The 72,089-nt window shown below is 36.1% G+C and overlaps 4 protein-coding genes and 1 non-coding gene across 12 annotated transcripts; 2 read left to right on the forward strand and 3 right to left on the reverse strand.

Moving 5' to 3' along the window:
• Positions 1-22,169: 22,169 nt before the first annotated feature.
• Positions 22,170-24,278, reverse strand: LOC131168115 (UPF0481 protein At3g47200-like). Of its 5 annotated transcripts, none has more exons than XM_058127332.1 (3): positions 24,226-24,278; positions 23,793-23,847; positions 22,170-23,649 (listed from the first exon to the last, which is right to left on the reverse strand). In XM_058127332.1, the coding sequence occupies exon 3, from the start codon at positions 23,624-23,626 to the stop codon at positions 22,391-22,393; it is 1,236 nt and encodes a 411-aa protein (XP_057983315.1). In that variant the 5' UTR covers positions 23,627-23,649; positions 23,793-23,847; positions 24,226-24,278; the 3' UTR covers positions 22,170-22,390. The 5 variants fall into 5 exon arrangements, with proteins under 5 accessions (XP_057983315.1, XP_057983313.1, XP_057983317.1 ...); XM_058127330.1 differs by having other exon boundaries at positions 23,793-23,867; positions 24,226-24,277; XM_058127334.1 differs by having other exon boundaries at positions 22,170-23,665; positions 24,226-24,274.
• A 1,890-nt stretch (positions 24,279-26,168) lies between these two features.
• Positions 26,169-26,241, forward strand: TRNAK-CUU (transfer RNA lysine (anticodon CUU)). Its single transcript has one exon. It is a non-coding gene; the product is annotated as a tRNA-Lys (tRNA).
• Positions 26,242-27,491: 1,250 nt separating this feature from the next.
• LOC131168160 (probable adenylate kinase 7, mitochondrial) lies at positions 27,492-31,840 on the forward strand. Its single transcript, XM_058127419.1, has 4 exons — positions 27,492-28,605; positions 30,431-30,571; positions 30,732-30,965; positions 31,256-31,840. The coding sequence occupies exons 1-4, from the start codon at positions 28,261-28,263 to the stop codon at positions 31,397-31,399; spliced, it is 864 nt and encodes a 287-aa protein (XP_057983402.1). The 5' UTR covers positions 27,492-28,260; the 3' UTR covers positions 31,400-31,840.
• A 9,246-nt stretch (positions 31,841-41,086) lies between these two features.
• LOC131167383 (uncharacterized) lies at positions 41,087-49,195 on the reverse strand. Of its 4 annotated transcripts, none has more exons than XM_058126185.1 (9): positions 48,942-49,195; positions 47,219-47,996; positions 45,273-46,510; positions 44,508-44,805; positions 44,161-44,385; positions 42,879-43,052; positions 42,272-42,466; positions 42,061-42,174; positions 41,087-41,566 (listed from the first exon to the last, which is right to left on the reverse strand). In XM_058126185.1, the coding sequence occupies exons 2-9, from the start codon at positions 47,915-47,917 to the stop codon at positions 41,231-41,233; spliced, it is 3,279 nt and encodes a 1,092-aa protein (XP_057982168.1). In that variant the 5' UTR covers positions 47,918-47,996; positions 48,942-49,195; the 3' UTR covers positions 41,087-41,230. The 4 variants fall into 4 exon arrangements, 3 of the variants coding, with proteins under 3 accessions (XP_057982168.1, XP_057982169.1, XP_057982170.1); XM_058126186.1 differs by having other exon boundaries at positions 47,219-48,765; positions 48,942-49,073; XM_058126187.1 differs by having other exon boundaries at positions 47,219-48,762; positions 48,942-49,068.
• A 5,183-nt stretch (positions 49,196-54,378) lies between these two features.
• On the reverse strand, positions 54,379-62,028 carry LOC131167384 (probable inactive leucine-rich repeat receptor-like protein kinase At3g03770). Its single transcript, XM_058126188.1, has 8 exons — positions 61,766-62,028; positions 59,854-61,529; positions 59,613-59,746; positions 57,330-57,573; positions 56,369-56,580; positions 56,249-56,274; positions 55,458-55,566; positions 54,379-54,906 (listed from the first exon to the last, which is right to left on the reverse strand). The coding sequence occupies exons 2-8, from the start codon at positions 61,205-61,207 to the stop codon at positions 54,676-54,678; spliced, it is 2,310 nt and encodes a 769-aa protein (XP_057982171.1). The 5' UTR covers positions 61,208-61,529; positions 61,766-62,028; the 3' UTR covers positions 54,379-54,675.
• Positions 62,029-72,089: the final 10,061 nt, after the last annotated feature.

Consider the following 72,089-nt stretch of genomic DNA (forward strand, 5'->3'; position numbering starts at 1 on the left):
CTAGCCGACCATCTTGGTACCCACATCGTTTAATACGCGTGGTTGCACGTGTAAATCTAGCTATGATATCACGCCGTATTATATAACAGTAGTTTATTTCAACTCTACAAAGAAAGTATTTTTCAACCCTATATCAACAGTATAGAAATAATCCCAATGGGTTCAAACCGGCGTCCTTCCACTCAGTTTACCCCTCTTTGTTTACTGATTCAGTTCAGTGTATCACCGACCTCAGTTTTTCACATTCTTAGTATAAAAAATTTGAATTTCATTCCCATATTCTATATCAGTAGTATAGAAAATACATTCATTTCCATTTCAACATACATCACACAAGTTTGATACAAAAACCCGCTAAATGATAGAAATTCCATATATATAGTTTAACTAAAATAAAAGATTCGAGCCTCTCCTACTATAGGATAAATACAAATAAACAATATTTGTAAAATTTGGAGATCACACATCGAAATCCTTGTTTTTACCAAAAACCGTAAAATCGTCAAACCAGCATTTCTACTTGGTAGAATTTCACAAATAAGCAGTTAAATCATACATAATAACATAAAGTAGCTTTTTAGCGGTTTAGTTTTCCAAAATAGCTGTTGTAATCAAATTCCCCTTACCTTAAACTCGAAATGAAATTTCGTATGAAAACAGTCCAAATCGATAACTCGAGATCCTGAAAACCTAAAACCACAGAACATATTCTTACTATCTTTTCTACTGCTATCCAAATATACGATCAAAACTAAGATCAGATTCCTACCTTGATTTTTGGGAAAACCCGAAACTTTCCGAAATGATGATTGGATCCACTAAAAGTGTAGATTTTTATCTTCTGATTCGCGCACCACCCTCCATTTTTGGAAACAGACGACGAACGGTGAAGAATCCTAGAGAGAGAGAGAGAGAGTGAGTGATTCGAAGCTTAGAGAGAGAGAGATAGCTTTTTGAATGAAACTTAGCCTTAAAGACACCAAATAGGATATTTATAGGACCTTTGACCCGGCCCACTTCGTCGATGAGGCGACGTCTTCGTCGATGAAAACACCACAAAATTCGTCGACGAGGCCCTGAATTTCGTCAACGAGGATTTCCCGAGAACCCCTGAAACCCCTTGGTGTTGACTCTACCAGTCCAATCCGATTTTGATAATGACAAATCACTTGATATTTGATCTGTGTATTGAGTTTGTGAATAGGACTTAAACTAAGCATGCACGGAAAGTTAACAAATCTTGACAAGATCCATGGAATTCAAAGAGTACGAGAATCAAGATGCAAGCGGCAAAGTTCAAGAATATCTTGGGAAAGGGTATTTAGAACTCATGTACTTACATTTTCGTATGATTTAATTTGAGGCTCATTATAACTTAGAATGGCTTTAGGATTCATACATTTCATGTACATCATTAGGAAACTCTCATGGACCTTGAAATGTTTTCAAAATCATGAAAAATATGTTTTATGAAAGACCCAAGAAAAGGAGCCAAGCAGATTTTTAATTAGAAATGAAAATTTTAGAAAATGGGGACTTCGGTCACCTGAACTCAAACCTCAGTAACCTGAAAAAATTTTTCGGTTGCCTGAAGATTAAGTTCAGTCTCCTGAAGAATTAAATGGGAAAGACAGAACCTGGTAGAGGTACCTCGGTCACCAGACCTTGGAACCTCAGGCGCCTGAAGTTGACACTTCAGGAGCCTGAACTCACGGGAAAGCCTAAAAATCAGTTCTTTATTAAAAAGACATGCAAAGTATCTTATTGATCCAACGGCTAAGATTAATTCTAAGGGTAATATACTATATATTATGAATATCTAAACCCTAGAACTGTAGTGAGACACAAAAGAAAGAGAAGAACACACCTTATTGCAAGGTCATTGAAAAGTGTTATACGAATTGCCTATACATCAATCTAAAATCTTCTTCCACCTTCATTGGGCAAATCTCTACTGAAATCAAAGGGCATTCATTCATTCAAATGAACTTCAATCCAGTATTGAGGTTTGATCTTTAAAGTTATTATTTTTCAAGAACCTCTAATCTCTTTACGTGTTTATCATTAGAAAAAGGTTTTGATCTTGAGTGTGTATTCACATATGAAAATTGATTTTTGAAAAGATCATGTCTTGAGAAAAACTTGTTAGCTTGGTTGATTGATTTTTGATTCAAGAAATATATATTGTTCATAGGGCTTCTTATTGAAAAACTTACTTTGATTAAAACATTGGAACTTGAAGGAAAACTTTGTGATTTTTATTGAGTTGTATTCAAGTCAAAGTTTTGTTAAATAGCTCACTTCAAACATACTTGCGTATCTTTACAAAGTAAATCAAAAACCCTAGTTGACTCCAAGGCATTTCAAATATCACTTTACTTGGGAGTTTTTGATTAAATAAGAATTTGTGTGTTGAAGCATATCATATATTAAACGATTGTATCGTTTTTCATACATTCTTGAGCTTCAAGTTATATCATATGTTAATGTGTTAGGAAATTGAATTGTACTCACAAGCTTTTGTTAGAAGCATTGTTTTTTAGTGTTATTTTCAGATTTCATTGTAAACACGGTTCGGGTTGTGAACTAAGTGTGAGGAGGAAGTTGTACCTCTTGTGAGCAGCGGATAAGGAGGGAGTTGTACCTCTTGTAAGTAGCGGTTTGTAAGGGAAGCTCCGTCCCACTTTAAGGAGCAGGGTTTCTAGTGAATCCTTGAGTGGTTGCTCAAGGCGAGGACGTAGGTCAAGTCGGCTGAACCTTGTAAAATCGCGTTTGTCTTCTCTCTTCCTTTTACTATTTATTTTCCACGTTATATTTAAATTGAGTATATTGCATGCATAGATAGGATTGCCACACTCATACACAATTGAGCAACAAGAAGTAGTTGGTAAATTGATGAGAAGTGTGTAAAGGGAAACTAAGTGGCTTAATTTTTTTTTATCCAATTCACCCCCCCCCCTCTCTTGGGATTACACCTTAATCCACACTCGGCATTTTCTCGTCGACGAAGCTTTGAATTTCGTTGACGAGGCTTTCAAGGAATTCGTGGACGAAATTGATTCTTCGTTGACGAATCCTGCTGGTGCAAGTTTGGGTCTCTACAATCTACCCTCCTTATAAGAATTTCGTCCTCAAAATTTACTACTAAATGCTAACACAATCTCTTCTTATAATTTTGCTTATAAAAAGTCGATCGTCACCTACAAAGTGACTTTGGCCAAAATTCATTACATTCCCTCACATATGGCGGAGGAATACCGTGATTACTCAAAAGATACATCGAAAGATTACGTACATGAACAAAACTCTCACTAGTACTTTACCACTTAATCTATCTTGTCTAATACACATTCATGTACTATCAAATAACTGTGGATGCTTCTGGCGTATCTCAGATTCTAATTCCTATGAAGCTTCTTCAACTGTATGGTTACGCCATAATACCTTCACAAGAGGTATTTCCTTAGTCCGTAACTAGTATACTCTCCAATCTAATATCTGCACTGGTACTTCCTCATACTATAAGGTGTCACTGATCTCTAGAGGTTCGTAACTCAGTACATGTGATGGATCTGGTACGTACTTCCTCAATACAGACACATGAAATACATCATGAACTCTGGATAATGCTGGAGGTAAAGCTACTTGATAAGCAACCGAACCTATCCTTTCAAGGATTTCAAAAGGCCTGACATACCGAGGACTTAGCTTCCCCTTCTTCCTGAATCTCATCACCCCTTTCATTGGAGCGATTCTCAAGAATACCATATCTCCTACTTCAAATTCCAACCCTCGCCAATGAGTATCAGCATAACTCTTCTGTCGACTCTGAGCTGCTTTAATTCTTTCCCTGATCAATGCGACCTTTACAGAGGTCTGCTGAATCAGCTTTGGACCTAGTATCTGCCACTCACCTACCTGATCCCAATACAACGGAGATCGACACCGACGACCGTACAAAGCCTCATAAGGTGTCATCTCTATGCTTGCCTAGTAACTGTTGTTATATGCAAATTCAACAAGCGGTAGATATCGTATCCAACTATTACCAAAATCTAGTACACAAGGCCGCAACATATCCTTTAACGTCTGAATAGTCCTCTCCGACTGTCCATCTGTCTGCGGGTGAAAAGACGTACTGAATGTCAATCGCGATCCCAAGGCATCCTGTAAACTTTTCCAGAAACGAGATGTAAAACGCAGATCCCGATCTGAAACAATAAATATAGGAACACCATGGATTCGTACCACCTCCTGCACATACAGTTCTGCCAGCCTATTCAGAGAATAGCTGACTCTGATTGGAATGAAGTGTGCAGTCTTCGTCAACCGATCTACTATAACCCATATGGCATTCTGCCCATGCATCGCCACAGGTAAACCCATCACAAAATCCATCGAGACATGTTCCCACTTCCACTCAGGGACGTCGAGTGGTTGAAGTGGCCCTGCCGGCTTCTGATGTTCTGCTCTAATCTGTTGACATGTCAGGCACTATTCTACAAATCGGGCGATCTCCCTTTTCATGTTAGACCACCAGAAAGATTCCCTCAAATCCTGGTATATTTTTGTACTAACAGGATGTACAGTATACAGTGAACGGTGTGTCTCCTCTAGAATGACCCATCTAATCCTGGCATCATTCGGTACACAAACCCTGCCGCGAAATCTCAATATCCCATCGCCAGAGATACTGAAATTCGGCTTTAGCCCCTTCTGCACTTCTTCCATAATATCAACCAACTCGGGATCTTCCTTCTGCATCACATGAATCCTGTCCTACAAAGTCAGCTGTACCACCAAGCTAGCAAGGACAACCTGATGGTTTCCTTCCACTACCTTTAAACTCAATCTCTCTCTCAAGGTCCATGCAGATCTGATGCTAAACCTACACTGTTGAGACTGTCACATCAACTGACTTCTGACTCAGAGCATCGGCTACCACATTAGCTTTCCCTAGATGATAGCTAATAACATAGTCATAGTCTTTAATCAATTCAAGCCACCTACGATGTCTCATATTGAGCTCCTTCTAGGTGAAAAAGTATTTAATACTTTTATGGTCGGTAAAAATCTCACATCTTTCACCATATAAATAGTGCCTCCAAATTTTCAGTGCAAACACTACCGCTGCTAATTTTAAATCATGCAACGAGTAGTTCTTCTCGTACTCTTTAAGTTGACAAGATGCATAAGCCACTACTATGCCTTGCTGCATTAGAACACAGCCAAGACCCTTTTTCGAAGCATCACTGTATATAACATAATTACCATCGCTGGATGGAAGAGTTAGAACAAGAGTAGTGACCATTCGCCATTTCAGCTCCTGGAAACTCAGCTCGCACTCGTCCGTCCAATCATATCTCTCGCTCTTTGGTGTTAGTTTCATCAAAGGACCTGCCAAATTGGAGAACCCTCCAACAAACCATCAGTAGTAACCTGCAAGACCCAAAAAACTTCTAACCTCCTACACATTCTTCGGTCTCGCCTAGTCCACTACTGCTTCTATCTTACTCGAGTCTACCGATACACCTTCTTTAGACACTGTGCCCTAGAAATGCAATTTGTTCCAGCCAGAACTCGCACTTCTTCAGTTTAGCATATAACCTATTATCTTTAAGCATTTGCAATACTAGCCTCAAATGAACTTCATGTTCTACAGCACTCCTAGAATACACTAGGATATCATCAATAAATACCACAACGAACCGGTCTAGATATTCGTGGAAGACCCTGTTCATCAAATCCATAAATGCTGCAGATGCATTAGTCAAACCAAAAGGCATAACCATAAATTCAAAATGGCCATACCGGGTTCGAAATGCAGTTTTCGAGATGTCCTCCGCTTTCACCTTCAACTGGTGATACCCAGACTGTAGGTCAATTTTAGAGAAAACCTGCGTGCCCTGAAGTTGATCAAACAAATCATCGATCCTGGGTAGTGGATATTTATTCTTTATTGTTACCTTATTCAGTTCTTGATAGTCAATGCACATCCTCATTGACCCATCATTCTTCTTCACAAATAACATCGGTGCTCCCCAAGGAGAAACACTAGGTCGAATGTATCACTTGTCAAGCAACTCTTGAAGTTGTTCCTTTAACTCTCTTAGCTCAACTGGAGCCATACGATACGGAGCTTTCGATATCGGCGCCGTATCTAGAGCTAATTCTATGGAAAATTCCAACTCACGGTTCGGAGGTAATCCTGGTAAGTCCTTTGGAAACACGTCAAGGAATTCGCACACTACAGAAATCCTTTCCAATTCCCATTCTCCTATGGGTGTGTCTTTCACCATTGCCAGGTATCCTTGGCACCCCTCATGAAGTAGCCTCCTAGCTTGCATAGCAGAAAGGATACGTGGTGTAGAACGCACACACGATCCAAGGAACTGAAATTCCTAGTTTCTAGGCGGTCTAAACAAAACCTCCCTCTTGCAGCAATCAATACTGGCATCATTGGCAAACAACCAATCCATCTCTAAGATGATATCGAAGCCATACATGTCGTACACCACAAAATTAACTGGTAGTATCCTTCCCTTTATTTCAATCGAAAAGTCCCGAACTACCTTACTACACCCAACCATAGATCCAGAAGGTGTGGCCACCACTAGTTCATCATCTAACAATTGCATTTCTAATCCACACAATTTAACAAAATCTCTAGAAATAAAAGAATGTGTTGCCTCGGAATCAAATAATACAACAGCTTTATGGGGAAGCATGTAAATGATACATATGACTATGCCACCAGCGTTCTTGGCGTCACCATTAGTCAGAGAATATACCCTAACTTGGGTAGTACCCCCCTGCTGATAGCCACGCTGTGTCGGAGCATTCCCTCTGTATTGCTGTTGCGAGACTCCATCATTCCTCTATCTCAGAAAGTCTCTCGTCTGATGTCCTTGTCTACCACACCATATACAGGCTCCCGTAAACAACCAACACTGCCCCTGGTGTTTCTTACCACATAAAGAGCAACGTGGAAAGCTTGCGGCATTCTAGAATGTACCACCACCATTCTTCTTCCACTTACCCTGTCCTGCCCTAGATGAATAATTAGGAGGCACTAGCCTCTTTTTCATAACTTGAACCTCTACATCCTTTAGTAAACACTCCTCTGGCACTAGCCTCTTTTTCATAACTTGAACCTCTACATCCTCTAGTAAACACTCCTCTGCTACCGTGGCTTTATCAACCAATGTAGCAAAATCTTGCAACTACAGAATCATCGTCTGCTTACGAATCTCGCTCCTCAGACCCCTCTAAAACTTCCAAGCTTTCTTCGCTTCATCAGGAATCATGAATGGAGCAAATCGAGATAACTCCTAGAACTTGGTAGCATACTGTTACACTATCAGTGATCCCTGCTTCAGATTCATGAATTCCTCCATTTTCACATTTCTAATCGTAGCCGAAAAATAACATTCAAAGAAGGGCTCTTTGAATCAGATCCACGTCAACGCTATCGGTATCGGTAGGTGCTCTTCCATTTTCTTTACAAATCCCCACCATCCCTCAGCCTCCCCTGCCAACTTGAACGTGGCGAAGGTGACTTTCTGCTTTTCAGTGCAGTTTAACACACCTAATATCTTCTCGATCTCATGGATCCAATTCTCAGCATGAACTGGATCTGTACCACCCGCAAAAGCAGAGGGCTTTAATTTGGTGAACTGCTCTATGGAGCAACCCAACTCAATCATAGGACGGTTTTGTCTCTTGTTCGAATGCACTACCTCAGCCATAAGCTATTGTGCAAAGTCACATAACATGCTAGTAGAGTCATTACCAGCCTCGAGGCCGGCACCCTCACTACTGCTGCCTCCCACAATGGCAGTGATATCCCTAGATTCCATCCTGAAAACATTTATGAGAACCCATTAAACAGGTAATAACCTACCCATCAGCTACTACTATCACAATTATAAGGTCAATTCTCCAAGTTCACATTCTTAACATTGACATCCTTATTCTAACTCGAATTTCACCCTTCTACTAGGAAACAAAATCATCAATGGATTGCTGTGATTTTCTGAACCTTTCGACTGATCCAGAAAAACACAGAAGTCTATCAATGAATTTTCATCTCCAGATATACAAAGAAAAATTCAAGATCTTATCCTTGTCCTGTACTCTAGTATATTCTAGACTATCACAACTAACAACTTCTTAGTTCAACACATATCCCTAACCAGGCAACATGAATCAAATCATACTTCCGACTGGCTACGGGCCCTGATACCAACTGTAATGACCCATCCCTTTATACAGACCTAGGCATCACTCACTTATATCAAATACCTATACCTGTTCAAGATATGGAAACAACCTGCCCTTAACGGGGACATACGGGTGTAAAACATACATAATCATAATGTAAATGTCATGGAAAAACATAAACATCCATTGGGATTTTCTACTAGTCTTATACCAGAGTTTACTAATACATCCACACCATTTCTCATAAAGTCATACATAGGATAAAATTCTTGTTATTACAATCCTCCAATAGGACTTTCATCTAGGTTTAATACAAGATTTAGATACTTACGTAAGCTAACCAAAAACAATCTCCCCAATCCTCGCCAGAGCTGGTGTTAGCTATTCAGGTGAAGAGGTTGTTACTGCTACAGGGTGGTTGCTAGAGGTATGTCGCATACATAAAAAAATTTCCAAAAGAAGAATTGAGACAAGCTGACATACGAGTAATAAAGGAATTCCCAGATGTTTTTCTAGAAGAATTACCTGGGTTGCCACCTGACCGTGAGATTGAGTTTACTATAGATCTGTTGCTGACTCACTCGAAAAATGAGCAGCTCGAAAGCTATCCCAAGTATAGGAGTTACGTCGTGTAATATTAAGCCCAATGGCTAGATCGTCTCCTCAGGGAATGCGTTTTAATCTCAATTTCATGTTCTCCCAATCGAAAATAAAAATATACTGAACTCAGTTTAGATTTGGGGTTTCAAGATTGTTGATTTCACTCTTAGCAAATTAAATAACATGCACATTAAACCCTAACACTAGCATTTATTAAATAAAATAGCAAGAATGAATACCCTAGCCTACTTAAGGAAACACTGAAACATGCATTAATTAAAAATGGCAACTTTGAGCATGGAATTAAAACACAAAGATGGAAACTCAATCGGACACAAATGCATACAATAAAAATTGAACCTTTAACACGAACTTGAACCTCAATCACAATTTAAACACAACCATAAACTTCAATGAAAAACGAACATTCAAATGATAATGGAATACGGTAAAACACGAACTTTAACAAAACCGACCCTAACTAAACCGAACGATAAATAAATAAAAGAAACTAAATTAAATTCTTCAAATCTAATGGTAACATTAATTAAGAGAAACATAAACAAATAAAAATTAAACTTCACTAAAACAAATTAAAATTATTTAACACTCATTCAAACAAGTTTTTCAAAAACTCTAATAAATAACTAAATAAAAAGAAAAGAAATATTCAGTCGCAATTTTGAAAATTAAAGAAAGAAAAGAAATTAAGAGAGAAGAGAGAGAGAGAGAGAGAGAGAGAGAGAGAGAGAGAGAGAGAGAGAGAGAGAGCATGAGAAAACTGGCCGAGCAGAGGCTTGCTGGAGAACCTGCTGGAAGAGCTCTCGGGTCTGCTGTGGAGTTTATGGGAGGCTGGTCCTTGAGCTGTTGTGGAAGTTGGCATGCTGGGCAGCTGAGGAGGACTGCTATGGTGGCTGGCCGTGTGTTTCTGCAGAGGAGTTCCGGCTGCTGTGGTGAGGCAGTTGTAGCTCGGGTCTGGTGCTCTCGGGTGGAGGCTTGCTGCGAGGCTGAAAATCTGGAGCAGACAGTAGAGGAGCTGCTGCTGGAGAAGGATCTGCTACTAGTGTTGCCGGATGGTGGTTCGGGGCAGAGGAGATACAAGGGAGAGTTCAAGGACTGCTGCTGCTGTGCGGGCTGTAGCAGGATGAAGGCCGAAGGGACTACTGCAGCTATGGAGAAACAGGGGAAAGAGGAAGCAAAGAGAGAGATCACTGAGGAGAGAGGGAAAGAAAACAAAATACAAACTAGAGAGGGAGAGAAGAGATTAGCTGGGGAAAAAAAAGAGTGAGAGGAAGAATAAGTAGGAGAAAATAAAAGAGAGATAACAGAGAATGCAAAGACAAGAAGAAGAAAAGAAAAAAATGAGGAGAAGAGAGTGGGAGAGATGGTGCACAGGGCACACTTCAGAACAGGGGAAAAGAGAGAATAAATAGAGGAGGAGGCTTGCCCTAACCCACGACCAAGATAGGAGATAACCCAACCCAATTGGGGCTGACCCGGCAACTTGATCCAACCCGAATTGTTATATTTTTTTTTCATTTTTTTCATTCTCTATTCATCGCAAATCTGACTCTTCTGGAGCCTGTTTCTCATAAAACACAAAACACGAAAGTTGTAGATAATCCTTTCCTATTTCTCCAGAAATTTAAATTGTCTTGATCGAAACTCGGACGGAAAAGTTATGCACAAAATACGAACAGGTGTTGGTTTTGGTTTTCGAGATTTTTCCTGCGACAAAAAATTACCAAAACTTCATAAATAATACAATAAAGTTCAAGAATGGTGATTTTGGCACTTTATTAAAATATTGGACAATTTTGGACATTTAATTAAAAATATAAACCGTAAAGTCCGGGTTAAGATGCCCAATTACGCAGTTTTGATGCGTAATCAGTTGTTGGGATCTGCACCATTATCTAAAGCATCGTACCGTATAACTCCAGTCGAGTTAAAAGAATTGAAAGATCAACTACAAGAATTGCTGGATAAGGGTTTTATTAGGCCCAGTGTGTCGCCCTGGGGAGCTTCAGTTCTATTCATGAAAAAGAAAGATGGAACCATGAGATTGTGCATTGATTATAGGGAGATAAACAAACTGATAATTAAGAATAAATATCCTCTCCCTAAGATCGATAATTTATTTGATCAACTCTAAGGGACCCGGGTTTATTCTAAAATTGACTAGCGGTCAGGTTACCATCAGGTGAAGGTTAGAGCAGAAGATATAGCGAAGACCGCATTCCGTACCAAATATAGGCATTACGAGTTTTTAATGATGCTATTTGGGTTGGCTAATGCACTGGAAGTATTTATGGATTTAATGAATCGGGTGTTCCATCAATTTTTGGACCAGTTTGTGGTTGTCTTCATTGATGATATATTGGTCTACTCGATGAGTTTTGAGGAGCATAAGTATCATTTGAGGTTAGTGTTGCAGATATTGAGGGAAAGAAAATTGTACGCAAAATTCAAGAAATGTGAGTTCTGGTTAAGGCAGGTTACCTTCCTCGGCCATGTGATTTCTGAAGCAGGTGTATCAGTTGATCCGAGTAAAATAAAGGCAGTGGTGAGTTGGGAAAGGCTAAGTAGTGTTCAAGAGGCCAGGAGTTTTCTGGGATTAGCAGGCTATTATCAGTGTTTCGTAGATGGCTTCTCCAGATTATCGGGTCCATTAACACGACTTACGAGGAAGAATGTGAAGTTCGATTGGATCGACAATTGTGAACATAGTTTTTAGGAGTTCAAGCGGCTGTTAGCTTCATCTCCGGTACTAGCTATCCCATCAAGGGAGGACGATTTTGTAATATACAGTGATGCCTCTTTGAAGGGTCTTAGGTGCGTATTGATGCAGTACGGTAGAGTCATTGCATATGCTTCTAGACAGCTTAAAGAGTATGAGAAGAATTATCCCGTGCATGATCTGGAGTTAGCTGCTGTGGTTTATGCTCTTAAGATATGGAGGCATTATTTATATGGTGGAAAGTGCAAAATTTTCACGGGTCACAAGAGCCTGAAATATTTTTTCACCCGGAAAAAGCTGAATATGAGGCAAAGAAGGTGCCTAGAGCTTATTAAAGATTATGATTGCACGATTAGTTACCATTTAGGGAAGCAAATGTGGTGGCAGATGCTCTAAGTAGGAAGTCAGTGGAACCCGTACTGGCAGCTATGGAAATTCAACACTCAAATTTGATGGATTTGGAAAGGCTCGGCATAGAGTTAATAGAGGAGAGTCCTCAGGCAGTCATTGCCAGTCTAGTGGTTCAGCCTACACTATACAAGAGGATTAAAGCAGCTCAGGGTGATGATGCAGAGTTGGCAGAGGTAATGGCTAGGGTGCACAATGGTTAGTGTGAGGAATTCAGCATATCAGATAACGGAGCCCTGCGATTCCGTACTACGCTCTATGTTCCTATAGATACCAAGATCAGAAGAATTATATTGGAGGAGGCTCACAAATCCCTATATACTGTACATCCAGGTAGCACTAAAATGTACAGGGATCTGTGGGAGTATTTATGGTGGAGTGGAATGAAGAGGGAGATAGTTCGTGTTCATGGGGTACCAGTATCCATAGTTTCAGACTGAAATCCTTGGTTCACTTCACGATTTTGGAAAAGTTTTCAGGAAGCTATGGGTACACAACTAGCACTTAGCACTGCTTTCCACCCTCAAACAAATGGGCAGACCGAGGGGACAATCCAGACTTTAGAAAATATGCTTCGTGCTTGCGTGCTTGATTTCGGGGGTAGTTGGACCCAGTTTATGCCATTAGTCGAGTTGGCTTATAATAATAGTTATCAGACCAGTATTGACATGGAACCTTACGAGGCATTGTATGGCAAGAGATGTCGTTCTCCTCTTTTCTAAGATGAGTTAGGCAAGAGGCGAGTTTTGGGTTCAGAGATTGTATAGTAGGTGTATGGTAAGGTCTGACTAATTAAAGAAAGAATCAACAACACGCAGAGTAGGCAGAAAAACTACACAAACACTCGCCACTGAGAGTTAGAGTTCGATGTGGGAGATCGAGTATTTTTGAAGATAGCTCCTTTGAAAGGAGTTATGAGGTTTGGGAAGAAGGGCAAGTTGAGCCCTAGGTATATTGGCCCTTTTGAGATACTAAAAAGAATAGGGTCAGTTGCCTATAGGCTAACTTTGTCACTAGCTCTGGTTAGAATTCATGACGTGTTTCATGTTACTATGTCAAGGAAATACGTCCCAAACCCGTCCCATATAATCAGTTATTCATAAATAGAGCTTAAGAATTCATTAGCTTATGAAGAAGTACCAGTACGGATTTTGGATAGAAAGACACAAGCACTGCACAATAAAGAAATTCAGTTAGTAAAATTTTTATAGAAGAATCTTGCTATAGAGGAAACTTCTTGGGAACTCGAGGAGCAGATAAGACAGAGATACTCGCAGTTTTTTTAAAAGGTTTAGTGGTAAGTGTAACAACCTACTTAATTTAACATAAATGAAACATAAATAATAACAATCTCAACCTGAACCCGTGGGTAGGGGGACACTTTGTCAATCACAGCAGAAACCTAAGAAGCAATAAGTATAAAATCTCAATCATCCAGCCATAAAACATAATACCATATTTATCTACATTCCCAAAATATTATATTTATTTACATTCTTCCAAAATATTTCAAAATATATCTAAGATCCTATAACCAAAACAATTCTGATCCTAGTACATTGCTTACCCTCCTAACGGGGTAGCTTAGTAAACTCAACAGCAGCCACGAGCCGCCGGTCACTCAGGGTCTCCTGAAAAATTAATTAATGTTGGGGGTGAGACACATCTTAGTAAAGAAAAAATAAACTAAATACAACTGTGTGGTAATATGAATATTTAATACAATTATACAGATACAGTACATTTCACATTTTCATAAACGTTCATCATATCATACTGAATAATCACATGCTTTCATATTTTCTAATAAGTCATATCATACATAAAACATATGTTATAACTGATAATACTAAAAACATACCTATGATGAATAGCTAGCTAATGTCATGTATTACCCCCCATGACGGATTGTGCAGCTCGAAGGAGGGACCCGACAATGGCTAGCCGACCACTGCCGAGTCAAATATGTCTGTAAGTACGATGGGCTCGCCACACCCTGGTCCGGACTGCTAGGTGGACGTCCACACTATACTGAAAGCCATGTCGACTATCCATCTCCCACCCCCTCGTGGGATGGTTAGTACTAATCTAAACATAGATATCTAATCTATAAGCTACGGTACCGAGCTCCTGAACTGAACTAAACTAACATCCAGGTTCTAATAACATATATTACATAATCATATAGCATCTTTCATAATTACATAAATATAGCCTTGCGCCAAATATTTCATATATCATGGCCTTGCGCCAAACATTTCATAAATTATGGCCTTACGCCGAACATTTCATAAACTACGTCCTTGCGCCGAACATTTCATAAATTACGGCCTTGCGCCGAACATATCATAATATCATTCTGAAAATGAATCATTTATCATGTATTTCAACATTGTAATGTACTGTACTCTTTCATAATTTCTCAAAACATATTCCCTTTTTATATTTATCATATCATGATATTCTTCCATATAAAATAATATTCATACCACACATTTGCTGTATAAAAACCATGCATTGTATTCTAAAATCATAGTTTCCGGCATCTCATACATATATATACATTTCAACATAGTAACAGTATTTTTCTCAAACGTACATTTCCTTCGTAATATATAGATATAATATATGCTTTTCTTGAAAATAACTTTTCTCATAATTAACAATAATTTTCAAGAAAGTAACTGCTTTAATTTATTCCCTTACCTGGCTACTGAGAAAGCCCCTAAAATATCCTGGTCTAACCCCCGTAGAATTTTCTAATCAATACCCTGAAACTGAAAATTCTCAGTATTAAACCTCAGTATTTTCGAGTGTATATCATTTCCTATAACTACCACAAGGTCAAATTTGGTTTAAAAAACCTTACCTCAACTTAGGGATGATTTCCAACTTGCTTTCACTAACGATCCACTCTGACAGATTTGGAGAGAACTTCCCCAGGAGCGTCGTGGTGACTTCGTATTATCGATTCGACGTAAATTTGGCCCAAAATCGATGTGAGAGAGAGAGAGAGAGAGAGAGAGAGCCGAATGGAAGAGAGAGAAAATGATTTTGCTTACTTATGAAGTAACAAAATCCAGATTTTTTTGTATTTATAGAACTGGATTCGTCGATGAGCCATGTCATTCATCGACGAATCCTTCAATAATTTCCTTCATTGAAATTCAGTCGGCTCAAAAGCTCTCTCGGTATTTATTCATCAACAAAATTCAGTCTTCGTCAACGAATTCTCTTAAACCCTCATCGATGAATCCCCTGTATTCGTCAACGAAGCCTTGATGATTCCCCTCGGTTATTCCTTCCAAAGTGCAATGTCATCGACGAAGTTGACTTCCTCCTTCTGTTACTATTTTCCATTTCCCTTCCTCTTTATTATTTAAATTCCATTTTTATTCTGTTCATCACAATAAGACGGGTAAAGTATAAGTAGTTAGATAAAGTTTCTTTTGTAGGTACATGTATTGAATTAGTTAGTAAGTAGTCTTTTAGTTTTTATATGTGTTATCTCCCAGAACTTAAATGTAACCATGGTATTCCTCCGCCATAAGTGAGGATAAGTAATAAAATAAGTAGACCATTTGCCTATGTGGGATGATAGATGATGATACAGATAATAAATTTCAAAGACGAAATTTTATAAGAAGGGGAGAATGTAATAACCTGAAAAAAATTAGAAGGGTTCTCGTCGACGAACACAGGGAATTCATTGACGAGGATACAAGAGGAGCTCATCAGCAAGGAGAGGTTTTGTCTACGAGTAGATACCGAGAGGGGTTTTTGGGCAGTCTGAATTTCGTCGACGAGGAAGTAAGGTTCGTCAACAAAATTCCTTAAGGACTCATCAATGAGATGACGTGTTTCGTCGACGAATCCGGGGCTATAAATAGTGAAAACTCAGATTTTTCAGCATAAAATTGGCGTAAATCTTCCTCTTTCTCTCTCTCTCTCTCTCTCTCTCTCTCTCTCTCTCTCTCTCTAAAACGCCTCTCACTCCTTCTCTCTTCGATTTCAGGTCCGTTTCTCGCTGGATTGAAGATCTGAGGCCACCACGATGCTCCTAACAAAGTTCTCTGCAAGTTTGCTGAAACTGATCATTGGTGGAGTTAGTTTGGAATTCATCCCAAAACTCAGGGTAAGGTGTTTTATTCAGAATATGCTTTCCCTGCAGTTATAAGAAATGTTGTATGCAGGAAAATACTGATATTTTGTTTTGGGGGATGTCGTTTTCAGGATGTTGAGTGGAAAACCCTGCGGGTATAAGGCCAGATTTGTAACACCCGAACCCCGAAGGGTCTGGGATATTAACTTTTTACCATTGATTTACAGCGGAAGTAAATAAACTCAATAATTGTTAAACCAGAGCGCTAATTATCCATATTACAATCATTTATTTCAAAAGAAGAAAAATTATACAAACATAAATATCTAAAATCATACTAATATTTCTAATCAATCTTTGTTTTTCTAATCCCCACCCGCATGCTTGCTGAGCCTGATTTTCGACATACCCTTCAGAGTTATCTGAAATAAAAATATGATTGGAGTGAGACGACGCTCAGTAAGTAAATAAGATTATTATTAGTGTGTGGCCAAAATGAGCTTTTAAAAAATTTCGTAAAATAATATTTAATACTATAACTTCAAAATTGCTTTTAGAATAAATATAAATTTAAAAATTTCTGCATAAAACTTTTGCCATCAATTATAACAGTAAAATTTTATAATCATGTACTATAACTGTTAAATTAAACTTTTAACTTTAAAACTGTAAAAATATTTAATGATAAACATACATATACTTTTCCTTATACGTTTTCCTTAGATCGTCATTTAAGCACCAAAATGATCATTTTCACGTAAACTTACACTTTTCCTTTAAATCATCAGTAACTTTGTACACGTAAGTAAATATGTATAAATATATATTATAAAAACCACCCTTAGGCCTATTTGTCATAAGTCATGTTTACCCCTATGACTGGATTGTGCGATTCGAAGACTGGACTTAGCTAGCTGGCCGACCAAACTAAATCAACGTACGTAAATTTTAAGCGAGATTTTCCTTATTAAGTCCTAATCCGGAACTAGGTGTGCACTCAGGAGTAATTCACTAACATAAATAACCACTCTGTAAACAGTGTGGGTGCACTCTGATCCGTTTAAACTTTAAGCTGCGGTACCGAGCATCTGTAACTTTGAACTTTTGTTGCCATAAAGGGTTTTAAAATTATCTTATTATAATTTATGCAATTTAAAATAATATCGTGAAAATTTCATCTTTATTCATATTTTCATAAAAAAAAAAAATGTAACATAAAAATAAACTCATGCCACACAATTTTTGTGTTAAAAATATATATAATTTTATTTTTGAATAGAAAGAAATGTTGAAAATTTACCCGCGGGGATTAGAACATTTCTTAACCCAAAAATATATACAAGTATATTAAAGATAGAACTGGTATAATTAAATATGCGTAAAAATAAACTCATGGAAATTTTGTGGAACTAATTAACATAATTGAAATTTACTTATAAAATAAATTCGGGTATGAATTTAAAAAAAAAAAACTAACATAATCAAAATTTACTTGCCTTCTTCTTTTACCTTGTACTACAAACACAGTAACTATCTCTAAAAAATAAGATCGGAAAGAGTGGGTGAGTGAGAACTTACTTAAAAATTCTCTCCATCACAAATTCTTTCACTCACTAATCATTCTCTTTCTTGGAAAAATTGTTGTGAAAAATGAAGGTTGAGAGCTACCTATTTATAGGAAAATTTTGGGGAAGAAATGAAATTTATAAAAGTGTAGGGAGATGGGTAAAATTATAATTTTTAAAAATTAAAAAATGGGCAAAAGATGGGCAAGGTATGGGTTGAGTATGGGATGGGTATGGAGGCCATGTGGAAGTGTTTGCCACCATTCCCATTAAATAAATTTTTAATTAATCACTTACCTAATTAATTAATCAATTAGTTAATTAATTATTTTATTATTTTTCTTAATCATTATTATCATTATTATTATCATTGTTATTACTTTTAAACTATTTTTAGTATTTATTTATTTTATTATTTATTTTTGAATAAGAATTAAATTTAAATTTTGAAAACTCATGTGGGCCCCACATGGTCTTATGGGCCCTACACAACTTCGAGACCTAAATGGATCCTACGTAACTTCAATCATCCTCATACGATTTTATGAGTCCTACACAGTTTCGAGACTCATGTAAACCTCCACACGGCTTCGGGATTCATGTGGGCCCCACACAGTCTTGTGAGCCCCGTATAGGATACTTATATTATTATTATTTTATCATATATTTCTACAAATTATGTCAACCAAAACATTATTTTATGTACTTATTTACGTATATAAACAGTGTCTACCCTGTTTATCCTATGAAATTACATTTTGACAAGACCGACCTCTAGGGAGCGACTGAGCGCAATGGTCTCTGAGCACTCGCTTAGACAAGGTCTTTCTTAGACATCAAACATGAAATCAAGGATCCTAATAGAGAAACACTTTCGTTTTAATACTAATTATTATTATTATTCATTTTTTTTTCTTGGGTTATTACAAGATTATTGTAGGGGCTTTTTAGAAACTAGGTAAGGAAAATATGCTATGTTAAGAGTTTTACAATACTAGTAAAGATTTTATATATACCAGTTTATTATCCAACATTTATAGTATAAGAGTTTTCAAAGCTTGTGTGGCCTGAGTAGATATTTATTTGATATAGAACCTATATAGCTTTTTACAGCATATCATACTATACAGTATTTACAGATAAAGATTGATGTATATCACAATATATTTTAGAACAGTTTATTATAGATGTTTATTCAAATCAGTATACATATACAAAAATTTATTCAGATTAGTATATTACAGTTTATTCAAAATCAATACATTACAGTTATACAGATCAGTTTATACAGTATTTACAGTATGTCATGTTTTCCTAAATGCCACAACACTCAGAGTATACAGACATATTATACAGACAAATGATACAGACAGATTATACAGAGTAGCATCAAGATGCTACAGTTATACAAATATTACAATATTTACAATACAAAGTTATAGTATTATGGTTATTTTGGAAACATGATGAAAACAATGAAAGAGTATATATGTATATATATAGTATCAAATCCCTGTGAAAAGATTACAGATAGATACAGATACAAAATATAGAGCATGGTACCGTTGCTAATACAGATGAAGTGCAACCACATATCTCAGATAGTGTGTGGGTACCGTCAACTACGCTCGGAGAGGATGCAACTCCCCAATCCACCGGGTTGAGGGGGCTAGTTTGACGAGGTAGCAGTCAGTCTCGCGCCTAGGAGTGGATGCAGTTTGTTCGGACTAAGGTAGAGTAGAGTATAGTGATTTATCTGAAAGGTCGATCAGATTAAGTCCCGCCTACGGGCCGCACAACCCTATCATGAGGGGTCAAATCATGACATACAAAGTTCCAGGGATAAAGCATAGTTATGTATATGTATACAATTTTATAGTATTTGATAAATATAGTATGATATTAGCAGTATGAAAAGTAGAAAACTCAGATGATACAGTTATGTTTTAAATTGCGAAAAATGTAAGATATGCTTTACATATTTATCCTTTATTACAGCGCAGATATTATTTAAAGTATATCTAACTTAGTCGCCAAACACGAATAATAGCATATTTCCACTTACTGAGCGTTGACTCACCCCATGACTTTAACATTTTTCAGGTGAGCCAGCTAGACGAGCAGATCAGGCTCGCGGATAGAGAGTTTACTTGGTTACCCTAGTTATAGGGTAAGTTTGTATAGGGTTTTGTGTTTTTGGGATAAATATTTATGGAGAGAGATGTATTATATAGTTATGGTTTAAAGATATAGATTCCTGGTATTGTATGGTATTTACGGTTGTATGACTTATGTTTCCGCTGCGTAGGTATGATTATTATATACAAGATTACCCCGGTGCCTTCTAAGGCCCAAGTTTCATAGCAGAGGGTATCAGAATAATTTATTTATAAAAAAAATGTTAATAATTTTGAGGTCGTTACATATAAATCCTGTTATAGCTAATTCAGCATCATAACAAGCAAGAGTTCCCGAGGTTTGGGTAGGATACAAGCCTATACACTGTACAATCCCTCCGCCCGATACTCAAACTTGTACTTTACCCATTTTTATTTTTAAATCATGCATATGTATATTTAGAACACTGTCCAGCTTGGAAACAATAATAAATATGCCAACACTACCCCATGGAGTGGGTTGTGCGATAATAAAGCACTGATCGAGCCTTGTTCATGCAGGCATTGTCAGGCTTCGTAATTTACTCTAGTCCGTCTTGGCCATCACCACCCTGGACCGTGATCAACCAATGGCCCTTCGTACCAAGACAACTGCATAGATACCCACATTGAGAACATAGGTGTGGTTGCACTATATCTCATATTCTAGCAACGGTACCGCGCTTATATAATAACATTAAGCTTTTAAGGCTTTCATAATAATGTTGAGCTCTTTAAGGCTCTCATAGTAACAAGCTACGGTCCCAATATTATATATACGATTTACAATAAAACACATTAACCTGTGCAATTCCAGTATTTTTCACAATCTCTTTCTTGCATTCTTTCATACATTCTTTCTTTCATTCAAACTGTGATATAAACCGGCACACACACACACACTCAAGTTAACCCTTTCAATTTTCATTAGTAAATTGCGTTCAATCTTTGAATCAACTTATGCAATATACTAACCCTTGCATTTATTGCTAATTTTCATTCATCCAAACATAATTGATAACCTTTATAAAGTTCAACTGGTCTGTCACCTTTGGGCAAACATCACAATCTCACTACCATTCTTTCAATTATCATGATTAACTCAATGATTATTTGAAAGTTGACGCACCATTGGGTCAGCTATAATATTCAAATAACAATAATGTTATAATTTTGTAAGATTATATTTCAATCAACGTTTACAACTTTTCTCAGCAAGATCACTTTGGTGACAACATGCTAACCATAATAGAAACATTGATTGATACCTTACTCTACAAAGATTTATCCATAATTTACAGCAGATAATCAATTTCCCAATATAAGAATTTTACTAACTTACTTTCATGTAAAATTCTCTAGCTTATGCATGCATAACATGTGAGTGTTCCATTATTAATCAAGTTATAATAAAATTATTTGCATGCATATCATTCAGCAGCCCTACTTTAGTATCACTATACATTGAAAAACTATCAACGGTCTACATGTAAGAAAATTTTCAGACCAATAAAAAACCCCATAAATCCGTCAAATATCACATATATTTTCAAACTTTCATACGAACCCATAACAAGATCGTAAGGGGTTAAAAGAAACAATCTTTATCATGAAAGGAAGATCATGATAATTTCAACCATGGCTCTGATACCACATGTTAGAAAATTTTCATAAATACACTGCAGTCAAGGATCTTTAATTATCATAAACTTCACATTAATAACTTCTATGCAGAAAATAAATAAATCATAAATTATGAACTTTACATACTGGAATAAACTATATCGAACTTATCAAGAAGAATACTTGGAGAATTCGAAAAAAACTTTTCTCCCACTTTTCCTTCTTCTCTTTCCTTCATTCACCATATCTATGGGATCTCCTGATAATTAGAAAAATAAAGGCAGAGCGAGAACAATTCCTTTCTTCCTATCTTTTCTTTACAGCTAACATCACCATATAGCTAACCTTAGAGCTTATGAACTTAACTCTTCTTACACTTCCTTAGCTTAGCTTGATGTATGTTTGTCCCTACAGCTACTCCCCATAACAATAGCTAATATATATATATATATATATATATATATATATATATATATATATAAAATAAATGAATACTCTTCAAACTTCCAGCCATAAATATCTCATTAATTTTAAGCTAATCCTTTCATGTTAACTCATAAATACATTCATTCAATATCCTAAATATCCTTTAGGATATGGGCATATACCCTTCATGTGGATACATATGGACTGTTGTAGCTAGAGACAGGAGATACAGCTGGAGCCAGGTGTGAAGAGTTGGCGTTGCAAGTTGGACATTTATCCATCATTTATGCGTAGCAAGTTGGACATTTATCCACCATTTATGTCCATGATTATAACCTCCCAAATTTATAATTTATTGTATTAAATTGTGATTAAATATCAGCCATATAAATAGAGAGTTAAGGAAGTTGTAATATGTACAAGAGGTATAGAAGAGAAGCTTAGAGAGCAAAGAGAAGAGAGAGAGAGGAGGAGAGAGAGTGAGAGAGTTGTATTTTTCGACGAATAGTAAATTTGTGGTATGCTCCGTGGACATAGGACATAGGTCCTAATATGGATATAACTTTTGGTATGGTGCCGATTCTCTCACATCCTTGCAGAGCTTAGCGTAACAGAACTCTCTCAGCCAGGTGTCGCTGCAAATTTTGTGGAATAAATGGGTTACCTCCTCATCATTCAACCAACTGTCCAAAATATCGCTCTTGCACAATGTCTTCACGTCCTCGGTATTTTTAATGAGGGAATCCATGAGGTGGATGTAAGAAGAAACCCGAGGGGGGCAATGAGGATAACACTGCTCGAAGCTAACAAGATTTCGAAGTGTAATTTCTGATGTTTGTAAAATTAGAAATCGTGGGATTTCCAAGACCCCATTTTTGAAGTTTATGGTCAAAGGGCTTCTATCCATGATGGCCTTGAATTTAATTCCGGACTTCACAAGATCTGTCGCTGAAGGAATTTTAGTCTTCAACCCTCCAAAGAATGGAAGATATTGGGATTCTTCTGAAGGGTCTGTAATGCTGCCGCCCAGTAAAATCCTAAAAAGGTCGAGTAGATGCAAGCAGCTTTCAGCTACGTTGGGTGCTGGAAGGACTATATCATTTATAGAGATAGAAGGTAAAATATAATCCGTAAATTTGACGGCAAGTATATCCAGTTGCCGCTGTGGCGGCCACCGACGAGACGGAGTTGTGCTTGGAATTTGGGGATTGATGATTTTGAAGATGTGTTCGATCACCAGCCAAGGTATTTGGTTTTCCAGCAAAAACAAGTCACGCATTAAAAATGCGAACATACAAGGGGTGCTATATAGTGGGTCGTCCTTATCAGTCTTCCTTTCACCTCCTACCATACACAGCAACTCAACGATGAAGCAACCGTCAACAACCAATACCTCTACAAATTGTTCCATGCTGTTGGAGTACTGATGGATCTGTACATCATAAGACTCGCGTATTTCTTTCTTTATTTTGAGGATGGATTTGATGAGTTCCTCTATTGTTTTCTTTGGAGTGCGACTTCGATTGAGAAGACGACTGAAATAGTGCCATTTGATTTTTTCTCCAATTTCCTGCTCAGTAGTTTGGAAGCGATGGTGCAAGAGTCCGATTGTGAATGCAGCGGGAATGTAAGCCCTTTCATTGTGTACGACTAGGCTCTGTGGAACTTTGAAGATGGAACACTTGCTTGACATGGTAGGTGTTGTAGAGTGTTGCTTTCTCTTCTCATCTAGGGAACCTACCAACGATTTAATGTCGATCTTTGCAGCCTCAAAATCAGCCATTCTTTCTTCAACCAGCTGGTTGCCTGTTTGCAGGTGCAGCTTGTATTTATTTCAATGAATATGAGTTAAATGTTTTCAAAAAATACATATTTGTCATTTTTCTTTTTGAATTTAAATATATGAGAGTTAAAATTTAGAGATAAAAAATTAAAAAAAAATTAGTTACCAATTTTTATTTAATATCTTCAAGTATTTGTGAGTTGAACGGTTACCGTTGGTACCTAAATCAAATACACTTTGCCTATCAAATAAATGGGTTGGGTTTTAGTTAATTAATCCAATTATAAATAGGTCACTATATCTTAATTCTTGTATGGACCTTAGACTTCGAATTGTATTGAATTTGAATAAAAATACTAATATAAATTGTATTGAAATTCATTCAAATTCATCTAGAAATTCAAATTTAAACCTCAAAATTCATACTTTCCAACACAACGTAAATCTAAATTTGATTTAAATAGATGGATCACGAGTCATTTGTTAGATATTAACCAATTTTATTACCCTTAAACTCTTAAATTACTAACTACAGTAGACCAACAATATAAAATATATGGAAGAAGAAAAAAGAAAATAGGCATGTTTGACAGACTTACCAGAGATTTGGATTGCCCTTTAAATATGATTTTGCACCACACTGACCCTGCCTAAGGTCAAGAATTTGTGGCCTTTAAATAAGCATTAAAGATTCTTTAGTCCTTGCAACAAGAAATTCTTAAATTTCCTTTGTAATATTACAAAAGCAAGCAAAGTAGGTGCCAGGGGTATGGTGTGCCCTATGGGCTATGGCATATGTAATAATAATAAAATCTATACAATTATATTTTTTCGACATGCAATTTATTTTTTATTTTTATTTTACCTAATTTAAAAAATTATATTTAATTCACTTGTTTGTATTTGTTTCAATATACATATTAATAATAGGATTTGACACGGTTGAACGGGATTGATCTCAAGCGCATTTAGTCTAATCCTTTTAAATCATTTATGGAGACAAAGTGTTCATTTCACAACCGTAGAAGAAATTTGAAGCAATAGGAATGGATTAAAAATCCATCATAGAGTAAAAGCTCTATATGACATTTATTTGACAAAAAATTTAAAAATAACAAGTGAATAAAGATGATGACAAAATTGAATTAAGGGTATCGGAAAATGTATTTAGTTTTATCACAAAGAAAAAATAATTGTTGAGGACATTTTGCTAACCTCTCCATTATATATTCGTAAAGTGGAATATAAGTCATCTCAAATCCTTCAATTGGATATCAAGAAATGCTAAAGTGAAGGCATGTCGTCATCAAGAATTTGTCCTTTGCTTCTTGGTATGAAACATAAAATAGAGGATGACACAAAAAGCATATACTTATTCTATGTTTGGTACGTAAGATTGGAGAAAAATCATGAGAAACGAAATCGAGTTTTCGCTTGATTTATCACGATACCTGATAAATTTTAGTTCCATTTCACAAACCAAACATGTCGTTAAGAGGAAGTTGAAGTTAGGGTTGAGGTTACTAAACTTGTTCTGCATATGCCACTATAGAACAAGGTATGTGTATGATAAATAGTTTTATGTTGTTTTGCTGCATTTGACATTCACCTTTTCATTTTGCTTACTTTGTTTTTTTCCTAAACTACTAGTCTATCACGATAAAGTTACACATACTCGTCTGAAAAAAACTTGGAGGATGGTATGAGCCACACAGTATTTAGGATCCACCAATCACGAGATGCCACCTCAGTATTTAGAATGCTATTAGTATGCATGTTACACTACTAGTGTAGTTGTGTGGGTTCAAGTATTGTACGGTACTTTGTGATTGACGATTGCAAACTCCGTTAAAAGGAACCATCTATGCTAAGGCTTTATGTATTTAAGAATTTTATAATGGCTTCGTGCATGCTAGATATATGTCATTTAGGCTTTAGCTATTGAAATACTTTTCTTTTTTTTATATTGCCGGGTGCCCTGAGCTTTCGCACCAGACTAATCCCATGCCTATGTCAGTCGTACCCTCGACCAATACATAGAAGGTAAATCACAGACGTACGCTACAAGCGGTAAGATTTGAACCCCAAACATTATCTTTGTCCAAGGCCATTTGACGCAAGTCTTTAACACCTGAACTTATGTCCAATGACAACTATTGAAATACCTTTATTTACCCATGATAATGATCTATATTTACATCTTAAATCAAAAACCTTTATAACGTCATTACATCAAAATATTATTTAATTGTACGTATATATGTATGATCATCGAATGTTTGGAAAGCTTTCCAAATAAAGCGTGACAATAAGAGAAACATGTTATAAATATTTTTTTTCTTTGTTTACTCAATATGCTTAGTGGGTGAGGTGAAATGGGCAATACATAAAATTGTGATTATTTATTTCATGTGTAAAGTTAGTAGAGGAAGGTCGGAGTAATCAGTTTTGCAAATCCTAACGTTGGCACGCTGGCAGTTAAGAGCATACCCAAAGAAAGTATAAGTAAATAAATTATTGTTTTCTGAGCAGTAGGTTTCAAGCCCGTCTAGCTCAGTAGGTAGAGCGCAAGGCTCTTAACCTTGTGGTCGTGGGTTCGAGCCCCACGGTGGGCGTTGTCTCTCTTTCACTTTTATTTTAATTCTATTCCCATCCTGTTTCTTGGGTGATGCTGTTGATGCAATACAACATTAAAACTTGTAAGTAGAAACGTTATAATTTTATTATGACCATTAAAGCTTCATGTGTTTTTTAAATATACATAAAATACTATTTTTATTTTTAAAATATTCTATCCATAAAAGGGAATGAGAAGTTTAAAATATCAAAATAATAATAATAATAATAATAATACAATAAATTAAAACACCAGTATGATTCATGACTAAACTTGTAAGATGGATATATACATCAATCATTGCTTTGGTATGTTTATTAGTTGTGAGAAGCGAATAAGTCTTGAACTTTTAATAACTATTAATTTTTATGACGATGCATTATTTTTTTTTTAGCATTTGTTGTCAATAAAAACTATTCAAAATATGATTTAGTGGTTGTTAAGAAACCACAAGGTACATAAAGAGAGAGAGTACATTCACATCGACACACATGCAGGTGCACATGCAGGTGCAAGGATGTTAGTATTTTCTATGGGAATGAAATTAAGTTGTTTTCATATTTTGTACATATAAGACATATTTTCCTGTGAGTCTCACTAATTTACAATTAAAATTCTCTTAAAAGTGTCTAATGATAATCAACTATTAATGACCAATATTTTTTTTTTCTTTTTTAAAGCATCTAGAAACAATGTCGATGAGATCTTCTTGAGTTGGATTGGGACTTTAAGCAATAACAGTATATATGTTTTTGTGGTAAGTTTAGTGGTATGAAATTGATAAATAATGTTAAATTAGATTGACAATGAAAGTTTTTTTGTTCAATGTTCGGATTAGTTTCTGTAAATGAGATACCTGTGACTATAACCATAAATAAACAAAAAAAGGTGAAGGAAAAAAAAAAGGTAATGGGTAGTCTACTTAACTATTGCTCATTGCTTATAGAGTTATGTGAACGCTCTTGACATGTCTTAACTTAGTATTGTGTTGTATCAAATATTAGCTAACGGCGCTTAATGTTGTTCTCCTGCATTGGACGGATGTTACAAAAATCTTGATTATATAAGGATGTATTATGAGCCGTTTATGAGGTAAAACTGTAAGACCCAAGTAATTAAAGCAAATACCGCACTTGAATTGAACCAAAACTATTACACTAACTCTAATCTAACCAAATCACACATCATGTGTACGCTAAAGCCTTTTAACAACGCAATTTGATTCTTTTCTTGAATTTTTTTCTCAAGTTTGATGCAGTGCTACAAGGGTTCGATTTATAATATACTGCGAATGTAAGCCCTTTGAAACTCTCATATGTTATTTTATATTATCTGTTTTATACTATTAATTGAGACATCTTAAAGATCTTAACAGAATAAGTTAATATATGAGTGATATCTAAGGGGTCGGGAGTGTCATGAAAAAAAAAATAAGTGAATGTCACCCCTTCATCTTTCACTCCTTCATTTTCCACCCTTTCATTTTCCTTGTCTTATAAAATGCTCTCTCCCTCTGTTTTGGAAAGAATTAGATAAGAGGAGAGATAAAAGAAAATAAAAATATTTTGTATAAAGTCAATTTCAAATCATCTTATAATTTATCTTACAATAATGAAGTTTTTTATTTCATTTAACATAGAAGAACTATGTAAATTTCTATCTCATTTATACTTATTTAATTGCATTTTTATAACACATTGTAATTTTTAATTTGTATTTTTTTTCTTTTATTGTTCTTAAAAATGGAGGAAAACACCGCCCATGATTGTGGACCTCATTATCTGCGGTTCCTACCAATGACAGCGTAAAACGTGGCGAGCTCGTGGCGACCTCGCCGCTGCCACGAACCCTAATGAAGAAAATGCTAGTGTAATGGCACCCGCGTAATTAAACCGCCAAAACGGTGTCATTTTCGCACCCCTCTCTTCCCTAAAACCCCACTGCCCTCCTTCCAAAAACCCTCTTTCGCTCTCGCTTCTTTCTCTGCCTCTCTCTCTTTCTCTCTCTAGCCGCCACGATGGCCGGAATTAGCCGCCTGAGAGGGGCTGCGCCGCCTCTGACACGGCGCCTCCTGGGTGTCCTAGCGACCCGACCCTTCGGATCAGCTGCCGCGGCTCAAATTCAGTACGACGACGATGACTATTACGATTACGAAGCTGAGGAGCTGAGTGCGCCGAGGTCGGCGTCGGAATCGGAGATGTCGGTCCCGGGAAGGGGAGTGCAGTGGGTGATTATTGGCGAGCCAGGGGCGAAGAAGCACGTCTATGCCGAGAGGCTCTCGAAGCTTCTCGACGTGCCTCACATTTCCATGGGCACCCTGCTGCGCCAGGAGCTCTACCCTCGCTCTTCCCTTTATCAACAGGTATTTCTTCTATCTCTTCTTGTTTTATTTTGTTTAGTTTGGTTGCTCCGAAAATGTTGGAAATGGAAAAGAGTTTAGTTCAGAACTTGAATTTTGATTTTCTGTAAATTTTAAGGAAACTCAGTATACGATTCTATTTAGTTTTGTCTAAACTTTTACAAATCCATTTAAGGTATGAAATTCACATCCTGTGGCTTAAATCTGTGATCTTGAAGTTTGGGTGTAAAATTTTCGATTTTTTTAAGGAAAATATGAGTAAAAAAATGTTGTCACAATTTTGCATTTTCTTTTCCCCCGTGGGAATCGTTTCAGTTGGATCAAATAGTGCCTTTGCTTTAGTTGGAATATATCTATGTGTGCATATTGGGTTTCAAAATTCTTTGGCACTTAATTTTGTTAGTGAAAATTTTAATAGATTTTTTTGGGGCGCCTGATCATAATATCAGATTACATATCAGGTTTTTAATTGTAAATTTCACTCCTAAGATTCTTGCGTCTCTTATTAGAATTTTTTGGTATTGTTCTTATTCTCATGTTTTGTATGAGATAATCGTAAAATTATTTGGTTGATTTTTTTAGTTTACTCTGTGTTGATAATTATTCTCAAGCGTAATCTTGATTCCATACAATTTTGTATATTGCCGTTACCAAAGTCATAGACTGGAGCTTTTGAATTGGTAACCTGCAAAAACAATGCCCGGGACTTCAAATTGAGTGTTTATTGCTTGTATGAGTGACAATAGGACATAAGTCAGTTCTGTACGCATGTGGCTTGTCTTTCAAATAGTTAGTCGAGGTGTTGCCCTCGACCTCTATGAAGCACCAAACAAGATGATACTGTCTGATAGCCCAAACATCCTGAGGTTCCAAATCTTAAAAAATATGACAAAATATAGCAATGTGATGGATGCAAGTTTTATTTTTTGGCAATGTGATGCGAGTTACAAGTTCACTTAAAAAAAAAAAACAGTCCAGTGCACAAAGTCCCGCATATGCGGGGTCCAGAGAAGGGGCAGACCACAATGGGTCTATAGTAGCATATCTCCCAAGTCTCCCAAGCTGCTGGCATTCTATGTAGTGAGCAAAGTAACTCCCTCCCAAGTTGTTGAATTATAAGGCTTTATCCTAATGGACCAAATCCTTAGTTTATAGTTACCAAGTTAGTCTTTGATGCTAGTCTGCTAGGCATGTTCTTTGTACATCACCTTATCACAGATTTCTTGGCAATATGGCATCAACTCCTAAAACCTCTTAAATATCTTGGCATAATTTATTAAATTTTATTAGTACGTCTCGCACATGTTATGAACCTAGAGAGGCATCACAAACTTAAGGTTATGTTTGGAACTTAGAAAAATGTGTTTAGTTGTGCCATTAGTGCAAATGAAATGATTGATGACATAAGTAGCAGGGACAAGCTAATTTTGATGATATAGTAACTATATAGTGGAGCAATCATGCAAGGCCAATCCATGATTGTTGGAAATTTAAAAAGATGGTACTAATCTTTTGTTACGTACCTAGTGGGACTTAAGGTTTGGTTTGTTGTTTTTGTTGTTTGGTATTAATCTTATGTTATAACAATGGAAACAACCACATTCTTAAGAAGAAAAAGTTGCCATATCTTATTAAAATAATATAATTGTTGAACTTATATTTTGCGACTCGAGTTTAGTCCATGTATCTGCCCATCAAAACGCCATCATCTTGTTTTGCCCATGAGCATGGGCGCAACCATTTCTTATATTTCCATGTTTATGTTCTGAGCTATCCATATTTCCCAGTGATCATGACTTTATTCTTATGTTCTTTTATTCGAATTTAGATTGCGAATGCTGTGAACCATGGGAAGCTTGTTCCAGAGGATATAATTTTTGGGCTTTTGTCAAAGAGGCTGGAAGAAGGATACTGCAGAGGTGAAACTGGCTTCATTCTAGATGGGATTCCTCGGACAAGGATCCAAGCTGTATGTATTTTATTTTGTTTTGGAATTTGATACTTGTTTTAGATATGAACTCGTCATTTTTGCAGGTTTGATTATAAAATAATAAATTCCCTAGTGCAATCTCAAGTGCTTATAGGTTGAGTTGAAACTTTATCTTTTTTAAATGCTGATTTTTTTACAGGAAATCCTGGATCAAATTACAGCTGTTGATCTGGTTGTGAACTTCAAGTGCACTGAAGAGCACATGGTGGAAAAACATCTTGGAATTGGGAACTGTTCCCCCTGCAGGGAGTTCCATAGCATAAGCAGGCCAGTGTCAAATTTAAATTTGCAGTCGCAGGATGATCAGCTGAAGTCCTCTAATGCTGATACAGGGCGTGCCTGGAATGAAAAATTCCGCATCTATGCAGAACAGGTACATATCATTACAACAATATTGTGCTAATTTAAGTAATTTTTATGAATTTAACACGGTTCTGTGTATCCAGAAAATTTCCCTTTGAAATCATAATCTATATCATACCTTTGTTGTTCCCTTCTCGTAGCAATTGGTATGACACTCATTTTTTTTTTTAGGGATGTCATTTTTCTCTTGAGTTGTGAACCGAACTATTTCCATTCTCGTGACTGATCTAGTGGGATTCTGAAGAACCATAAATGAAATGTTTACTGAATTTTAGTTCTTTTTCCCCATATTTATTTCAGAGCAAGCTGTTGGAGGATTACTACAGGAAACAGAAGAAGCTTCTGAATTTTCAAGTGGCTGGCGCACCCGGAGAAACCTGGCAAGGGCTTTTGGCAGCATTACATCTTCAGCATATGAATGCTGTTAGTCTTCCAACAAGTTGACTGTGATTTGATTTTGACCTTATTCTACAGGTACAATATATTAATCCTCATTCCGGTACTACAGTAAATAGACATAAAATGAGAGTTAAGAGTTGGTTGGAGGTTTCACAGCAAATTCTTCCAACTGAGTTTTGAAAATTTTCTTTGATTTGAGTGTACTTACCCTAGATGCTCTATGCAATAGAGTGTGCAAGTTTGTAATGTAGTTATTGTATGAGAGATGAAAAGCAGAGAGAAATACTGGCCTCTGAGCATTTTATAGCGTGTGCAGGGCTGCTACTTCCTAGGTTTCTTCAGCTGTGACCTTTTTTCCCAATCATTAGATGTTTAGAAATACAGTGTTTGCCCAGGTTTTGAATCTTGGAATGTTATTTGAGATGTGGGATTCATGTGAACCTCTGTTAATGTTCATTTATGGAATTTTGATGCATTATTGAGAAACCTGGATCTTATAATAATGGTTGTAGGCTATTTTCTGATTGTGTCATTAGCTTCTTTTTCTTTTTCTTTTTCTTTTTTTGCTCAGCAGATTGTGTTGTTAGTTGCTGCAAGCTCAAATTTTTAAGGATTCAGAAGAGTCTCTGATACATGACATCAAACTTTTTTACTAAACACTGTATGGGAATTGCCTTATCTTTAGATAAAAATAACTTAGCTGGCAATATTCACCTGAGAACTCGTTGAGCATTTAATGTCATGTTTGTTTGATTGGAAAGTATGATGAAAATCAAGAGATGAATTTGATTTCATTTTGCTCAACTCCATTTTGTTTTTGGTTCTTGGAATCTCATGATTTCTCTTATTATAGGTACATTGCATGAATTTATTTTGGAAAATGAAATGTTTGATTTGTGATATATGATTTTCAACAAATGTAATATTACCATACATACTTTTCCGCCCCAAATTTCATGGGATCTTATGGGCTAACAATTTTGAACCAAACAAGCATTAAATTTCATACTTTTTAGTGGATCATCCTTCTTAAGGGCTGAACAACCATGGGAAATATTTGTAACGTTTTTTAAAATCTTAGAAGTCCCTTTTTATCAGACCTGAAGGGCTCGTTTGGAACTTAGAAAATATTAGGGAAAGAAAGGGAAAATATTAAGAAATATTCATTATCATATTTGATTATCAAGGAAAATAAGAAAGTAAATAAAAAATATATTAAATTTATAAATAAATTTTTTTATTGTATACATGATTAGTATTTAGTTTTTTCTAATTTTTAGTCATTTTAAAATAAATTTTTTATTTTTGATAATATCTAATAAAGAAAGAAAATAAATTTTATTTAATTTTTTTTACTTTCTTTTTTTGTAAAATTCTTAATCCAAATAGATTACCAAAAATGGAAAAATTGGGCTTTTATCCTAAATATTAATCTTTGAACAAGCAAACAATGTCTTGCCATTGCCATGAATGACCAGGAACCCTTTAACTAACACCAAAATATTTCTGTTCTGCAAGTGCTTTGAAGTTTCAACGACATTTGAACTCAATTTTAAAACATGATTTGAAACCCCATAGATTTATTGTCTCTGCCGACACTTTGTCGCAGACTCATAGACAAGCACACTTGACTTGTATAAAGTTGGATTTTTAGGCTAGCAGCCAAACAATCCTCATACATCAATTGAATCATTTTTACTATCTCTTTTTAAGTTATTTTATGTTTATCTGTTTCTCGATACGGTTTTTGTTAAAGGGGGAGCAATTGGAACTTACAAGTGAATGGGAAATTGTTGAGAATTTCACTTATGAGTTTGTGTCGCATTAAAAATTTTGAGTGAATGATAAGTGCTTATATACATGGTTAAGCTTAAGACCTAATAAGCCTAAGCTTTTTGATCAAGTTGGTGCTCACGCATGTGTACCAAGCACACCTATGGACTCCTCCAATCCTAACAGGTATAGTAATTAGCTTACGTTTTAAATACCTAAATCATCTAAATCTCTCATTTCTTATTTTGTTTTCTATCTTTGTTATGCCTAACTTATTTTGAATATGTTTATTCGATAATTTATTCTTTAATATCACAATTTTAGTAAGACTTTTTTACACCATAGGTTTGTTTTATTTTGGCAATATGTTGTGGATTACATAATCAATAGCTATTTCCATTCTTTGCCAATCTCAAGGGTCCATTTGGATAAAAAATTTTAGGAAAAAGGAAACCAATGGTAAATAAGAAGAAACTCATTTTCCAATATGCTTTCCCTCTATTCCAAGTACTGCTAAAAGCAAAATTTTGTTTTAATATGATTAAAAATTAAGAAAAATCGAATGTACATGATAGGTAAAATCATATTTTTATTTATTAATTTAATTTTTTTTATTTTCTTACTTTCCTTGATAACACATGAAAAGGTGGATTCCCTCGTACTTTCCTTTCCTTTCCTTAAAATTTTCCAACTTCTAAGGAATGGAAAATAAAAAGTATTTCACTTTTTCAAATTTGGTTATCAAGTGAGAAAGAAAACAAAAAAACAGAGCAAATTAATAAACAAAATTTTAATTTTACACATCCTTAAGATTTAATTTTTCTTAATTTTTAATCACATTAGACTAAATTTTCATTTTTAATAGTAATTGACAAAAAAAGAAAATATAATGGAAAATGAATTTCCTTTTAATTTTCCCTTCCTTTTCTTTCCTCAAGAAAAATCTTCGATCCAAACTGACCCTAAATGAATGTCACTAAGGAACATATTTTAACAGAAAAAAAAAAAAAAAAAATTTCTTTCAAAGATAATTCTTCTCCTTTTGGACTCAAATCATAGTGCTTCTTTGAAGCTTGAAAATATGAAGAAGAAAGAAAATAAAAACAAATTTGTTACTTCTTATTTGTTTATTATAAAAAACAATCTATATTTAGAGTAGATTAATAAATCAAGTTTCATTTTATATATCAATAACTATTGATTTCTTTTGTCTCTATTTGAAACTTGGAAAATCCTTAGGAAAAGAAAGGAAAATATAAAAGAATCCCCTTTTTCATGTTTGATTATCAAGACAAGTCAGAAATAAAATAAAAATATATATCAAATTAATGAATAAAAATATGATTTTACACATCATGTACATTTGATTTTTCTTAATATTTAACGATATTAAAACAATTTTTCATTTTTAACTATATTTAATAAAGGAAAAATATATTGAAAATTTTTTTTTTCTTATTTTCTTCTCCTTTCCTTTTTTTTCAACTAAAGTTCTTAATCTAAACGCGCTAAAAACTCAAATCTTGTTCAACAATTTACATTCTCATTGTCTTTATCTTTTTCCTTTTTCTCTCACAAAAAACCTTTGATCCAAGAGGAGACCAAAAGTCATCTTTTGTTTCTTTTTTTCCTCATTCGTTGACTCTAATCTCAAATGCCTTCACTTTCCCCAGTCAAGTGGGCAGATTCATTCATAGATCATCTTCCCAAGATGTCAGAATAACAAGGGAAGAAGCAAGAAAGAGAGAGAGAACAGAAAAGAATTGTTGGGAATGTTATATCATAAATTGTATTGCATTTTATGTTGTACATGATGCTGCAGCTTTATACAGGAATGAAGCAAAAAAGGCAAAAGTCAACTAACCAAAGAATATTCTAACACTATACAACTAACTTAACAACCCGTAAAATTACATAATGGTACAAAGACACATCAGCTATGAATGGGACTATTTAATAAATTTTCTGAACAATTATCATATGAAGTGTGTCCATCTGATAGAGGATGTGGCTGCATATCAGCATCTTTGAGGATGCCACGAGTTGCTGCATTTGCAGGAGATAAGCTGGTATTGGACTGCTCTAATACCCCCGCAAGATAGAGAGTAGATGTTAGCTACCCCCATCTTGGAGACATGTGAGTAAAGTAAATGAGAGGGCAATGACTTAGTAAACATATCAGCAAGCTACAACTGTGAAGTAACATAAGCAGTCCAAAGAGTGCCTTCTTGTATCTTGGCCCTTATAAGATGACAATCCACTTCAATGTGTTTTGTCCTTTCATGAAACACCGAGTTAGATGCAATATGCAAAGCGGCTTGATTGTCACAAAATAACTCAGCTGCTTGAGGGTGAGGGAGGGCATGATCAGTCAACAATTGTCGTAGCCGAGTGAGTTCAGTAGATACAAAAGTCATGGCTCAGTATACAGCCTTGATAGAGGACTGGGATACATTAGTCTATTTCTTGAACCTCCAAGAAATGAGAGATTGTCCCAAGAAAACACAAAAGCTAGTTACAGACTTGCGAGTGTCTAGGCAAGAAGCCCAGCCCGAATCAGAATATCCAATGAGCTGGATAGAAGAAGCAGAAGACAAGAGGATGCCCTGGCTAGAAGCATTCTTGAGATAGTATAGCACTTTGTGAGCTGCGGCAAGGTGAGTAGTTGAAGGTTGATCCATGTATTGACTCAGGACTTGAATGGGATAGCTTATGTCAGGTCTAGTGAGGGTAGGATAAAGCAATCTGCCAATGAGTTGGCAATAAGCGGTGGGATCAGACAAAGGGGTTCCAAAGGTTTTGGTTGATTTGTAACTCTAGTCCATGGTGAGTTTAAGTGGTTTGGAAGCAAGGTTACCGGTATCAACCAAAATATCTATTGTGTATTTCTGTTGGCAGAGATGAATTCCTGTGGGAGAACAAGCCACTTTAATGCCTAGGAAATACCTCAGTGAACTGAAATCTTTGATGCGAAAATGGGTGTTCGGAGAAGAGAAATGGAGGTAAGGGAGCTGCTAGCAACTATGATGTCATCGACATAGACAAGTAGTGTTGTGAAATCAATAGCATGATACAAGTAAAGAGGCTATAATCAGCCTTAGATTACTGGAAACCAAAACTAATCAAAGATTGAGAGAACTTATCGTACCACTGCCGTAAGGCCTGTTTGAGGCCATAGAGACTTTTGAGCAATCTACAGACTTGACCAGGTTGACCTTTAGTGTATCTCGGGGGCTTCTCCATATATATATATATATTTCTTCATGTAAATCCCCATTAAGAAACGCATTGTTAACGTCAAATTGTTGTAAATGTCATCCTTTAATGGCAGCCAAGGCAAGCAAGGTTTGAACTATAACAAATTTGGCAATTGGGGAAAATGTTTCATGATAATCCACTCCCTATTGCTAAGTAAAACTGCGAGCAACTAGTCATGCTTTCTTCCTTTCAACTGTACCATTAGAATGGTATTTGGTTTTAGACACATACTTGCAATTAATTGGAGACTTCCCAGGAGGTAAATTTATAAGGACCTAGGTCTTGTTGAGTTCTAAAGCATAAATTTCAGCTTCCATAGCTTTGCACCAATCAGGGTCCTTGGCAACTTGTTTAAAAGTGTGTGGGTCTTGTTGTGAAGAAATGGTAGAAGAAAATAAAGCAAATGAAGGTGATAAAAGTGCATAAGAAATAGAAGAAGGCAGAGGAAAATGAATACCTGGATGAGCTGATGCCACGTCCACTTGTTGGTTGGATGAGATGGAACTGACTTGTTGACAATGAAAGTCATGTAAATATTTAGGAGTTGTTCTAGCACGGGTTGATCTTCGAAAGGGGGGGGGGGACGAGATGGAATGCTGGGTAGGGTAAGGGAGAAGAATCTGTAGGAGGTAAAGGTGTAGGTGGTAGTAATGTAGCAGGGAAAATGGGATGGGGAGAAATAGGAGAGGATAATATAGGTGATAAAGGTGGGGAGAATATGTCTGATGTGGGGTTATGAGGAATTGTGTGAGGAAGGGGAGAAGGTTTTAATGAGACAGATTGCATGAGATAAGGAGAGGGTAGAGTTAAAGGAAGAGGAGGGGATGTAGGGGTGGTTTGTTGATGAAAGGGAAAAATATGGTCATGGAATGTAACATCCCGAGATAAGAAAGCAAACTTGGTATTGAGATCAAGCAATTTGTAGCCGTATATACCAAAGGGGTAGCCGAGGAAAACACAATGCCGACCTCTTGGATCATTTTTTGGCGATTGTGGGAGAGGGTGGAAGCAAAGCAAAGGCGCCCCAATATTCTTTTATGAGAGTATGTAGGAAGCTTGTTAAACAAAAGCTCAAATGGTGTTTTAATGGACTAGGAATGCGATTAATAATGTAAGTAGTTGTAAGGATGCAATCTATCCAATACAAGAAAGGAAGGTTGGATTGAATTTTTAAGGCTCGGGCTATGTTTAATAAATGCTAGTGTTTACATTCAACCTTTCCATTTTGCTGTGGAGTTTTCACACAAGTTCTTTGATGAATAATGCCTCAGTTGTTCAAGAATTCAGTCATTTGAAATTCAAGACCATTATCATTGCGAAGGATTTGAACTTTGGTGTGAAATTGAGTGTTAACCAAATTGCAAAAAGCCTCGATACATTTTATGGTATCATATATGGTCTTAAGCAAATATATCCAAGTACTCCGAGAATAGTCATCAACGATTGTTAAAAAAATATTTGGTGCCATCATATGTTGTAATGGAATGGGGTCCCCATATATCACAATGTATGAGTTCAAATATGGCTTTACTTTGATGAGTACTATCAGGGAATGGGAGGCTATGATGCTTTGCAAGTGGGCAAATAAGACAGGGTTTTTTTATCAGAAACAGTACAAATATGATTACTAATGCAAGAATCTTTGACTACATGTATTTTGAAAGTAGGAGTGTGACCCAACCGACAATGTCAGAGATCAGAGATCAAATTCACATCCTTGAAAATTACTAAAATAGAAATTTTTTTGTGTAATGAAATGGAAAAGTGGTCGAAAAGAGCTATAAGAGGAACTTGAACAGAAATCAGATTGTAAAGTCCAGCTTTCATCTCACCTATGCCAATCGTGGTTCATGACAAAAGGTTTTGAATAAAACAAAATTGTGAAAGGAAAAGGACACAACAAGAGAAAAAGTTGATTAGTTGTTTGACAGAAACCAAATTGAAGTGAAATGAAAGGACACATAAAACATTGTGCAAAGTTAATTTCGGGTGGTTGATATGGATAGTGCCAATGTGGGAAACAGGGGTTGTTTGGCCATTGGGTAGCTTAACAACAAATGAAATAGAAGATGTTATTGAAGAAAAGAAGGAGGTGCTACAGATCATATGATTTGTAGCTCCTGTGTCAATTAACCAAGGAGTGTGTGTGTGTGTGAAGATGAAGAGATACCATTCATGGTGGGTGGGTGTGAACAATCTACCTGGACATTATTGGCTGCATGCGTAGCAATGGAGGCTTTCGTTGGTTGTAGTAGAGCCAACAACTTCTAGTATTGATCCTTAGTGAGGGTCATCTTGGCATCTGAAATATCTTTTTCTTGGTCGAGAGAGGACATGTTAGTAGATGGATTGTACTGCTTGTTTTTGTCATGAAACTTGTGGCCTAGTGGATACCCTTGCAGTTTATAGCACTTTGCAGTTATATGTCTTGTCATATGACAATGGGTGCAGGTTGGGGGTTGAGCATTTCCAACTTTGAAACAAACATCAAGAGTGTGGCCTTGAATTTTGCAATGGGTGCCAAATGGTATTTCTCGTTCGAATGATTGGGGAGATTTAAGTGAGGATTTGTATGGTGAGTAAGGTCGATTAACAACAAGTGCCATAGATTCAGTAAAAGGGAGATTAGGCACCATGAGATGTTGCATTTCCTGCTGTTGAACCATAGAAAAAAATTTGTTTATGGGAGGTAAGGGGTCCAAGATCATAATCTGATCACGGGTGGCATTGAATGAATCATTAAGGCCCATAAGAAATTGGATTACACAATCCCTTTGATATCGATCAAGAAGAACAACCAACTTGCCACAAGTACAGTCAAGCAATGGATCATACAAAAGAAGCTCATACCATAGAGTCTTAAGTTTGCCAAAATAAACAGAGATGAAATCATTGTCCTGAGTTAAACATGTTAATGCCTTTTTGAGTTGAAAAATGTGATGACCATTCGATTGAGTGAATCGTTCTTGGAGTTCTTTCCAGACTTCAGTAGCATTATCCACAAAAGCAATACTGGATTTGAGAGAGGGATTTTTGGAGTTATGCAACTAGGAGACCACCAAGTCATTGCATCGCTCCTATGCATCAAAAAAGGGGTCCAAGGTTGATTTTGGTTTAGAGAAGGTGCCATTAATAAGACCAAGTTTATTTTTGGCACGAAGAACTCTGCACATGGCTCTCGATCAAGTAGTGTAGTTTTCGAAAGTAAGTAGGTCAGGGACTAAGAGAAGAGATGGATTGTCTCCATGGTCTGTTAGGACCGGAGGAGCCTATAGGTGGGCTTGATACACATGGGTGAACACCAACTTGACCCAAAAGCTTAAGCCTATTAGATCTTGGGCTCAACCATGTATATAAACACCTATCATCCACTCTAATTTTCCAATGTGAGACAAACTCACAAGTGGAATTCTCAATAATCTCTACCTCACTTGTGACTTGTGAGTTCCAACCGCTCCCCTTTGAACGGAAATCATCTCCCTTCTGGGAGTAAGCACAATTCTCCAACAATTGCTCAAGTGGGTCTTACCACTGACACTTTACATGCATCGGATTGCATTCCACGTGCCTCCGAACCAATCCTACCTTTCACGTCTTGACCCTATTCAGATCCATCTGCAGCCTAGATGATCCTTATTGGCCTTAACCATACACTTGGTCCTCCAACTATTAGCACGTCAGGAGAATTAACTTCACATCTCGACCTTTTACGATGTGGTTCACCTAGAGTTACGAACCGTCGGCTCTGATACCACTTGTTAGGACCGGAGGAGCCCATGGGTGGGCTTGATACACATGGATGAATACCAACTTGACCCAAAAGCTTAAACCTATTAGGTCTTGAGCCCAACCATGTATATAAACACCCATCATCCACTCTAATTTTTCAATGTGGGACAAGTTTACAAGTAGAATTCTCAATATGGTCAAGTCAGTAAGGATTGGTTGGGTTGGAGAAATCCAGAAAAAGGGATTTGGATGTGTTGGAAGCTTCACTAGCCATTGAAAAAAAATGTGGAATTCTTACTCTAAACCCTACTCTAAATCCATGTCAGAATAACAAGGGAAGAAGCACGGAAGAGAAAAAGACAAAGACGAATTGCTGGGAATTCTATTGCATAAATTGCATTGCATTTTATGTTGTACATGATGCTGCAGCTTTACAAATGGAACAAAGACACCTCAACTAACCAACCAAAGAATATTCTAACGCCATATACCTAACTTAACAATATCTAAAATTACATAATGGTACAAAGACACCTCAACTATGAATGAGACTATTATTTAGTAAATTTCCTGAGGTACTGAGGTATAGGATGTGGCTGCATATCAGCATTTTTGAGGATGCCACGATGCAAGAGATAAGCTGATGTTGGACTGCATTTTTTTTTCTCATTCTTTGACTCAAATCTCAAATGCCATCACTTTCCACTATTAATATAAAAAGCTTCCATCTACTAAATGTAATTTAGTCTGCAGATTCATTCATAGATCCAATCTTCCCAAGAACCCGTACAAGATTCTCTCTCTCTCTCTCTCTCTCTCTCTCTCTCTCTCTCTCTCTCCTTTGAAATAAAAAGAGCATTTGTTTTTGTATATAGGCTTATTATGCCTTAAAGGGGGAACACTTCAATTCAAAAATTTCCAGATCACACCTATGATTTTGTTTTGCTCTGCAAATGCCACCAGCAAAAAACCTAAGCAAAATAACATACCTTTTTGTACATAAAAACAAGTAACAGTGGTCATACAAAAACTGGGCTTTTTGGATTTACAACTCAAAAACACAAAACAAAACAAAACGAACCATCACATGTTTTATGTACATTTAATACCATAGAACTAATCACTATTCAACCACACCTCCCGAAGGAGTTGATACCTCACAGCATTCCGACCGCTATTTTCCTTAGATACCCACTTGGGCTTGGCTGCAGCAGGAGAAGATCGAGAACTATCAACGATGATTGAAGTCAAGGGTGAATCCAATTCATCGAGCTCATCATCACTGGTGTACGATTTCCTAAGCACCGAGGAACCGCTTCTTCTGAGCTGAGTTTGGCTTCCGGACTCTCCAAGAATGCCTGCAAGGGAAGCTGCAGAAGGCGGCAGATATGCTGCAGGAGCTGCCATGCATGGAAAGTCTGCCACGACATCTTTCATGGTTTCAACAGAATCCTGAAATGATTAAGGTGTTGATAAACTAGTACAAATAGAGAAAATTGGTATTCTGATCCTCACCAAGTGTATCTGCGGTTTAGAATAATCATTGCAAGCAACAATGAAACAGCACGCAGCCACAAGTAGGAAAACTATGATCCAGATCAACTAGACGAACTCAATATGAAGAATATTATCGTGCAAGCACCATAATTTTTTACTCAAATTGCACATTTATTCACTGGTTCAGGATCCCCACATAATTGACTTCATGAAGAAGCAAAAACACACTAGGCTCTTTGGAACTGTAATTTTTTCTATCGTCATATTTTCCAGGAGAAATTATCTTGCAAGTCGCACCATTTTTCACTTAAATCTCCTGTGTTCACACCAAAAAAGTACTCTCTTTTTGGAACACACAGAATAGAGATTAGCTAACAGAGCTAACCTGCAACTTTGACACAGATAATTGTATGAGAAAACAAAAATTGGGAGTTTGGGAAGTGACTAACCTCCGAGTCCAGGGCTTCAAGAACCACCTCTGGAATTGGGTCAGGGCAAAACTCATCAGGGACAAAATTGCTTAGAACCCTCCTGATCAATGGTGCACCAAATGTTGGACATACCTATGAAAATAGAAAGCTAGCACTGTAACTATGCCCAGAAAAATTACTGACTGTGATGACTTGAAACTAGATTAAAGGGTGAGTAGCAGGTCTAAACCTCTTTTCTTATGGACCTACTTAGCAGCATGTCCTTTGGAAGCATCATAAGGTCGCTTAACGCATTAAGGAGGTGGAAAGACTTGAAAGATGTATCATGTTTGTCGCCATCATCATCACATTCATTCTCAGTTTCAAACGAATCATCATGATCAATTCCAAAAAGGTCGGTCAGCCATCTGGACCAGTTCCCAATCTGTAATCCACAAAACAGAAACAGGAAAAATCATTTAAGAACAGCAACCATAATTTAGTTTTATTTTAGAACTAGACACAATGCATTCAAAACTTTGCATTGCATTTGATACTGCAACCTGATGTGCATCATAGGATGTTAAGCATTCTTCTGAAGGAAATTCTCAAAAACTAGATAAATATTAGGACTACAAATCCAGAATTTAAAACTTTAATCTGTCTTACATGCAAAATCCATTCCAGTAAAGAGAACCAATGTAATTAATATTGATAATAAAGTAATAAAGATCAGCTATGAATCTGGGAAATGGAAGCTCCTTACCACACACAAGTGAGAGAATGACAAGCACCTACCAATACTCTACAATCTGCATTAAAATTAGCCTGAGAAAAATTAGAATTCAGTCGCTTACTGCATTTTTCAGTTGTGCACCAGCTCCGAAGCTTGATTTTCCAGATGGCACAGGAAGAACCCTGGGATCAGTGATGGGGTCCGAAACAGGATCAGTTGGGATCTCATCAGAAGATTCCCGAAGAATGGCATTGAACATCGCCACATCTAATCTAGCCACACACTGTTCCATTATCTGTAAATAAGACAGAATAAATGCTAATATTAAATTTTGGAGGTCTGAAATTAATATTATCTGCTTATATACACAATCAAACACAACTATCAACAACACGACAACTAAATATATTGATAAAAGAGTCTTTTGCTTAATGTACAATACGCGCGCGCGCGCGTTTTAAGCGCGCACCAAAGAGCAAACTGTACTTGAAGATGGTAGGCAGTGCACCTCAGATAGAAATGCCAGATAGCTAGGATATTAGAATAGGGTTCTAACTAGTTTAACACAGCAGGACCCTGGTCAAAGAAATCCTATGCGTGCCAACTCTTCCAAATCCATACCTCAATTACACGAGATGGTCTGGACCACAAACCAACCCACCAGATTATGGTTAAAATCATTATCTCTGGGGTTTCTCCAACATTAGAGAACTAAATCAGCTGTGAGACACTCATTGATGCCTACATCAATGAAGGGGCGAGAACTAGCATACACAAAATAAAGTTAATTTAACTGAACTTCTAAAATAACAAGAGGTTCCCCAAACTAAATATAAAAACCTAGCTACAATATAAATATATAAAAGTTCTTCATTCATGGTTCTCCATCACTATTACTTGAGGACTGAATGTCAACCATGAAAGAACTGAACAACACAGCCATATTCCCACAGAGAATGTTCAGACCAAAGTTCCTAAAGGGATTTGCTAGTCTAAGAGTCTAAGACTGCAACTTTACTAGAGCTCTGGAGTGAGGGCTGGGAAGCTGGGATAAACTGTATTTTTTTAGGAGTTTTTTGCGGATCAGTTATACCTTACTCAATTTTACATTATTCACTCATAAGCATTCCTATCTCATGCACTTTGAAATTTTAGATTCACAGATTTCCAGTTTTATTTTAATTTTTATTTCCATTTTTATTTTAATATTTTGTACAGAGATTTTTAAACAATAGATAAAATAAAAATAAACACATTATCAAGAAAAACCATATCAACATTTTTGCAGAAAGTTTCTACAAAGTTCCTTATATGCAATGTTGGAGATTTACATATTGAAATATCACCTCCATTTTTCTCTATCTGGCCATGTACATATTAAAGGAAAATATATAAGGATTTACCAATCTAGTCAACGCAGGCAAGCAGCCACACTCATGCCCTCCAGCTCGAACAGGACAAAGCCTTTCACAAGCATCCTTGAATGCCTTCTTCCACAGGTCTAGTGAAAAGTTCCCTTGTTCTTGATCAGCGGAACAGGGCATCCTTCTACAGGTTTTCCCTGAGCTAGTGCCTGGACCTCTATCTATTGCCTTTGCAGCCGTGGACTGCATGTGTGGAGTCAGAGTCTAGGGAAGAAAAACAGAGCAATGTCAGATAAATTTTATAATTCATTTTAATACCAGCAAGCCCTTTTATACATTCAATGAGCCTTTTATCAAAGAAAAGCCAGGGGAGGTGGACTTATTACCTGCCACCAGATGGACTCAATGATTCGGGAAAATATCCAAGCTTCAACCTTTTCTAGGCCAGATGTAAATGCGTGTTGGTCCTCCCAGTCACTAAAACTTTTGTATATATCCCTTTTGTTCTCTTTCTTGCTGGGAGTGGACTCCTTCCATGTCAACTGAGCTGATCGTTTGTTGTTTCCATTTTCACCACTATTCTTTACAGTACGAGGTCCAGCAGAAAGTGGAGGCTGTGATTTTCCAATAGCTCGGCTTATAATTGCTCTCAGCATGACTGAATTCGACAACCAAAATGTCAACCTGCATATAGTGTGAAAAAATAGATTTCATTAGAATACTCCTGCAACATTAAAAATAAATGAAGTTTTATGGCCAGCTTAAAATTGAAACAGATAGAGAGTAACATGAAAAAACCAGCTTCTAACCACCAAACCCAGTCTCACACCCCAATTTGGACCTGGACTAACATTGTCACTTCCAGCTTATTTTTCTCTGATGGAAAAGATGGTTAGAAAAATGCAAAGGCGCTATCAGTTCTTTCGGGTGATATACATTTGGTAAAACCTTAGTGCTGGAGTGGAATGCTCTCAGTTATTACTGCAGATTCAACGAAAAATTAATATTTGGTCCCCTTGAAGAAAAATCAAAACTGTTCTCCATGACCAACTTGGCGTTCCAGAAACTTGGAATATCATTTTGGGACATTGACACTGGTTACGATGTTAAAAAGAATTATCAAGGAAATGGAGGTAATAATGAACTTTTACCTTGGGACATCATTTCCGCATGCTTTTGCGACTAAAACTAATCCTGAAACAGCACTTCTAGCCACGCTCGCTTTCCTTGGTTGGGAACTTTCTCTGCAAGCATGGAGATACAGCCGTGAAAGGCGTCTGGCTGGAGCATGAACCTTACTCATGGAACTTCCATGCTCAGCAATGACAGAGTACAGAGCAACCTCAATGGCGGCAGCTTCTCTTAACTCTCCCTCAAGCATCTTTATTCTGTATTCCAATTGCTGGATTTTACCATCAGATAATGTATTTTTTGTCTCCTTTGAATAAATCTTAGCATCTCTTCTTTCATTGCTTACTGAGTTCTTTGCACCACCTTGTGCATCTATTGGGACACGAATTTCCCCTACTTCATCTGTAATCTGGTTACTGTTTACCAAGCCATTGCTTCTAGCGGAGTCTAATGGTGATCGAACGGATTTCACATGTTTCAATCTATCATTATTCAGGATGTTGCTTCTCATTCCAAGATTTTTACTGCTAAAGGAAAGTGTATCACTTCCCAGTGAGACCTGCTTTCTGGCAGAATCTTGTGAAAATATATCTAATGGCTCATCTTCCAGAGACTGATTTTCATCTTTTAGACTTTGTTTTCCACTTTCCTGTTCCTTCTTTCTATCTTTGCCCTCCATAGAACCACAATTAATATCAGTGGCGCTTGCAGCCTCTTCTGGCCCAGTTCTTTTAGGCATCACCGCTTTCCCATTATCCTCTGCATAGATTTGAGAATCAGCAGAGCTTGAAAAGCCCAACTTTTCCAGCATCTGGGAATTGGTATTTGAGTGTGCTTCTTCGAATGAACTGTTTGACATGTTTCCCTTCTCGTTTTCTTGAGCATTAGTGCTGATTGCACTTCTGCCATTAGGGACCTTTCCATGAACCTCCTGAGTCAAATCCTCATGGTAACTGTGCTTCATCGTGGCACTGGAGGTTTCCTCCACAGCTTCGCTGATTATAGATGAGGAGAAAGATTGAAAGCTATGGACAACATTTTCTTGGGAAAACAATGCTAAATTAGAATCAGTGCAGCTGGATGAAGAATCATGATTATTTATTGGGCTCCCCCCGTCAGAAGATAAGTCTACTATTGACGAGCACGATGAACTACCCTTCAAATTTTCATGTGGTTCAATCACAGTCTCTGTTTTTGAAGTCAAAGCATGCTCCTTATTAAACCCTCCTGTGCAATCCATCACTGTTTTTGATCCATTCTGCATTTAATACCCATTCTTAGTTATCTCAAATTATGAAATGCAGGGATTAAGAAAAAAAAATTAAGTTCACCAACCAGGTTGACCTCAAGGGGATGGGTAACCCCTATGCAATTGTTTGTAGATTACTGTTGATAAATTTTATTGTAATGAACTATCATCAGGATATCTAATGCAAATTTTGACATAATTCATCTATCTGCTCGCAGTGGGGATTCAATGAGTTAATCACCCAAATCAAATGCCTCTCTCTCTCTCTCATGTTCATGCAAAAGGTTTAGAGAGAAACTTGTGAGTACAACTTATGCTGCTACGACAATTTTGCTAATAATGATAAGAAAAATATATATGTTATTGCTATAAATTTTATTGTAATGAACTATCATCAGGATATCTAATGCAAATTTTGACATAATTCATCTATCTGCTCACAGTGGGGATTCAATGAGTTAATCACCCAAATCAAATGCCTCTCTCTCTCTCTCATGTTCATGCAAAAGGTTTAGAGAGAGACTTGTCAGTACAACTTATGCTGCTACGACAATTTTGCTAATAATGATAAGAAAAATATATATGTTACTGCTATATTGTTCATGCTTTATCAAGATCTGGGCAAAGATTTTTGTGCCAGATCAACTTATTGATAGCAGAATCAAACTCAACTTCCGCCATCACTAAGAGAATGTAAGAAAAGGCAAGTACAAGTACCTCTTTATTCTGAGGGGAACCCCCATTTGAAGATCCAACAGTCACAGAAGAGTTCCAGGAGGCATCATCATCAGTAAAAGAGGCAACCTCAGCTTCCTCGGCATATTCTTCATTCATCAATTTAGAAACAGATTCTCCACCATTCTTGTCCAGCACTGCTTCTTTCTGTGGGGTGTCCTTCGACAAGGAGCCCGGGCGACCCTTATCAACGAACTGGATATTAATAAACAGAACCGGTTGAGCAGTGTTCCTAAAATTTCTCTTGCAGTTCATAGGAGCGCTAATGCTTAAGCTCTCTCTGAACACACCATACTCTGCCAAGTCTATTATAGCAGTTCCCAATAATTGGCCCTTCACGGTCTTATCCCTTCGAGGTTCATACAAGTTGAACTCTAAACAATTCTTTTGGAAAACATCTGAATCCCCACCCTTGATAGACATGTCCCTCAACAGAGTCACAGGGATTTTGAAAGATTCATTGAATTCAATTTTCCCATCCCCAGTACCAGAACCGAGTGAAGGGACAACGGGGCTGGTAGACCCAGAACTACGCTCACCATTTTCCCACTGAAGTAGGACCGAACGGAGGGATCTCAGTGACTGTGAAGGGGGCCAAGGCTTAATCTCCCGAACATGAATTAGATAATCAACTTGAACTGAGGGACTCCTCCGGTTCTTCGTCCTCAGTCCTAGAACCATGGCTGCACAAATGCTGCAGTTCCTTCAATCAGGATTTCAAATGGCAACGAGTCTACAACTTTATAAAATTGCAAGGCTCCTAAAACCCAAAAAAAAAAAAAAAGAAACAATCAGTCAACAAAATACAGATGAGAATGAATCCAGAATGAGAAACGTGCTTTCTTCAAAGCTCTTTGAGGGTTAAAAAGAATTTTATCCGCTTTAGCTGTTGATGAAATGCAGAACAGAACTTATAATGTTCAAATTTTCATTACTTAATGACACAAGGAAACAACCAGGCTCCATTCCATTACTTTCCCTTTCTTCTCTCTTCTGTACGCAAAACAGACCGAAAAACCAAAAGAAATTGCTCTCTCCTAATTCCATTTTATCAGCGACCAAATGTGTGAATATACGCAGTTGCAGATTAAGAATTAAAAGCACCAGCTTTGAACACGGCCCCAAAAAAAACAGAAAACAGAAGAAGAAAGAGAGGACCCATAAATAAATTTTTTCACATGATGCAATTCTCTTATTATGATCATACTAAAATGGGAAATTTCCGGGGGAAAGTGGTAGAATCTTCTGATATTAAAAGGGAAAAAAAAAACCAAAGAGGAGAAAATAACATAAAAAGTTTTCCAAAAAAAATAAAAATAGGCACTGCAAGAGCATTAAATAGAAGCGTGAGCATGAACAAGCAATCAGCAAAACGGAGCTCAGAAAACATAAAACCCATATGTTGGAAACCCATTTTAAGCTCAAACATCCCAGCAATGGCCGCCGTTAACAACCAGCGGGTTCAATCCCAGCAAAGCCAAACCGCAACATTTTCTTCAGTCACTGAACAGTGCTGGGACTTCGATCTACTGATTTTGCATCAGATCCATTAACATTGGAAAGCAAACAAATCCATCACAATGCAATACCAAATTACCGAAAATTAAAAAGAAAATCTACTGAATTTGGGCAAAAATCAGCTTATGTTTCATCAGTTCCTTACTGAAAAATCAGCAAAAAATGACGAAAATGTAAGAACGCATACCCAGAAATTAACAGCAGAGGACTCCGCGAAATGCACGAAGGATGAAAAATTGATGATCAATCATTACTTAGAAATACCAGAGTCACAGACTCAACTCGTGCAGTGAATTAAACTACACACAAAATAAAAATAAAAATAAAAATAAGAGAAAAGAATTTCCATAACTTAAAAGAGTGCTCGTCTCGCCGAGTCAATTCTGATACCGACAAGGAAAACGGCGTCGTTCCCGAGGACTCCTCCTTCGAGACGACGCGAGTCCTCGAGAACGACGCCGTTTATGCCTTCATATGACTTGGCAAATCGGGCCTAATTGAATGCCATTTATTTCGGACCCGCTAGTTAAGAGCGTGTGCCCCAATCTCCAAGCACAACGTTCACTAGCGTAGAGAACCACCACGTGGGCGGCTGTGCCAGTGGGCTTCGCGTGCGTTCACGTCGTGGGCCCGCACGTGGGGGAGTACGCAACCGTGGGTTACTGAGCGAGTGGGCATCGCTTTCGTCGCTGGGTTGGACTCACTCGCCGACGTTTATCCGTCCCTTTCGGTCCAGGGCGGTGGGCCCCACCAAACTCCATAACACCGTGCATTGTTCTCCATCCCATACGGTATTGTGATACTCAAATCTTCTTCTCTCTAAATTTCACTCATTTAATTTCCTAAAATTCCAATTTATCTTCACTGAAATTAGAAAATAATATAAAAATATAATTTTGATGTATTGTCACTAGTATTATAAAATTCGATATTAATTTATTAAATTACTCAAGTAATTTAAATTTAAGAATGAGTTGAATTTAACGTGTTGCTCGATTAAGTTCATGAGTTGTATTGTAAAATTTCGATTAAGTCACTCGAATAACTTTAGCTTAACTCGAATTTTAGTAAAATTGAGTAAGATTTAATATATTGATCAATTAAGTTTGGTTAATGTTCATGAGTAGTATTATAAAATTTGACCTTCACTTATTAAGCCACTTGAGTAATTTGAAATCAAATCGAACTTTAATAGAATCAAATTTAGTCGAGTTATAAAATAAGTTGAATTAAGTAGTTTGATTGTAAACTTGACTCATTTATCCTCTTATTTTAAAACTCATGAATCGTAAAAATATTTTATCAATGTTTCAATTAAAATATTCTAAAACCAACATTACTGTGATGTGAACTATAACTCTCATCAATATCTTACAATTAGTTGACTTCAAATTTTATCCAAAGCAATTGTTCTTTCTTTGCAAGTCTCGCCATTTCAAAGGATAATGTTCGATTTTAATTCTCTCGAGTGGGATTTATAATCGATGAATTATTAATGCTCGCACCACTAAAACATCACGACACCTTTTTTCTTATGCTTCGTACCAAACTTTGACGTCTCGCTTACGGGAGTTCAAGTGTCAACTAATAATTTTTTAATTAGTGAATTTTAAATTTAACTCTTAAAATATTATTCTTTATATATATATATATATATATTTCTCATTTTTATAATTTATTTTATACTTTTATTTTTAAAAAAATGGAGACACTGATCAATGGTGGCCATGTGTATGTCAATAGATTTATTTATTATATACTTTAGTTGGTCCCAGACTAAATCTAGGTTAGATTGGTATTGGGGTTGGTGTTTTTAGGGTTTGGGCCTATTATTTTTTAAATTTTTTTTGAAAGTAAAGCAAATAATATTTTTCATAATTGAAATTATTTTAGTTACTATTTGGAGACGGTGTGACTTTAGTTAGTGTAACTCAAATAAAAAAAAAAGACAAACAAAGATTTCAAAAATTTCACAAATATGTCTTGAGATTTCAAAATTTTTATTAACTTTCACTAAGTTTCAAAAATTTCATAGATTTCTCCTTAGATTTGTCAAAAAGATACAAGCATCTCCTAAAAAAAATCTTTTTTTATAAAATATAATAATAGATTTGTATCTTTTTTACAAATCTTAAGGGAGGTTTTTGAAATTCGTAAGATATAAGGAAAGGTCCCTTAAATTTTTGAAATCTCAGGAGATGTGAGTATCTTTTTGTTAAATCTCAGGAAAGGTCAATGTCTTTTATTTTAATTTTATTTTTTAAAAAAACTTTAAGTTCAATCCTAGACCCTGAAATAGCCTAGTTTGATCAAATAAATTTTAGGTGTGACGATATAATTATTTTTTCTTCCATCTATCTTTAGTCAAATTTTATTTTAATTTTTTGACTAGATTTTTATTTGAATTCTAGATCTTTCTTTTATTTTGCTCGAGATTCCAATAAGAAATTGACACATGCTCTCTAATAAAAGTAACATTATCGTGTGTAATAGAAAACATGTCAATTTTCATGCCAATAACTTTATTGTCTACTAAGAAAATTATTGTTTCGCTAAAAGTAATTATATTTTTCTATATTTTATGTTTTTGTTCCAACATCAGGTGATTTTTTATTACCACTTACCTTAATATTCATTTTTTTCTTCTTAGTGTTTGAATTTATCTCAGTGTTATCTAATGACAATTATTATGATTTTATCAACTTGTTCTAAAATTAAAAGTACACTGTTTGGGACAATTCCTAACGCAAAGTGATTTAATGAAATAAAATTACTTGTAAAAAATTTATAGGTTTAATGATGCTTTATTGAAAAGTAAATGTTGTTGTGGAAATTAATTTTTTTTTTTTTTTTTAAGTTTGAACTATCAATTTTCTCTTGATGTGATTATAGGTTTAAAATCAATTTACGAATTAAAGAATTATTAAAGACCCAACCTAAAATATTTGTGCACAATATAATTATTGCTAAAATTCATACTGTCAAATACAACCATAATTTGAGTTTTGAGTTTATATTTGTATGAATTTAAATATAACACAGTACAAGTGTACCAAACAAGTGTATTAAATTTTGTTTAAATTCTCATAAATTTAAATGTAATAGCAAAAATTTATATTTATTCATTCCATTATTATGTACCAAACAAATCTTAATTTGCCTACTCAATGGTTTGGTGCTCCTCTCCAATACGTGTTTCTTAGCACCATAGTAATCGAAAGGATTAAGCACTCGTCTCATATATTTGGGAATTTACTCCTTGGAGCTTGGAAGTTGGATTTCTTTAATTTAAATTTGTATTGATTTGGATTAAATGAAATATAAAATTATATTAAATTTTATGCAAATACATACAAATCCAAATCTCGAGTATGAAATTCATATTCTCAAATACAAGACGGAACACAAAATTATATTGCAGTTTGTTGAAATTCGCACAAATTTAAATTCAACAACGAAAATCAATGTTCCTAAAATTCCAAAAACAACCCAAAATCCCCAAGCTCCCAACAAAGAAATTAGGTGAACTTGTACAATTTTTTGTTTATTCTTTTAGAGAGAGAGAGAGAGAGTGGTTTAGGTTGAGGTGTCTGCATCCATAAGATCTAACTCTAGATGGTTAATCAAGGACAGCCCAATGTAGTTTGGTTGAAGGGAATGTGATTTGTGTCATACACCTTCTGAGAATGAAGACTATGGGACAAAATACTACATTCATTTATTAATACCTTTAACATGAAATGTTTGGTACAAATTCATTCTTCTATTAGGTAAGATTTGGACTTCCCTCCCTCCTCCCTTATTTACCAAGCTTCTGCTACATATTATTCCACAGAGAACTGAAATTTTGGAGTTGTGACAGCTACCTTTTCTCTTCATTTTTTTCAAAATCTCTTTATAGAAATTGAAGTAGGCCAACACCAAATAGCCTAAAGAATTTGGTGCATTTGCAAGCAACTTTAAGATTTGAATGACATCTACCAGCCTACTTGAACTCGTAGGGCCCTTAATTTGAAATGAAAGGAGGTTAATTGAAACAACATTTTTGAACCACATCGTTGTGCCCAACCTTATTGTTTAGTTGTGGCTCATATTCAAGGATGTCCACTTGAGGGTATTCAGAGCACAATGTAAATGTATATCATATGAAGATATTTTGAGATTTTTACATAGAACAATATATATATACATTGTACTCGAAGGTTGAAACTCTAAGTCAATCTTTCATTTGATAGTAAAAATTGTGCAACGAATCCGTGGATGTAAGCACATTGTCAAACCAAATAAATTCATATTCTTCTTCTCACTTTTGATTTTATCTAATTTTTGTAGTTATTGTGTGTGCGCGTATAATCTTAAGACATAATTTCACAACACTTATATGTTAGGACCAGAGGAGTCCATGGGTGGGCTTGATATACATGAGTGAATACCAATTTGACCCAAAAGTTTAAGCCTATTGGGTCTTGGACCCAACCATGTATATAAACACATGTCATCCACTCTAATTTTCCAATGTAGGAGAAGCTCACAAGTGACCCTCACTTGTGAGTTCCAACTGCTCCCCCTTGAACGGAAATCGCCTTCCTTCTGGGAGTAAGTTCAATTCTCCAACAGTTGCTCAAGTGGGCCTTACCACTGGCACCTTACGTGCGTCGAATTACATTCCACGTGCCTCCGAACCAATCCTACCTCTCACATCTTGACCCTATTCGAATCCATCCGCGGCCTAGATGATCCTTAATAGCCTCAGTCACACACTTGGTCCTCCAACTGTTAGCACATCAGGAGAATTAGTTTCACATCTCAACTTTTTTATGATGTCGCTTACCCAAACTTACGAACCGTCAGCTCTAATACCACTTGTTAGGACCAAAGGAGCCCATGGGTGGGCTTGATACACATGGGTGAACACCAACTTGACCCAAAAGCTTAAGCCTATTAGGTCTTGGACCCAACCATGTATATAACCACCCATCATTCACTCTAATTTTTCAATGTGAGACAAGCTTACAAGTGGAATTCTCAACATTATATAGAGAGACTATTTTCTCGGATTAAAACTCATGGTGCAAGCCACAAAAGAGCAATGTTACTGTTGATCTAAAGCCTGCCCTCGCTTCTCAACCATTAACAAAAAACAAAAATTAGATCACAAAGCAAGAGGCACTTCTCCTCAAACAACAAAGTTCAAATATGCAGATTCTTTTGCGCCATTTCGATGAATTTGTTTGGCGATGTATGTGTTATCTTTCGCCATTTTTCGCTGATGCAACACCTACACAGCATTCCCTGCTGGAGTTGTCAAGTTGAAATGGAGCTATGGAAGGTATCAAAAACAACATTTTTGTACCAGACCAATATTTTCCCAATGATTAAACAAGAAGCACAAACATCAAGCTCACAATGCAACTTGTTTTTTTCAAACAACAAAATTCAAATATACAAAAGCTTTTTTCTTCTGTGCCATTTTGATGTAGTGTTATTTTTTTTTTTTTATTTCTGATGCAACACCAACAATGCAATCTCTGCTGAAAGTGTTAATTTTGTACCTCAAAACAGTAAACTAAAGGGCGCCAGAACTGAACAGAAAACTTGCACGTAGAATTTACACTTCTATGTCATTTATCATAAAACAAAAAATCTATATTTGGAGCCAAGCCAATTGGAAAATTACATGTAACAGAAAACTTACATGGAGAAATTACACTTCTGTCATTTAAAAAAAGAAAAAACATCTATATTTGGAGCCTAGCCAACTGAAGAATTACATGTACAATTTTACATTTCAATGGACAAAGACAGCCCAAACATTGGTATACTTTCCTCACAGATGAGTGGCAGGGTTGTTGAAGAGCATTGTAACTTTTGCAAAAATCACAATAGAATCAATGACTGACCCCCATTTTGCACCCTACAAGTTACGACTCCGATACAACATCTGATTTCTGATCAGCATCAGCTGTGGCCTGGACTTGAGCTGCATACTGTAAATTCCACAGCACATCCTCAAAAGAAGGGCGGGCCGATGATTCGGGAGACATGCATTTGTTTGTGATGGATATCACAATTGATAAAGATTCTTGCGAGCAAGTGGTTAACACAATTGGATCTACGATTTTTCTTCTGCCATCCTGGCTTCCAAAAGATGCCTGTACTTCATAAAATCTTGTCTCAGAAATCTACCACTCGAGCCAAATAAACAACTTTTGAAATGCTTAATTGAAGACCTTTTCAAATTGAGAAAATCTAGAAGATAAGAGCAGCTTAAAAAAAAAATTCTACTAAATATTTTAGTATGTTTTGTAGAATCTCAAATGATTGAGAAACCTAATTTTTTTTTTCTTTTTAAGACCCCGAACTCCTACCTGGGCAAGCCCTTCGGACCCCCCTAAGTAGCAACAAACAGGGGGATGAAAACATTGTCGCCCATCCATTGATGGATTCCTAGTAATTCAACAGCAAAGCACAAGTGAGGAATCAAACTTGGGACCTTGGGATACCAATGCCCAAATTCGCCCTTACCACTTGAGCAAACCTGACTAACCAAACTAAATTTATTAATATGCTCAACTAATCATGAAAAAAGTAAGCTTCACTTGAGCTTGGATTTGAAAGGTTGATTATGAATAAAGAGAAAAAGCACTGTCATGATGCTTGTTTTTTGGCAGGGGCACTGGGATCCACATTTTATTTGGCTTACCATTTCATTCAGCAGAAATGCTTCCTTTCCATTTACTGTTGGCCCCACAAGTGATTCAAGTAATATGAATCCAAAGTTATAAACATCGTCATCTGACCTTGCTGCTTGCCTGCAAGTAAAATTTCAATTAGTCAAATTTTTACAGATAACTTACAACACAAAGTTGCAACAAAAATAAGATTTTTAAAGTTTCCAACTGCAAAAATAGGTCCCATTAAAAAAATAATTACCATGCCCTCATATAATGGAATTTTTAGAAAAGCAAATATAATAAACAGTAGAAAGAAGGTTGATTTGAAAACAGCAACAATGAATGCAGATTTTTGCATCAGGCATACACATGACTTGGAATATGATGTACGTGAACCCCGAAGATAATTAAAAGAAGATACTAGTAACTTTTCATCTTTTCTCTGTTTGCCTACACAACCATTTTTAACCAAGAAGGAGAACTTTTTCAATCTGGCATTCTTTTGATAATTATGCATACATCTCTCAAATATTGCGAAATAGGGAATTTACAATCTCGTGAGTGCTGTGCGGAAGAAAAATCAGCCTATGATCCCAACACTATTTGTTTGAAGTCTGATTTATCATTAAAGAAGGTGAAAACAGGATGATGCACCAGCTGTAAAATCATGCATATTGTTACAAATTTCTCCAAAAAGATTTGCTTCTTCAAGCAATATTGTGCATCTTCATTGAAATTAGGTTTGAAAACTTGGAAGTACATTTTGCATTATTATTTAAAAACTTATCGCCCAAACTTGTTGATCAAGAATCATGCTCACCTTGATCTTGTGCCTTCTTCCTTTCCCTACAGAAACAAACAGAATGTGTCAGAATGACCACTTGGAGAAAGGTTACAACTGCAACATCAACAAGTTAATACAAATGTAAGGGAAACATACCTCAAGCTTATTGTTTTCTTCTGTAATGATGGTCATTCCATAGTCGCTCAGCTTTGGAAAACAATGTTCATCAAGCAAGATATTGTTTGTCTTCAATTGGTTGTTAAAAAAACCAGGAATTACCCCAGTATGTAGAAAATGCACAGCCTTGGCAACACCAATTAGAATAGCCAATCTATCTGACCACTTAAGAACCTTGCCCGGACAATCCTCTGCACAAGTAGATGACCTTGTTCTGAGTTTGACAGGCTACCAATTTTTGTACAAAAATGGGACAATAGTTTCACAGAGCCAGATGCTCAATGCCACATGTAGAGCAGATAAAAAAATGAATATTTGCCCTATTGCAACAACCTACAAACTTTCAACTCATCTGGTACTTGGTTTTAAGAACTTTTCTCTGTTGGGACCAAAAAATTAACACATATCATTTCCAGTCACCACCCACTTCTCCTCCCCCCCCCCCCCTCTCTAAAAAAATAAAATAAAATAAAATAAAACCAAAAAGATTTCATGTTACAGTTATACGGCCATATATACATTATAACAATATAGCCCCACAAACTTGCAACTCATTTGATAATTGGCTTAAGAGCGTTTGCCTGTTGGGACCAAAAATGAACCTACATCACCTCCACCCCACCAAGTGAACCTCCCTCTTCCCCCACACAACCAAAAAAAGAAAAAGAAAACCAACAATATCTCTAATTACAGCAAACAACCCAACTCTACAAGGCATGCTCTGAACTATACATAAATGGTTGCAGAATCTTACTCTGCCATTTGAATCATTTTATACATAGCTACTTTGCATATTTTAGAATGCATGCAAAAGAAAAGCATTCTATGGCCTCCACAAACCCTACCTTTTCCCACTCCCAATCTGCGCAAGTATGTGCATATGAACAACTTGCCATCCAGGGAATACATTTCTATGTTCACCATAATGATATGTACTAACCTGAGAGATGAGTACGGTAATTCCCATTGGGCACATATTCATATACGAGGAAGACTTTGTTGGCACAGGAATCCTCTTGTCCACCATCATCAATGCAATGACCCAATAGGGCAACCAAACGTGGGTGACGAAGCTTGAGAAGCAAATCTAGATAAATTTTAAGGTTTCGAATTGAATATTTATTAAATAAAATCAAAGATCGCACAGCAACGTAGGTTCCATTCTCTAATCTTCCTTTGTGAAGCTGAAAAGAGGAAATAAAGGTTACAAAATATTTCACTAGCTAATACATAATTAATTTTTGCAAATCAACCACCTCATTCACTGTTTTTATTTACTAAAGCAAAGCAGATTATTATATCAGATACAGAACTAAAACAAAAAAAAAGCACTTCTCAGCATCCTGGCAAGCCATCAAGTTCAAGTTTGGCATTATTTAAAAAATATATAGGGAAGTCCTATTGGCACTGCAAAAATACTATTGGCAATCTCTATTCATTTTTAATATATTAAATGACAAATTTATTCCTAGACTTTCATTTTTATACCTTAATTTTCATTTTGCAAGTAAAAATACAAAAACACAAGGGAATAGGCACATTTGTCATTTCGTTGTGTGAAGAAAAATGATGAGTGCACCAGTAGTATTTTTTGTTGAGAATTTCACTTGTGAGCTTGTCCCACATTAGAAAATTAGAGTGGATGATGGGTGCTTATATACATGGTTGGGCTCAAGACCCAATAGGCTTAAACTTTTGGGTCAAGTTAGTGTTTACACATGTGTATCAATCCCACCCATAGGCTCTTTCGGTCCTAACATTTTTTGGAGTGCAGCAAGTGCCAATAGCAATTCCCAAAATGTAAAATAGTGGGTTTCCATTTCCTAGCACAATCAATTTGGCTTGAATAAAAAACATGATCTGGGCTCTGCAATGGAAAGGAATACATCCCTTGGGAAATATTAAACTTGGGTTTCTCTAGTCACTAGTAAGATTGACCCATTAGATTTGTGTGGACCTTATGGTGGTAGAAACCATATATTATATCTTATTTTCAATTTAAGTCACTAGAATAGTCCACCATGCTCATTTTCTGGTGCATGTTGAAGACAAGAAAGAAGATATAAGATGGGGGGCATTCCTCTGAGATCCCTCCCTGCAATTCTATGATGCATCCATGTTTACCATTTGGCCTGTTAAGTCAAACTCCGAAGACTAATAATGTGTCATTTATTTGATAATGACAATAAAGCATGCAGGAATTAGTCAACAGATCCCAAATAGTTTGAGATAAAGGCTCTGTTGCTAATGCATCATGTACTTATTTATTTATTCTTGTCACCAAGCTGTAATTAAAACTAAGGCTTTTGAGTTGGGTCGAGTAAATGAAGACAAACAAACACACTGCTTTACACAAAATGTTTGGGTTTATGTTGGAACACGCTAAAACAGCAGGAAGAAGTCTAAAAAATGTTGGGTGGTCCAGGGCCTTCTCAACCCCAAAAGCTAGGTCATGGGGTAAGGCTTTCCCTCACACTTAATAACTGACCACCAGTCTCTTCCACAAGCGATGTGGGATAACCCTAACAATCTTCCCCTCACACATAGGGCTCCAAATCGGCGGCACCCACATTGGAAAAATTGAGTGGATAATGGGTGCTTATATACGTGGTTGGGCTCAAGACCCAAGAGGCTTAAACTTTTGGGTCAAATTGGTACTCACCCATGTGTATCAAGCACACCTATGAACTCCTCCGGTGTTAACAAAAAGAACATGGATGAGCAGTTGAGAAAAAAAAACAAACAAACAAACAAACAGCACATAGTGTGCATGCAAGTACACAAAATACTTTTGAGCATATGCAGCAGTAACGATAACAAAATAACCACATAAATGGGCTCACTAGAAAGTAGAAAATGTCAAAAGATATTCCCACCAAGATTCACAATTCTGTGAAACACATGTTTCATTATTTCAAGGTATTCAATTATTTTTTAGCATATGGAGAAAACGGTATAACTACAAAGAACCCATAAGTGGGGCAACCAAAAAAGTACAATCCAAATGAAGTTTGTTATCTATGCCAAATACATCTTTTGTCATAATTTTTTTTTCCTTTGATTATTTATCATGATCTAACCTTGTTTTCTCCTCAAAATGCAATAGCCACTCATATTGAAGTTGGGAAAGCGTTTGGAAGGAATTAAGAACCAGAAATAACCATCTTGGAGGGCTCCAATAGTTCATGAAAACTTCAAGCACATTTAGGTTGTAGAAACATACCTTGCCAATAGAGCCTTCACCCATAAAATTTGACACATCAAAGTTGTTCGTAGCTTCCTGTAACTCTTCCAAGGAAAACAATCGATGGAGTGGTGCACCTTCTGTCCCCAGTTTTGCTGCTTGAGAAATGAGCCCTGAATATTGAAAAGTAAAATTAAGCACTCTATGGAGGAGATATCCTTAGATTTAATATTGGATGAGTAATGGAAGCACAATATAATCTACCAGATTAAGAACTTACTCGCATTTGCAAGCATTTCTGAGGATAACACGGCCGGTGAATTATCCTGCACCAGCTTTGGCAGTTTATGCTTATCCAATGTTCCCTGTGAGCAGCATCTTCTACGCAAAATGCAGACCCCAACAGCAAGAAGAGTGATAAGAATAATCATTCCTCCAGTTGCACCAACTAATATTACTATTTCTTTTCCCCTACACTGCTTCCTCTTTATACTGTCTTCTTTGCAGTATGACTCTAGATGTTGATGTTGAGCATCAATAGCTAAGCAATTTCCACCAAAGTTAACAACCCTTTCATCTGAACTTGACCCCAGGCAAGAAGGAAGTCCACCTACAAACTTATTAGCAGAAATATCTACAAACCCAAGCTCTTCTCCGCAACTTAGATCCATGGGAATTGAACCGCTAAGCATATTGGATGCTAAATTCAAGTAAGTGAGGTTTGGCAGAGAAAACAAAACAGAGGGGGGTGTTCCACTCAGAAAATTGAATGACAGATCAAGCTGCCGAAGCCGGCTTAGTTTACCAAAATGCTTGGGAATTTTGCCAGAAATGGAATTCCCGCTCAGGAGAGCCATAACCAATCCCTTAGGCATAGCAGGTAGCTCGGAATCGAAATGGTTCTCCCTTAAATCCAACACACGAAGATTGGCTAAGGAACTCAAATCAGGCAATTTCCCCGAAAGTTCATTGTGAGATAATGCAATATTGCTCAGAGTTGTAATTCTACATATTGAAGAAGGAAACTGACCAATGAACCGATTTCTTTTCAAGCTCAAACTCGTAAGATTTGATAATGAATCCAACCAAACCGGGGCAGTATCATTGAAGTGATTGGCATCCAGTGTCAGAGTTTGGAGCTTCACCATTGTACATATCTTAGGAGGAATAGAACCAAACATGAAATTTGAACTCAAGTCAAGCAGCTCCAGTGAGGATAGCCGGTGAATTTTATCAGGAAGTCGTCCCCAAATTCCCAAAGATACCAAACTAAGAACCCTCAAGCTACTTAAACTTGACAATGTGGTAAAAAGTGAATCAATAGAAAAACTCTGTGATAGAGTATGACCAGGAATTGCAATTCCATTGAACTGGCTAGTATTGGAAAGTCTGTCTCCCTTAATTCTAAGCTCAGTGACAAAATTATTCTGGCATTTGATAGTCATTTGTGGGGAAGAAGATGTATTACATAAATCCCCATTGTAAGCTTTCCAAGTTTGCAACGCTGGAGGGTACTCCAAATGTTTCATTAACCGCAGAAGAACTTGGGTCTGAGAGTTTGATAATTGTTGGGCACCAGAAACAAAGAAAACCCATGAAAGAAACACTAAAAGAATCAAGTTCACATGCCCCATTGAACAAGTTAGGGGTGAGAAGATATTTCCAAGACAAAAACCCTAGACAACCATAATAACTAGAGAGCTTGACCCAGAAAGAAACACAGCCGCTGAAAATTCTCAAACAGCGTCAGCAAAAAAGAGAACCCAATGAACTAATGAAAACTGAACTTTCACCTTAAGCTCTCATTTCTCAATAATTAGGACTAGTTCAAATTTGAAACTCACGAAATGAAACATTTAAATTACTGCTCCAAAAGCGCACAACACTTGTCACAGCGTTTCTAACCTCAATCCAGAGAGAACCCACTAACCACTGAAAGCCAAAAACTGAAATACACTGCAGAAATGACAAGAAAATTCCACTTAAGAAGCTTGTTTAGCACAGAGTTTTGGATTCTCAGACAAGGCAGTTAAAGAGCAGTGAGCCACAACAAGGGAACATGAACAAACAAAAAAAGCCAAAGAATGAGTTCCTTTTTCTTTTCTTTTTTCAAGATTATTCAGAGAATCAGAGAGCAACCCACAAGCTACAAATGCATGACAGTCGCAGAGAGTGCAGCGCAAGAGACAAACCTTGGAAGGAGGATGGCCCTGGGCTGACCAATATGTGGAATCAAGAGACGAAGAAAGACTTCATCAGAAAGGAAGGGGATAAGAAGAAGAAGACAGTACCAGACACAGATGAGGTGAGTGCATTAACTGGTGTTTGCAATGAAGGCTGTGGTAGTGTGAGGCCTTGGGCATTAATGGAGTCGGTTATCTTCTTCCACAAAAGACAAAAAGAGTCAAAGAGACCCTCTGCTGGCAGTGGGATTTACAGTAAATCTGGAAATGGAAGGAGAAGAGTGGGACTCTGGCCAAAAGACCAGCTTGGAGAATTTGAAAAAGAAACGAAAGGTGTGTTTGGTTTGGCATTTTCAAAAAGAGATTTTGCCATTTATATAAAAGATTGCTCTTTGTTATTCAAATTATGCATTTCCTTCATAAGGTCATATTTGTCTAAATTGAATTGGTAATGGAAGTTTCTATGATTTGTGTTTGGTCTAGAATTCTTTAGGGAAAAAATATGATTGAGAATTTATTTTATATCAATAAATAATATAATCTTTTGTGTTTTAACACTATATTTGTGTATGACATTAGTTCTCTCCTCTTAATTTGTTCAATCTTTCATTTTGGTAATATCATACATGAGTTACATATGTTTAGTCAAATTCTCTTAACCTGCAAAATAAATACTCTGATTTTAATGTCAAAATAGATATTTAGTAAGTTTGAGTAGTTAATTAGGCTTTGAATGATTTTAATGAAATGAAAATTTTCAAATTGGTAATTTTTAAAATTTTTTGAAACATCAAAAATTAATAGTTGGTAAAAATTTTAATTTGTAATTACTAGTTGCGAGTATATCTGACGATATTTGTGGTTGCTATTGCTAACAATTGCCGAGATTTTCTTTTGCGCTAGCCCGTGATTAAAATTTAGAATTTGAGGAATTTATAACAACTAGCAATGACAAATTTGAAAGTAAAAAAAAAATGATAATTTATTCTACATTTTTTAAGTCAAGAATGTATGGTCATTCCATTAAGAATGAAATGTTAGTCATTTCTTGAGTGTTTAGGGTGAAATAATTAATTTTAGAAAAATTTTAACTAGTTGAGAGTAAGTTAATAGAGAAAGTATAAGTATCACAGAAAACAAATATCCAAGGAACCTATGAGATATTTTTTAACCTCAAGAAAAGTTTAGAACTCGTTTAGTTGTGGAAAATATTTTTTACTGTTCGAAATTTTAACTTATTTGTTTTTTTTTTTTCAAGACTTATATTAAAAATAAAAAAAGTGATTATTTAAATGTGTAAAATATCTTTAATTATTTATTTATTTACTTATTTATTATTTTTAAATTTCAATATAATCACAAAAAGATAACTTGTTTTTCAAATTTCTAAAATTTTTTATGTTGCATTTGTGAGTATGTATTTTAGACCTTAAATTTGGATTCGAGTGGATTTAAATAAATTTTAATGCAATTTTATATTACATTTCATGCAAACCAATACAAATCCAAATTCAATGCCTCCAAACATAGGGATAAGGTATATTTAAATTATTCATGGGTTTCAGCATTTGAATTTGGATTTGTGTGGATTTAAAAGAAGCGATATACAAAATAAAAAAAAATTCCAACTTTTGTATACAAATTTGAGAATTTGAAAATAAAGTAACAATTTTGTAATTATTTGAAAAAAATAGAAATGAAAAATAGAACTATATCCACAAGCAAATAGAGTGAAAACTCTTTATAATGTTGTTTATTTATTTCAGATAAGTGTTGTAAAAAAATTAAAATTTTAGCTAACTATGTTGCAATTTTTTGAAAAACTTAAATAAAAAACTAAATCTGTTTTTCTTATCCTATGTTTGGGAGAAGTCTTGAATTTGAATTTGTATGAATTTGAAAAAATAATAATATAAAATTATATTAAGTTTTATCCAAATTCACCTGAATTCATATTCAAAAACCAAAATTTGTGCTTCCAAAATATAGAATTAACTCTTTTATCAAATTTTAGAAAATATCAATATCTTTTCATTGAAAAAAAAAAAGAATAAACCTAAGTACAATCTTCAAAGTTTTTGAAAGAAAATAAATGAATTATACGTTGGTTCAAGTGGTAAGCGTGACTTGTGGCTTTGGTGACCTTAAGGTCACGGCTCACGAGGTTCAATTCTCCTTTGAGATATTACGCCAATGAATTACAGGAGTGCATCAATAGGTGAGCGACTATCACCCCTCGGGTTTGATGTCGTATCATACTATTCAAAGTAGCGCAATGAGGGCTGAAATCTCGGGTTATCGAAAAAAAAAAAAAAAAACCGAAATACACACTACCACAACAATTACTGCCAATAGAAGCAAAAACAATAACCAATTGCAACGAGATGCCAAACATGCCACTAAAGACTTGCTCGTTTGTTTTCTCTTTTGCTGCTTATTCCCGTAAATGCCCAAAGATAGGGCCTGTAATTACGGCCATGCCATCACGTGGTTTGCAGTTGGCATTCAGTCGTGCATGAATTCATTACAACAACAATCCTTTTCATAATTGATTATTGCCATCTTCATGCATGCCCTCCTCTACTTAATTCAATATTGAATATTTTTAAAAAAAAAAAAAACTTCCCAACACCTAAAAAGAACATGAAATTTTTAAAAAATGACAGTTCAGTGCACGAAACTCCCGCATATGTAGGGCTCCGAAAAAGGATCAACCACAATAGATCTATAATACGTAATTTTACCTTATATTGTGAAATTTTTATAAAATGGTACATCATTAACGTTGATTCGATAAATTTTAGTGAGATAGGATAAATATACGCACGCACACACACACACAGTGTATTTAGATGTCATGAAGAATTTTTCGGATGAGGAATAAATGTAGTTAATTCTTTTTTTGTTTATTGCATGAACCTCAACTACTGCCATACCTTCTCTCCTCCTCTTCCTCTTGGGATTGTAAGTAATAACCTCAATAAACTCTCTCTCCAAAAAGCCAATCCAAATGACGCATCAATCATGATCACCTCCCAAAAGAAAGTTCACATGCATTAGTCCAAACTCCAAAGAGAGAGAGGCCTACTGGGAAAGTGAGACAAAATAAAAAAGGGGAACATTTGTAGGAACTTGGGATTACAGATACAACCCTACACAAGGACTCCATGCCCTACACAAGGACTCCATGCCCTACACAGCCTGTACAAAGTACAGTAAACAAATACCAAATTGCACATGGTGAGAGCTGCCAGCCAGTCCACAGAGACAAGATGCTTCCACAGTGCCCCCACTTTTGGCTTTATAAAATTTATATAATGTAACTATAGAAGTGGGCTTTTTATTCTTTTTCTCTTTATCTCTTTATCAAATTCGGAGTGAACTCACCACGTCCGTAATAGCCAGCATCGAATAACTAGGAAATCACCCAATAAAAAATCAAAATTTTCAGTCCAATGTCTGTCTTTAAGCTGCACTCTAATGGGCAAAAGTGATTTTTTTTCATTTTTTTTATTAAAGACTCATTCAATTTTATTACACGATCAACATTAGTCTCTTTTTTTTTTTTTAATAATCTGGGAATTCTAATCACCATCGCACCACTTTGGACACTATGGTGCGGCACCAAACCCGAGGCGTGAAAGTTGCATGTTCATTAACGCACCCTTGATAATTCATCGAGATAAACTCTCAAAGGTGAATCGAACTCATGACTTTAGGATCACTAAAGTCACAAATCGTCCTTAACACTTGATCCAACTTGTCAATGTCTATTAGATGCTTTTATACATTTAGAATATAAAGTGGGTGTGTGTGTGTGTGAGAGAGAGAGAGAGTGGGGTTGGTGTGGGGGGGGGGGTGTGGTGGGATCATGGGGGCCAATTCAGCTTACGGTGGGAATTTTTATTTGGATTTGGCATCTGCAGACTGCAGGGCTGCACTGGCTTCTCTGCTTGGTCAATGCTTCAAAAGAACTGCAATCTTTTTTTATTGCAATGCAATGGGGTGAACCAGTTTTGAATTTTGTATGAGTGGATGGGAACCCCACTCATCTTTGCAAGGTGAAAGTTCTTTGTTTGTTCATTTGTATTTTTCATGGCGGAGATGATAATGGGCTAAGGCTTAATTCATCTTGGGAATGTCTAAAAATTGCCATGCTTTTTAAACTCAGGAGTTGAAAAAAATACAAACAAAACTTAAATAGCACTCAACAACAACAACAACAAAACCAAGCCTTAGTCCCACTACGTGGGGTTAAATATGCACTCAAGAAAAAAAAAAAGTAAAGGAGCCTCATATATGATTTACTACCTCCTATTCCATTTCCCTTAATGGTAGATTTTTTGACTTCTTTAAAGGCAGTAAAGGTCTAAGACAGGGTGACCCCCTCTCCCCATTGCTCTTTGTGATATGTGTTGAATCTCTTTCAAGACTCTTGAAATCTGTGGAGAGTAAGTCTAATTTCAAATTCCATCCCAAGTGTGAAGCTCTTACGCTTTCTCATTTGGTGTTTGCAAATGACTTAATGATGTTCTCAAGGGGTGACTTACCTTCTGTGAGGTACCTAATGAACTGCTTAAACGAATTTTTGAACTGCTCTCGCCTGGCAGTAAATCTGCTAAAATCAGAGTTGTATCATGCTAGTATTAGGTAAGAAGAGCTGGGAAATATATCTAATTTATCTGGTATGAAGTTGGGTGCCTTTCCCTTCAGGTATTTGGGTATCCCCCTTCTTTCTTCCAAACTGAATGCTACTCATTACTCTCCACTTATTAACAGAATTGCTGGAATGTTCAAGGGGTGGCCGTCCCATACCCTCTCCTATGCTGGGAAGTTGGTAATCATTAACTCCATAATCCAAGGGGTGGAATGCTTCTAGCTGGCCATCTTCCCCTTCCCCCTTAATGTTTTGAACCAGATTGTTAAATTGTGCAGAGTCTTTTTATGGGGAAGCAGAAGGAAACCTTTGGTGGCTTGGAGAGAGATATGTCTCCCTAAAACTGAGGGGGGCCTAGGTGTGTTTGATCTCAATATATGGAATATTGTTTTGCTGTCTAAAGCACTTTGGAATATCCACTCCAAGAAGGACTTAGTCTGGACAAAGTGGATCCATCATATGTATTTAACTGATTCAAATATCTAGAGCATCTCTGCAGCGAAGAATGACTCCCCTTTATTCAAGAAACTGTTAACTATTAGACATCAGCTGGTGGTGAATTGTAGTGGTATTGATGCTGCTGTTGATATGCTAAGTAAGTGGGAGAACAGAGGCAAACTTAGCTATGAATTCTGGAGAGCTAAAGGGCATAAAGTGCCCTGGACTAGGGAGGTTTGGTACGGGGGCATTCTCCCTAAACACTCAATCTGCCTTTAGCTGGGTTTGAAAGCAAAGCTCCTTACCTGTGACAAACTGACAAATGAAGGAATTGATCGGTCATGCACCTTCTGCAACACTGATCCTGAATCCTTAGATCACTTATTTTTCAAATGCAAATTCACAGCTGAAGTCTGGAATGGTATTAGAAGCTGGCTGGGTATTACTAGAGCCATGACAACCATTAGAGTTGCTGCAAAATGGCTTCATAAGGAGGCCAAAGGGAATGGTCTTATTGCTACAGGGTAGAAGATTGGATTTGCTGCATGTGTGTATTTTATTTGGCATTTCCGCAATAGAGGCAAGTTTAAGAACCACTCCATTTCTACTATGGAGCTGATCCATGTGATACAAAGACATGTATATAATGCTACGTATGAAAATTTTGATCTATATACTGTCAAGATGTAATATTTTGCTTGTCCCTTTTGGAAGATTGGGATTTATGAATTTTTGTTGATTTGGCCATAATGGCGCCTGGGTATGCCCAGGTTCGATGTAATTTGCGATTTGATCCGCCGTCTTTGTTTGGTTGGATCTCTATGGCCTAGGGATGCCCAGTGTATGTGTAAATACTTACTTTGATCAAAATACTTTTACCATTTGATCAAAAAAAAAAAGAAAATGAAGAAAAATAATGTCAGGTGGAAAAGAAAAGAAAAGAAAAGAAAATGTCGATCTTTTTTATTACTTGAGCAAATAAAATATTAACTCGGTAACTATTTCTTTACATACTTTCAAGCCCCATCAAGAGCATTCACGTAATAAGATTGATGATCAATATTAATCCCTTCACATACTAAAAAAATAAGATAGAAAAAAAAAGTGATGAAGCGAAATGTTCAGTATTTTTTTTTTGGGGGGTGAAAGCATGTCCTAACATTATGTACACACACTATATATGGAAAAATAGAAAAAAAAAAATCAAAAGAGAGAATAAAAATAACGAATTTATGTGGTTTGATAATATACCTATATTCACAGAGCCCTTACACAATTCTCACTATCATCAAACGAAAGGTGCCTTAGAGTCGCAACTTTCGACTACAATATGTATATATAGCTCGATATATATATATAACTTTAAAATACTCTCATGTGATAATACAATTATACTATGTCTTGACTCAAGTGTACTATATTGTACTGCGGAGGACCATCCAACGCACCTCCTCTAGGCTTGTTTCAAGTATACAAAAAAATTTCACACATTGAGAGGTTAAGAGTCCTGTAAGTCCCCTCGCCCTCCACATGAAATCTCTCACTTGTAGTAGATTTCAAGTAAATAACTCCTCCGTATATGAGTCATAACTTCACAGTCGCTTCCTCCATTATTGAAGGAAAAAAAAATGTTGTGACTACTCTAGGGCATCATAGTAAAATAAATAAAATAGACAACAATTTTAGGGTCACCTAAAAAAGTCATTTAGGTAAGATAATTAGAATCATAAATGTAATTAGCTCTATAGAGTTAATCAAATAATAAACTAATCATATATCAAATCATTATATGGTGGACATGGTCCTCGTTGGCACAACAAAAGACAGAGAGAATGATAAATGCCAATTTTTACTTTCAGATGACAGCAGAACTTCTTGGGGAAGAGCCAAAACATGATAGGGACGTAACTCCATAGTTGAAAAGAAACAAGAAAAAGAATGAGAACTGGGGCAGGTGCACTAGGAGAAATAATTAGAACAGGACAATTCAAATGGGGTAACAAACAGTCTAAAATAAATTAGTATATGTAAAATGATTCAAAAATTCATCAACCGAATATAGATTTAAATTATGAAGAACTAAAATTTGATAAATTAGCTTGACATAATGTAGGGTAGATGTCTGCAAATCCGTATCGAGTATGGTATTTGACTCTCCTAAAGCTTCCTTCTTCATCTTCTTACTTGTTAAATCTTGTGTTTTTCATCTATTTTCAGTTAAAATGTTAAAATTGGAATCCCTACTTTACCTAAATCACAACCCCAGGTGACTAGGTCATGGTTCAAAGGTGTGGAGAGGACACCACGATCCTCGATTATTATGTTGAATCCTTTCGAAAATGAAAAACTTATATCATCGATATTGTCTGACTATTTGTCACCAAATAATATATCACAAGAAATGCAGGCTCAAAGGGGTGTGGGGGGCACCGCGATCCTTCCTTCGGTAATGGAAAACCTATATTTTGATTTGCAAAATGAAATGAAGTGAATGTAATAAAGGAAAAATAAAATTGAAAACATAACAATTAAGCAACAAATTTGATTATATCTCATTTTTTGACCATTTTAGTATACCAAACTAATGTTAAAAGTTTCGTTTGGTTTGCGAAATTCCTATTCCCATTAATGAATTAATTTTAATAGATTAGGTACAATTAGTTATACAAGATTATATCGTTAATATAAAACAAATAACAACATAAAACATTTTATGAGTTCATAACAAAGAATAGACAAACAACTATTCTCAAATTTCATTATGAAGATATCTATTCCTTACATGTTGAATGAAATAATTAGGAATGTGTTAAACTTAGTGAGCCAATCAGTAATGCTGGGGTGTTAAGCTCAGTAAAAGGAAAAACAGTGATTCAAGAACAGAGCATGGAAGAAGAAGATCTGCTGCCTGTAATATATTTTTTATAACCATTGGTAGCTTTAATAAAATATCTGTAACAGTTTTTTTTTTAACAAGAAATTGTTTTATTTGTTTTTCTTTCTTTTTCGTTAGCCAGTACTTATATAAAGCTGACTGGGCATATGTAAAACAACTTACAGATTGTAATTTCATTTTGATAAACTGAAAGAAGATGTTCAGTTTCTTTATATGGTATCAGAGCAATGCTAGCTGAAAACTCTTCCATTTCTTGATTTTTTTTTTCTTCTTCCTCCTTATTTCTAATTGTTTTCTTCGATTGAATTCTCGAAAGGTCATTCATGGCATCTCCTGAATCGAGTAATCCAAATGTTGAAACCAGTTATTCAAATCTTACAAATCCATATTTTTTCAATTCAAATGAAAATCCAGGCAACATTTTGGTTACACAACCATTGCTTGGAATGAAGAATTATCATTCTTGGTCCAGGGCAATGATCTTAGCTCTCACTGCTAAGAAGAAGATAGGCTTCATTAATGGCAAAATTGTTGAGCCAGATTCAGAATCTCCCTTCTATGAAGATTGGTTAAGCTGTAACACGATGGTGATTTCATGGATGATAAATTCCATGCACGTTGATGTATCTAGCAGCATGATGTATTGTCAAACTGCCAGAGAAATGTGGCTTGAATTGCAGAAACTTTTCTCACAAGGTAGTGGTCCCAAACTCTACAATCTTCAGAAAGAGATCTCTAATATATCACAAAATCAGATGACGATTACAGAATACTTCACAAGATTCAAGAAATTGTGGGATCAATTGCTGAATCTGGAGCCATTACCAGAGTGTACTTGTGGAGCAATCAAAACCTTAAATGCTTCTCATGACAAGACTTATGCTATGAGATTTTTGATGGGTTTGAATGAGAATTTTGAGACTATAAGAACTCAAATTCTGATGCAGGAACCTTTTCCTTCAATTAGCAAGATTTATGCTCTGGTTCTTCAAGAAGATTCTCACAAGAATGTAAAACATGGAGGATATTACACTGCCAAGTCAGATTCAGTAGCAATGTATGCTAATTCAAAGGGAAGTAATTCTGGAAATTCTTGGAATAAAGGAAATAACAAAAGGGAGAGATTGTTATGCACTCACTGCAACATGCTTGGACATACAATTGATAAATGTTACAAGTTACATGGTTATCCACCGGGATATAAATCAAAAGGAAGACCAAGTGTTAATCAAGTTACTTGCAGCCCAAGAGCAGCAACTGAAAATGTGTCAGTTCAATGTCCTATTTCTAAAGCACAATGTGAGCAATTGCTAACTTTTCTTAATACTGGGAATAATTCTGGTAAGAATTATCATGCAGCCAATATGAGTACTGGTAATGGATTGCAAAATTTGGTTTCTGGAGCTGCTGATGTGTGTTCATCTGCTGGTGATTTTTCTGTTGATGGTGTGACAGCTAATAAACCACATTCTCAAGCTAATAATTACCTTGAAACTATGTCAGGTGTTGTTTCTAATCCCATCTTAAATCCAAATTTAACACATTCCATTTTTTCAGCCAAACTAGTTAATCCAACTTGTTTCAAGACCACTGATTGGGTCATAGACACAGGAGCTACGGATCATATGGTACATTCTGTGTCTTGTTTCACCACTGTAATAGCCACAATAAATACTCATGTAAATTTGCCAAATGGTGAATCAGCTTTAGTCACACATATTGGAAATGTCAAAATCAATGAAAATCTCATCTTATATGATGTTCTTTGTGTTCCATCTTTTAATTTCAATCTTATATCAGTTAGCAAACTTACCAAATCTGATTCTTGTTGCCTTATGTTCTTTGGTAATTTGTGTTTCATCCAGGACCTTGCTCACTGGAACACACTTGGTCAGGGTAAAGAGTGCAATGGCCTATACCTGCTGGAAGATAGCAATTCTGTTTCTTCTTTTATTTCATCAGTTTCCTCTGTTAATAAAACTCAGCCACATATATGGCATTTGAGGTTGGGACATCCTTCCAATACCAAGCTGTCTTTACTCAAGTCAAATAATGTACAGTTTTGTGATTCAAGTGAAGATTTTTTTTGTGATGTTTGTCCTCTTGCCAAACAAAAACGATTGCCTTTCAATAAAAGTTTACATACTTCCCAGAATTGTTTTGACTTGATTCATTGTGATTTGTGGGGTCCATTTTCTGTATCTACTATTGATTTTTGCAAATATTTCCTCACTATAGTGGATGATTATTCTAGATGTACATGGGTTTACTTATTAAAACACAAATCACAAACTCAATCCATATTAGAACAATTTTGTACCATGGTTGAAACTCAATTTTCT

This window comes from Malania oleifera, chromosome 11 (assembly GCF_029873635.1).
Source record: "Malania oleifera isolate guangnan ecotype guangnan chromosome 11, ASM2987363v1, whole genome shotgun sequence".
In the NCBI taxonomy this organism is placed as follows: domain Eukaryota; kingdom Viridiplantae; phylum Streptophyta; class Magnoliopsida; order Santalales; family Ximeniaceae; genus Malania; species Malania oleifera.

Excerpts from the sequence above, each read along its gene's own strand:
- LOC131168115 (XM_058127333.1), bottom strand. The coding sequence starts at position 23,626 with ATGGCTGATTTTGAGGCTGCAAAGATCGACATTAAATCGTTGGTAGGT.
- LOC131168160 (XM_058127419.1), top strand. The coding sequence starts at position 28,261 with ATGGCCGGAATTAGCCGCCTGAGAGGGGCTGCGCCGCCTCTGACACGG. Across the intron at positions 30,572-30,731 it reads CTCGGACAAGGATCCAAGCT|GAAATCCTGGATCAAATTAC; the intron begins GTATGTATTTTA and ends ATTTTTTTACAG. Across the intron at positions 30,966-31,255 it reads TCCGCATCTATGCAGAACAG|AGCAAGCTGTTGGAGGATTA; the intron begins GTACATATCATT and ends TATTTATTTCAG.
- LOC131167383 (XM_058126185.1), bottom strand. The coding sequence starts at position 47,917 with ATGGTTCTAGGACTGAGGACGAAGAACCGGAGGAGTCCCTCAGTTCAA. Across the intron at positions 43,053-44,160 it reads TGCCTGCGTTGACTAGATTG|ATAATGGAACAGTGTGTGGC; the intron begins GTAAATCCTTAT and ends TCTTATTTACAG. Across the intron at positions 42,175-42,271 it reads GTAGGTCCATAAGAAAAGAG|GTATGTCCAACATTTGGTGC; the intron begins GTTTAGACCTGC and ends CTATTTTCATAG.
- LOC131167384 (XM_058126188.1), bottom strand. The coding sequence starts at position 61,207 with ATGGGGCATGTGAACTTGATTCTTTTAGTGTTTCTTTCATGGGTTTTC. Across the intron at positions 56,581-57,329 it reads TTACCGTACTCATCTCTCAG|AGGATTGTCCGGGCAAGGTT; the intron begins GTTAGTACATAT and ends CTACTTGTGCAG. Across the intron at positions 54,907-55,457 it reads CATTTCTGCTGAATGAAATG|GCATCTTTTGGAAGCCAGGA; the intron begins GTAAGCCAAATA and ends TATGAAGTACAG.